This window comes from Camellia sinensis, chromosome 1, assembly GCF_055761805.1.
Source record: "Camellia sinensis isolate YWXY chromosome 1, ASM5576180v1, whole genome shotgun sequence".
NCBI lineage: Eukaryota > Viridiplantae > Streptophyta > Magnoliopsida > Ericales > Theaceae > Camellia > Camellia sinensis.
In genome coordinates this window covers 102,656,174-102,728,262 of record NC_138961.1, presented here as the reverse complement: position 1 = coordinate 102,728,262, position 72,089 = coordinate 102,656,174, and the positions used below count along the sequence as shown (strand labels likewise).

At 40.1% G+C, this 72,089-nt stretch overlaps 2 protein-coding genes across 3 annotated transcripts; one reads left to right on the top strand and one right to left on the bottom strand.

Annotated features, from left to right (window-relative positions):
• Positions 1-2,626: 2,626 nt before the first annotated feature.
• Positions 2,627-3,448, bottom strand: LOC145789882 (uncharacterized). Its single transcript, XM_082867450.1, has 3 exons — positions 3,107-3,448; positions 2,919-3,017; positions 2,627-2,710 (listed from the first exon to the last, which is right to left on the bottom strand). Exons 1-3 carry the CDS (start codon positions 3,395-3,397, stop codon positions 2,690-2,692), a joined length of 411 nt encoding a protein of 136 aa, XP_082723576.1. The 5' UTR covers positions 3,398-3,448; the 3' UTR covers positions 2,627-2,689.
• Positions 3,449-29,583: 26,135 nt separating this feature from the next.
• On the top strand, positions 29,584-34,218 carry LOC114295149 (uncharacterized). 2 transcript variants are annotated; one of them, XM_028239346.2, is made up of 5 exons: positions 29,584-29,759; positions 29,873-30,121; positions 30,305-30,550; positions 32,490-33,440; positions 33,943-34,218. In XM_028239346.2, exons 1-5 carry the CDS (start codon positions 29,672-29,674, stop codon positions 34,020-34,022), a joined length of 1,614 nt encoding a protein of 537 aa, XP_028095147.2. In that variant the 5' UTR covers positions 29,584-29,671; the 3' UTR covers positions 34,023-34,218. The 2 variants fall into 2 exon arrangements, with proteins under 2 accessions (XP_028095147.2, XP_028095146.2); XM_028239345.2 differs by having other exon boundaries at positions 33,940-34,218.
• Positions 34,219-72,089: the final 37,871 nt, after the last annotated feature.

The window sequence follows — 72,089 nt, the reverse complement described above, 5'->3', positions numbered from 1 at the left end:
GAAAATTGTCAGTACCACAACTTTCAATTTCATTGATTTCAAAATAGAGTTCTCCTGCTCTTGCATACAATTGAGGTTGCTTTTTAGTACATTCATAAAGAAAACTTGAAAATGCTAAATAAGCAATAAATTTGGGGCATGGTCAAAGTCAAGCATCTCCGCGCCCCCTCCTAGAGCTGGACGAAGCATCTGATGCCAAGCTAGGCCCAACCTGTGCCTCCTCGTTGAGCCAATCCAAGCACTCATCAGACAAAGTGCAACTGAAAGTGGGAGCGGGAGCCAGGAGCTCTCTAGTCCTCCATGCTGTGGCATATCGTGCAAGCTGTGCACCTCGAACCGGAAAAGCGGCTGGGTACTCAATCCCCTCCGGTGGGCAGGTCTGATCATGACCAAACTGACGCAGGAACCGGAACAAAAAATAGAATACGCAGTGGGTTAGACCAATCAACTGTACCCCGATCAGCCGGGACATACTATAGCTCATTGCCGGGAGGTTGAGCCAAGGACAACGCCAAGCAATGTGGTCTGTGGACAAATTGCACATCCAATCAAACCACCACCTTTCGTCAAGAGCATTGACTAGGCGCTGCCGAAAGAAGTAGCCTCGAGCTGAATAGGCCGAGCAAGAGTCCACAACCTGCAACTTGTCCATTAACCATACCTAGGGGAGGGATGGAAAATGAGAGATTAAAGAATAGAGAGATGAACGATGAGAGAAAAGTAAGACAAGGGTTTTGTGAGAAAAATCGAGCCCGAGGGCCGAGTGATGTGAGCAAATATATATGTAAGGATGGGTGGGAAACATTACCTGCAGTAGTAGTGGACTCCCAGCGAACCTAGTCGTCTCCCGGCAATGGACAGAATCTAAACCCATCAGCGTCTCAGCCAAGGTCATAGCAATACAGCTCTTTCCTTCTCTCAAGCCTTGGGCAACATCAATCAGACGGATGTTAGCTCCGCCGAAACCCGAGGAAAGCAGAAAGTGAGACAACAAACACAAGCAGAGGGCGTGTTGCCGGAAACCTTGCCAATAATGGTTGCTACGGTCACCGGCGTCGGAAAAACGATGGATCAAGCCGAGGATGTCCAGTTCCCCACTGCAGATCAGAGATCGAGCATCATGCGCCGTAAGCCCACACATCCGCCCTAAAGCCTGGGCGTGGCCAAAACGGAGCTGAGGCAAGATCACTTCAGAGCATTCAGACTCCATCAAAACCTGAAAATCTTCGAAAGTGGGACATACCTCTTGGCCGCCGAAGCTAAAGAGATGCGTCACTGGGTTTCAGAACCTTGCCGCGGCATGGAGAAAAGGGAGATGTAGCGGAGTATGGCTCAGCGTGAATAGTGCATTCAAGCCAAAACCCCGGAAGTTCAGCTTTTCCGAGCCATCTAGAGAAGAGATCCAAGATGTGAGATTTTCTGCAAGAAATGCCTCCATTTTTGTGCAAAACTAAGATGAAATGAATGTTCCCGAAGTTGAGGCTTTTATAGAGGAAAAAAACACTATTCATGGGGACACGTGTCAAAAAACTGGGTGGCTGCAGGAACAAGTGGCCGGCCGGCCACCTTTTCTGGCTGGCCGGCCATTCTCTTTTTCAAAACTGGCCGGCCGGCTCCCCCTCTCCATAAAATTGGCTGGCCGGCTCCCAAAGGTGGCCGGTAGTGCTCCAGTGTATCTCCTTGGCCCTGTTTTACCCTTCAAGGGAAAGTTTCGAGCATTTCTATGCAACAGATGAGTCAAAGGCCTCCATTTCCCTCTGTTTCGGATGCGTTCCGGTGCCCAGATCGTCCGAAGTACACTCTGTTGTTGTTGTTTTGATTATTGAGTTGTTGTTTTGCTTATCGAGTTGTTTGTCGAGCGGACGTGTTTTACGTTTTTGAGTCATTGCGCTCTGTTTAAGCAATCTTTGTTTAAATCTTGTTTATTTGCATTGTCAACGTTATTGCATTTTGTTTATCGAGTTGTAAACTTGCTAAAGGTTCTGTTATATCTTAGTAAGTTGAGTTGCTTAGTTTGTTACGTCGGTTCACTACCTGACTTGGTGATTACACAATGCACATTCCCATTCAATTTCATTTTTTGTGCAAAATAAAATGATGCGATACGATGCTAAAAGTTTAAAACATAAACACCTTTTCAAAAAGCTGTTTCATTTCATCATGTTTTACAACGAACAAAGGTACAAGTTTTACAGAAAATAAAACTACCTAACAATGTGCAAAGTGCTACAAACTACTAGCAAAAAGAAAAATAAAGCAGGAAACGGCAGCATCAATGCCCTCGGGAGCGGGAATGAGAAGCACTCCTCATCCTCTTCCGCGGGACAGCCTCTGCAGCATCATCATCGTCTGGGTCAGAGCTGTCATCCTCAGGATCCCCATCAACCTCGTCCCCACTCCCCGAACCAAGACCGGAGCCCCCCTCCTCAGCAGATGTCTCTGACTGACGGTCGGTAGCCTCCTCCTCATCTTCATCATCCTCCTCCTCCTCATCAGGCTCTGCCTCTACAACATGTGTCCTGCGCCTGCGGGAGGACCCTCCTCGTGCTCCTCGGAAAGGCCTGGATGGCCCAACTCCTCGGAAAGGCCGGGATGGCCCAGCTCCCTAAGAAGGCCCAGATGGTCTAACTCCGTGAAATGGCCCAGATGGCTCAGCTCCCCAAGGAGGCCCAGGTGGCCTGGTCTGCGGCTAACCAGACCATGAAGGCATCTGAAAATAAAGAGTTCGATTCAAATACATCAGTCCAAATATATACATCAGATGCAGATACAAGCAAAGACTACGTGAAGTAGGTGCATGTAAATACAGTGTACAAGTGGGGTGTATGTCAGATGTGCTCTACACAAGTAGTCTATCGATGCAGTAGAAATCAGCATGTCATCAGAAGTATGATAAATGCCAGAAAACTGAAGGGTACCTGAATGCCCGCGATAGACAACTGTGCCTCCCTCCGCAGGACCATGCCCTCGAGTGTGGCCACCAGTCCAACCACCTCCTCCATGTACCCTCGCGGTGGCTGCAAATATGAGCTCATAATCATCAGTGAATGAAAGAATGTCTAAACGTCTGAATGATGAATAAAAAAAAAAAAACAGTGGAGCATACCAGTGGTGAGTCAGGATCAATGGCGTATCGATCACTGGGCATCGGAGGCTCTAGCGGGATCAGAGTCGCAGAAATAGCCCCATACTGCCACGCCATCAACTCAGTCGGCATATCTGGCCATCCAGGATGAGGATAAGTCGGCGAAATCGGAGGAACTGGTCTACCCCCACCTCTAGATGTACCAGCCCCGCTGGCGGAAGGAACGTCTACAGCCCGAGGCCGGGCCTGACCCGAGGATGACATACCAGCAGGCCTCGTCATCGGGGTACGAGCTCCCGTCAATGGAGGCATCAAATATGTATGACGGTAAGTGCCGTAATCACCCTCCTCGAGATGTAGTAAAGCATCGCTACCCAGCATAGCGCCGACTACATCCGAGAAAGAGAGCCTGTCAGCAGTCCGCATACTGGTTGGGGGTACTGCGGGAGGATCCTGAGAAAGATACCCCCATACCTGACGCAGAAAGCGTTCCCCCAGAAACCATGCCCTGCCAACCGGCCCTTCGAGCAGGACCCTATACTGGGAGATGCCCGATCCTCCGGGATACTGAAATCGGAGACCATCACCCAAGGGCGCCCAGGGCTGCCATGTGATCTGCAGATGATAAATGCATAAACCAATCAGAAATCGGGAATATACAGAGCAAATCAAAGATGAAAATGAAAGGAACTGAAAGTTCTGAAGTACCTCCGACTGTCGCACAGTGTCAAAATACTGTCGCAAGTAAAGGAGAGACTCTCGGCGTCTCGGCCGGTGCGGGCCCTCGAATACCAGTGAATATGGGGTCATAGGAGGGGCTGCCACCTCCAACTCTGGGCCTAATGTCGGGAAGTATACGTATACCCATAACTGAGAAAAGTAGTGCAGAATACAAATACAAAATGCTGAGGGCAAAGTACAGGCTGCAAAGCGCGCCGTGTGTGCAATGGACAAGTAATGAGGAGCAGAAATGTAAATCAAAGGGGACAGAAAATACCTCCCAGGCTCTCCAGTAGCCGCCAAGTAAGTCTCCCTGCCCGCGGGATGTCGCGCTCATATAGCAATAAAGGGTAGCCAGGCCGGCGCCACCCCAGTCATATCTACTGACCTGTGATAGGTCAACCAGAGCGCTCAGCAGATATAACCCGACTGTGTTCCCTCTATCGGCGAACAGGGTAGTCCCGAAGAGGAACATAAGGAAACCACGGGCGTACTGCTCTGTCTCCTCAGGAGTCTCGGGCACCATCTCCGCCGGCCGAAAGTGGGAAGAGAACCAAGTGTATCGGACTCTCCCAGAAACCCTGTCAACAGGCGGGCAAGCCCCCAATAGATACATCCAGGCGGCCTCCCACTCGCCCATGTCCTCATCATAAGGGATGGACCAACCTCCTGTATCCAGGCCGGTCAGCACGGCAAAGTCCAGAGGCGTCATGGTCATGTCTCTAGTGGCAGAGAAATGAAAGGAGTTGGTGGTGTCCCATCATCTCTCTACCAAGGCTGCCATCAGTGCCCTCCTGGCAGGACAACGTGATAATCCAGCGCAGAAGGTCCTGAATCCTGCCAAGTCCACTAAATCCCGGACAGCCTCCGGGAGCTCACCATACCAGTCCCGCGCAGCGATGGAGCCGTACCCCCGCACACTGCGAGAACCGACCTGCATTCAGAATGAATACATGTGTTAGTATGAAATGAATGAGCTGTGTGCCAATGAAATGAATGAGCTGTGTGCCAATGAAATGAATGAGCTATGTGCCAATGAAATGAATGAACTGAGTGTTCAAGAGTGAAGTGTATCAACTGTGTGTTCAGAAAATTGAAGTTCGGGCTGCGCGTTCAAACTCTCAACTAGTGTGGGCTGCGTGTTCACTATCAAGCTTGGGCTGCGTGTTCAACTTTTAAGTCTGTGTGGGCTGCGTGTTCACTATCAATCTGGTCTGCGTGTTCAGAAAATCGGAGTTTGGGACTGTGTGTTCTACTCTAAGTCTGTGTGGGCTGCGTGTTCACTATCAATCTGGGCTGCGTGTTCAGAAAATCAGAGTTTAGGACTGTGTCTTCTACTCTAAGTCTGTGTGGGCTGCGTGTTCACTATCAATCTGGGCTGCGTGTTCAGAAAATCAGAGTTTGGGACTGTGTGTTCTACTCTAAGTCTGTGTGGGCTACGTGTTCACTATCAATCTGGCCTGCGTGTTCAGAAAATCAGAGTTTGGGACTGTGTGTTCTACTCTAAGTCTGTGTGGGCTGCGTGTTCACTATCAATCTGGGCTGCGTGTTCAGAAAATCGGAGTTTGGAACTGTGTGTTCTACTCTAAGTCTGTGTGGGCTGCGTGTTCACTATCAATGTGGGCTGCGTGTTCACTATCAATGTGGGCTGCGTGTTCAGAAAATCAGAGTTTGGGACTGTGTGTTCTACTCTAAGTCTGTGTGGGCTGCATGTTCACTATCAATCTGGGCTGCGTGTTCAGAAAATCGGAGTTTGGGACTGTGTGTTCTACTCTAAGTCTGTGTGGGCTGCGTGTTCACTATCAATCTGGGCTGCGTGTTCAGAAAATCAGAGTTTGGGACTGTGTGTTCTACTCTAAGTCTGTGTGGGCTGCGTGTTCACTATCAATCTGGGCTGCGTGTTCAGAAAATCGGAGTTTGGGATTGTGTGTTATACTCTAAGTCTGTGTGGGCTGCGTGTTCACTATCAATCTGGGCTGCGTGTTCAGAAAATCAGAGTTTGGGACTGTGTGTTCTACTCTAAGTCTGTGTGGGCTGCGTGTTCACTATCAATCTGGGCTGCGTGTTCAGAAAATCAGAGTTTGGGACTGTGTGTTCTACTCTAAGTCTGTGTGGGCTGCGTGTTCACTATCAATCTGGGCTGCATGTTCACTATCAATCTGGGCTGCGTGTTCAGAAAATCAGGGTTTGGGACTGTGTGTTCTACTCTAAGTCTGTGTGGGCTGCGTGTTCACTATCAATCTGGGCTGGGTGTTCAGAAAATCGGAGTTTGGGACTGTGTGTTCTACTCTAAGTCTGTGTGGGCTGCGTGTTCACTATCAATCTGGGCTGCGTGTTCAGAAAATCAGAGTTTGGGACTGTGTGTTCTACTCTAAGTCTGTGTGGGCTGCGTGTTCACTATCAATCTGGGCTGCGTGTTCAGAAAATCGGAGTTTGGGACTGTGTGTTCTACTCTAAGTCTGTGTGGGCTGCGTGTTCACTATCAATCTGGGCTGCGTGTTCAGAAAATCAGAGTTTGGGACTGTGTGTTCTACTCTAAGTCTGGGACTGTGTGTTCTACTCTAAGTCTGCGTGTTCACTATCAATCTGGGCTGCGTGTTCAGAAAATCGGAGTTTGGGACTGTGTGTTCTACTCTAAGTTTGTGTGGGCTGCGTGTTCACTATCAATCTGGGCTGCGTGTTCAGAAAATCAGAGTTTGGGACTGTGTGTTCTACTCTAAGTCTGTGTGGGCTGCGTGTTCACTATCAATCTGGGCTGCGTGTTCAGAAAATCAGAGTTTGGGACTGTGTGTTCTACTCTAAGTCTGTGTGGGCTGCGTGTTCACTATCAATCTGGGCTGCGTGTTCAGAAAATCGGAGTTTGGGACTGTGTGTTCTACTCTAAGTCTGTGTGGGCTGCGTGTTCACTATCAATCTGGGCTGCGTGTTCAGAAAATCGGAGTTTGGGACTGTGTGTTCTACTCTAAGTCTGTGTGGGCTGCGTGTTCACTATCAATCTGGGCTGCGTGTTCAGAAAATCGGAGTTTAGGGCTGTGTGTTCTACTCTAAGTCAGTGTGGGCTGTGTGTTCACGTTTCAAATTCGGGCTGTGTGTTCGACAAATCAGTGTTTGAGCCGTGTGTTCACCTCTTAACTAATGTGCGCCGTGCGTTCGCAATTAATTAATGAGCCGAGTGTTCAGAAATTCGAGTGTTTAAACTACATGTTCAGGATGCAAGCAAAGTACTATGTCATAAGCTAAACTGCGTGTTCAAGCATGGCAAAGGTGCGAAATATACGAAAAATGCAGAAAATGAAGTAAATACCTCTCGGGCCTCATGAGAGAGGTGATGCTCTGGCTCTCGGAGAAACAGATCCCCAGGTGCTCGCTCGTCAAAGTTAGTGAAATGACGGAAAATGGCACGAGGAAGGACATGTGCCGGCGGAGCGTACCTCCCGGGAATAAAAGGCCGGACCCTCGGGGGTAGAGTCATGGGATCAAAATCGTCTCCGGCACTTGGAGGACCTCCGCCATGGGGAGAATTACCCGCCATTTTCAGAAAATCTGCAAAAGGAGCAAAAATGAGCGAAAATGAGCCAAAATTGGAAAAAGTCAACAAAAGTCAACTCTCGGGAAATGAAAAAGTCAACAAAAAGTCAACCCCCGAGAAAATTTTCCAAATATTGAGACAAACTTACCTCAAGTGGCGAAAATGAGAAAAGAAGCTCCGAAACCAAAATTTAATCAGTTCAAAGTGCTTGAAACTGACTATTTTCGCGAAAACAACTTGCCAGGGGCGTTGGGAAACGCGTATGGAACTCAGATCTGGAGAAGAAAAGGATGTAGGAGGCAAGAAGAGAGCACTTCTCGGCTGCATTTATAGGCATAAGGTCTTGGGATGAAGGAGCATGAAGAAAGGAGGTGGAAAAGACCAAAATGCCCCGGATTTAGGAAAATGGCCGGCCGGCCACCTTTTCTAGCCGGCCAGCCAATTACTTTTTGCAAAAGTGGCCGGTGGCCTCCCCTTAGGAAGACAAACGGCCGGTGGTGTCCCCCACATGCCCACCTAGCTCTCTGCAAATTTTGAGGAAGATTGGAGTTCCCGGGACCTGAAAGAGTTCAAGAAAAGTGCACTTTCTGTCGCGAAAATGATACGCCGGAACTTGAACTTCAAATTCTGACATGTGTCTCATCATCATTCACCAAAATCAAGATGTATCCTTCTGAATGTGTTATAGTCTTTCCAGGAACTCGAATCAAAGGCCGTCATCGAAGTCGCCTTCGCCAAAACACGCGTTTCCTTGCTCGTTATTTCATGACAAACGGGCACCCTGATTTATGCCCGTTTTGCACTATCATGCACGTAACTTGCATTCTCATGAGCATACTTGCATTATTATGTACATTATTTGATATTGCCATACCTCTATGTTTGAGCATGCGTTGTCACGCATGTTCCACTCTTACATCGCGATGCATTCACTCACCGGCACTGCGTGTGTCAAACTTTCGAAATCACATTGAATATATGTTGGAAGCATATTGTACTTGTTGAATTTCTCTCTTTTGCAGGCACGATATTGTATGTACGGTTCATTTGAGGCTGGTGCGACCAGACAAATCGCGCAGGTATCGTATCTTCTCCGTGTGAGACGTGGCGGGGATTGAACAATTCTCCGCATTCTTAACTGCATAAAATGTAGCTGTTGCTTTGCATTCCTGTTTAAAACTGTTGCATCTATTTGCGAATACTTGCTCCATTACAGCTTGCTGCATTCGCATGATCATGAGTGATGTTCGGCTTCGCGTAGCGTATAAGTCCAACTTTCAAAACCGGCTTCGCGTAGCGTATAAGTCCAATCTTCAAAATCTTCTTGCATTGTTTTGCATTTTGCCCCTGCCTACGGGTATGCCTGCGGGCACATCTCTGTTTACTTTGTACGTTTGTCTAAGTCTTCGGCCTTGTCAAAAATGGGTCGTCTCTAGGCTTTGACATTCACTCCCGTCACTTGTGACTTTCGAGTTCTGTCAAAGGGGGGCAGCTGTAGACACCCCATTTTTGACCGACCTTAAGACTCAGACGTCACCGATTGAGCGCTTGGTGGTATTGCATAATGTGCTCGTTCAGAAGTCTCAGAGTCGCGGTCGTGAGCCCTGCCTCCGGATTTCCGAACCCTCTTCTGTGCCTTATCTCGGTTTGCGAACCAGACTCGGTTTTATTTGTTTCTTTTCCTGAGGGGAGGGAGAGGTCCCGTAGACCATCTCTCAGTGGCCGTAGGCTACATTTTGTGGCTATAGGCCATTTTGCCCACTTCGGAGTCTGGTTTTCGGTTTTTCGGGACCGTTGGCCGTGTGCCTCGGTTCGGGACCGCCTAACCATCTCCGTTTGCTCTAATTTTTGGTATACATCTTATTTGCTCCCTTTTGAGGGACACTGGGGTCTGAGAAACCCACTTCGTGGCCGAATGCCACTTTCGGTGCTTAACAGCCCATTTTCGGGGCCTCGAACTGCGCGTTTTGGCCCCCGAGCATTCGTTTTGCAACGGTTTTCGTTCATTTTTGGCAGGTACCTCTGTTTTATCACCGGGAAGGTCACTGAAGGGTGGGAGGCCAGTAATTGTTGCAGCAACCAGTTATATATCCTCCGACGCCCGTTTTTCACACTTTCGGGCTAATGTTGAACACCTTGCGGCCACTTTCTTGAACTTTGAACCACATACCTGTGATGTACACACTTGGGAGGATCCTAAAAGTTGGTGGCCGGCCAGTAATCTTTCCTGACCCTTTTGAACCCCTCCTTCCAGGCTAATGTTGAACCACTTGGACCATTTTTCTTGAACTTTGAACCACATACCTGTATTGTACACACATGGGAGGACCCTAAAAAGTGGTGGCCGGCCATTATCTCAACTTGACCCTTTTGACCCCTAGCCGGCCGGCTAGGGGATGTGGCCGGCCGGCCACCTGGAACAAAAATACCTGGCCGGCCGTATTCCTCACACTGTTCACTTTACAGCTGTATAGCTTTATCCCCCAGAAAATATCTATATCCGGGGGATATTTTGTGGGGGAAAGTTTGCCTCCTTTTCCCCCACCTTTTACACCCTCTTTTTGTTCCATATAACCAAGGGCCAACACTTGTATTTGGGGTTAGAAAAATTGCTTTCAAGTCTTAAATCCAAACCTCCCTCCTTCTCTCATTTCTACCTTAAAACAACCAAGCTCTACACTTCATTCCTTCATCACCACCAAGCACCACCACCACCACTCCATTTCCAGCAATAAGGAGGGTTTCTCAGAGGCTAAAGGTGCTGCAAATTGGTCCAAGAAGCAACAAAAGACTTGTCTCCAAGGGTGAGTTGTCATTTCCCCTTTTTTGAGCTTTTCTTTGCAACATTTCTTAGCCATCTATGCTTTTTGCTTTGAGCTCCGGCCATAACTGAAAGTGGCCTTCTTTTGAGCTCATTTTCATGTCTCATTAAGGGCTCAACTCTGTTTGAGCCCTCCATATTGCACTTGCTTCAATACCCTTCCTAAATACCGTTTTCTTGCATGATATTTTTAGCTCGTGTGTAATCTGTTTTGGAGCATGATGTAAACTGAAAATAGGCTTATTTTGAGCCCCTCTTCAACATTGAAGAAGGGCTCAACACTGTTTGGGACCTCCATGTTATACTTGCCTTTATACTCCCTTTTTGGTCCCATTTTTGCATGCTATGGCAGCCTGTTGTGCTTTGGTTTTTGGCCATTTTACAGCACTGAAAAGGTTCTTATTTTGGTCCATTATTCATGTTTCATTTAGGTCCTTTCATGGTTTGGGACCTCCATATGCCACTTCATGTTATATCTCTCTTTTGGTCCCCATTCTTGCATGTTTTGTTAGCCTATCATGCTTTTGTTTTTGGCCATTTTACAGTTCTGAAAATAGTCTTATTTTGGCCCATTATTCATGTTCCATTGAGGGTCTTTGGCCGTTTGGTGAATGCTTTGCATACCTCATGTTATAGCCTCTTTTGAGCCTTATCTTGCATTGCATTTCTAGCATGTTTGTATACAGTTTTTGGGTTTTTACAGTTCTGTAAATGTGCATATTTTTGGTCCCTCTTCAATGTTGTAGAAGGGAATTTTTCAGTTTGGGCTTTGTATATACCACTTGCCTCTTTGGCCACCTTTTGGTCCGTTTTCTTGCATAAGAACTTAGCCTTATCTATGTTTGTTTTTGAGGTTTTTATAGTTCTGTGAAAGTGCTTATTTTTGGTCCCTCTTCAATGTTGTTGAAGGGTCCTAACCCATTTGGAGATAGCAGTTGTGAGTTGCTTCATAATCTCATGTTTAGGGCCATTTTCGCATGCTAATTTTGCCCTATCTATGCTTGCTGTTTGGCCATGTTTTGTACTGTAAAAATGCTTATTTTGGGGCTGCCTTGCTTCTGTCTTTTCATTCCATGTGCCAATTATGCATGTTTGGTATAGCTGTAAGCCATTTCGGGTGCCTAATTTTGCATTTCGGGAGAGATTCCATGCATCGGGTGTGTTTTCGCCTCATTTCGAGGCTATTTTCCCCCACATTTCAGTGCTTAAACCCCATTAGCATGCTTGCATATCATTTTCATGCCATTGCATTGTGTATGCCATTGCCTCGGTTTGAGTGCCCGTGTGCACGCATTTCGAGGCACTTCATTTTCATCCACCGGCCTCTTATGTGAGTGTGGCTGAGGCTCTCTCATGTTAGTATAAGTCCATGGTGCATTCTATATGCCATTTCCATGCCATTGCATTGCGTATGCCATTGCCTCGGTTTGCGTGCCCGTGTGCACACATTTCGAGGCACTTCATTTTCATCCACCGGCCTCTTATGTGAGTGTGGCTGAGGCTCTCTCATGTTAGTATAAGTCCATGGTGCATTCTATATGCCATTTCCATGCCATTGCATTGCGTATGCCATTGGCTCGGTTTGCGTGCCCGTGTGCACGCATTTTGAGGCACTTCATTTTCATCCACCGGCCTCTTATGTGAGTGTGGCTGAGGCTCTCTCATGTTAGTATAAGTCCATGTTGCATTCCATATTCCATTTCCATGCCATTGCATTACGTATGCCATTGCCTTGGTTTGCGTGCCCGTGTGCACGCACTTCGAGACATCTCATTTTCATAGCATTGTGCATACTAGGTTGTATCTTAGATCACATTCATGTCATTTCCTCGGTTTGCGTGCCTGTGTGCACGCACTTTGAGGCATCTCATGTTCATAGCATTGTGCATACTAGGTTGTATCTTAGATCGCATTCATGCATTTCCTCGGTTTGCCTGCCCGTGTGCACGCACTTCGAGGCATCTCATTTTTATAGCATTGTGCATACTAGGTTGTATCTTAGATCGCATTCATGCATTTTCTCGGTTTGCGTGCCCGTGTGCACGCACTTCGAGGCATCTCATTTTCATAGCATTGTGCATACTAGACTGTATCTTAGTTGCATTCATGCATATCATGCATATTGCATCGTGTTCGGGATAAGAGTTAGCCCGGGCACGGGAAACGAGGTGCGTTTCGTACTCCGAGTGACAGAACGTGTCTCAATTCCCAGTCACCGACACTCCGGATTACCCATGATGGAGTTAGGTTCTTGTTGTGTTTATACGTGCATCCATTCTATATTGAGTTGCACATTTCGATTCTTCAGCCATCATGCATCGATATGCATGATTGGTGGCACGAGGATCGAGGCATGCATACATCTGTGAAAATACATTGCTATGCCCTTCTCTTGCTCTCTGTTGCAGCAAATTAAGAATCAGCAGTCTTCCGGAGCTGGGCGCGCTTTCCAAGAATAATTGCAAAACAGAGGCTAATTGGGGCATCCCAGTGGATTTCCGCGCAAGGCAGCCCAAACATACATCATTCATCAGAGTCGAGGCAGTCCCTGGCTTGCATGCCAGTTTATTATTTTTCTTAGTTAATTTGTAAATTAATTAGGAATTTGTTTATATTCGGACTGTATTATTGGGACTGTATATTTATTCGGACCCTCTGCGCGAGGGCACAACTGTAATAAGTGTGCGTGTGTGTGTTGTACGTCTTCCAACCCCACGTCTTTCTCCCTTTTATTTATCCGCTTATGATGATTAGATTAGGGCATATTTCAATTAGCATACAGTATGATAGCATGTTTGCATTCATTCATCTGTTTTGCATGCACCGGGCTCGGCGCATCATACTAACTGCATTTGTATTTCAATTCCAAGTTGAATACATGATTAGCTGTAGCATTTCATATACCATGTTTAGAATAGCCGAGCCTGCTATAGTTTGCATTTTTGCGTGTGTTGCATTAGGCATTTCTGTATGCTTAGGATCATGCATGATTTCTAATGAGCTTCTGTTTTGGCTTGGAGTACTCGGTGAGTTTTATGTTTTAGCATCCTTGCATGCGTGTGAGTGTTGCCATGAACAGCATGCTTACCATGAGGCTAATTGCTTATGTGATATAACTGCCTGAATGCCTGTGGGTGAAGGTTGGGTTGTTTAAATTGGAATAAATCATCAAATGTTTTAAGCCTACTTGCGAGTAGCAAACCATCTTTCAAAAAACAAACATGAAATGTTTCGTTCCAATTCGGGCGACCCGGTCTATACTTATATGCTGTGCGCATCACATAGTAACCTAGGCTAATAACCGGAATAAGAACATACAATGTTTTCAAAAATAGATATCATGGTTAGTAGAGGCCGATCTTTGATCGGGCGATCGGGGGTGCTCACGAAGTGACCTTCCCCAATCGTACCCAAGTTCCCGAGCCGAGGCAACTTTGGTGATGACAGACACGTGGCCTTTGGCACCGAGTCAGGGTTTCCTAAATTTCCCATTAATAAAATATTTAGGTGGCGACTCTGTATCTGGCAAAACAGTCCATGTTTGGCACTTCTTTCAAAAATCTGTTTTTTCTCAAAAACGATTTGCCGGATTTGGACTCTTTGGTTCAGACCTAGAATCGTGACTACAAATCGAGTCCGAGCTGTAGCGAGGCCCCCCGCGGGCTTGTTACAACAGCCCTTGCATCCTCCACCTTCTCCAGTACAATTAGAGCCAATGAACAACAATATTATTGGTTTGACTTAAAAATTCAACAAAATGAAGCCAACAAATTTTCTGGGTGGTATCGAGCCACTAAAGGTTGAGACTTGGATGCTCAAAACTGAAAAATTGTTTAAAGTCTTTCCATGTACCAAAATTTAGAAAGTTTTATTTGCTACTTACACTTTGAAAGAGGAAGCTTGGCGTTGGTGGATGTTGATCTAGGATAGTAATAGGGCCATGACATGGAATCAGTTCAAAGAAATTTTCTACGAAAAGTACTTCCCTCAATGCTTTAGAGATTGAAAGGTATCCGAGTTTGAACAGCTTAAGCAAGGCAATATGTCTGTAGCTAAATATGAAGCTAAGTTCATTGAATTAGCTCGATTTGCTCCTCACATGTTGGACACAGATTACAAGAAAGCTCAAAAATTCAAAGGAAGGCTGAATCTAGATGTGTTTGACCGAGTGGGTATTCTAAAACTGCCTAAATATGTGGATGTACTGGACAGAACTCTGATGAAAGAAGCTAACTTGGCAGTAATGAAACAAGCTAATGCTCTAACAACTGAATGGAGAGGTAAAAGGTCCGGATTCAATTTTAGGAAGGGCTGGTCATTTTCAAAGAAGTAAAACATAGGATCTTCTAATAGTTCAAGCCAAAGTAGTGATATAGCACTTACTTGCTTCGAATATGGAAGAAAACACAAGGGTGCATGCTACTGATCAAAGGGTGCTTGTTTCAGGTGTGGCAAGAATGGCCACATGATAAAAGACTGCCCGCTCATATCCCAAAATGCCCACCGTCCTGCGGCAAGTTCAACCGGATCCGCTTCTGCACGACGACCAAATGCGAGAACCAATACTGGGAGGGAAACGTTAAGGCAAGATCGAGTATTTGCACTTGTGCTTGGTGATGTGTAGAACACTAAATCAGTGGTGTCAGGTATAATTCCTATTGGTGTTTAGGATGCATACGTGTTGGTAGATTCTGGTTCTACACATTCGTTTGTGTCGCATGCTTTTTCTCAGAAATTTACTAGACTATTAGAATCTATGAACTATTTTTTATCTGTAACTACACCTTCTGGATGTTCTATGGTGTGTGCTTATGTGTATCTTGCATGTAACGTCATGATTGGGGATGTGTTATTATATGTTGATTTATTGCCCTTGGACATTGCTCATTTTGATTTTATATTGGGCATGGATTGGTTGACTAAGTACCATGCAACTATTGATTGTGTGAATAAGTTTGTTGTCTTCCGACCGCCTGGCTTGTCTGAATTTGTATTTGTTGAGAATTGGGTAGTTCCTCCCCCGTATTTGATCTCTTCTATGAAAGCTAATAAGTTGTTGAGAAAGGGGTGCCGGGGTTATTTGTGTTGCGTATTGGCTATGTCTACTAATAGTATGAACATATAAAATATCCCTGTAGTGAATGAATTCCATGATGTGTTTCCTAACAACTTACCTAGGGACTTAATTGATAGAGAAATTGAATTCACCATTGACGCAGTGCCTGGAACACAACCAATTTCTAAAACCCCATACAGAATGTCAACTTCTGAACTGAAGGAATTGAAAGTCCAACTTCAAGAATTGTTAGATAAGAAGTTCATTTGCCCAAGCACTTCGCCTTGGGGTGCTCCCATTTTGTTTGTTAAAAAGAAATATGGGTCTTTGAGGCTATGTATAAACTACCGAGAATTAAATAAAGTAACTGTCAAGAATAAATATCTACTACCCCGAATAGATGATTTGTTTAACCAACTTCAGGGAGCCCAAGTGTTTTCAAAAATAGACCTTAGATTTGGATACCACTAATGTTAAGACCGAAGACATTAAGAAAACAGCTTTTCGAACAAGATATGGGCACCATGAGTTTTGGGTAATGCCTTTTGGGGTAACTAATGCACCTGCAACATTCATGGACCTAATGAATAGGGTGTTCAAATGATTCCTTGATGATTTTTTTGTTATGTTTATTGATGGTATTTTGATTTACTCCAAAATCAAGGAAGATCATGAAAACCATTTAAGAACTGTGTTACAGATTCTGAGAGAAAAGAAATCGTATGCAAAACTTTCCAAATGTGAGTTATGGCTTTACAGTGTGACCTTTCTAGGGCATGTGATCAACAAGGATGGCATATTAGTTGGATCGCATAAAATTGAAGCTATTATGAATTGGCCAAGACCAACAAATGTGTCAAAAGTTAGGAGTTTTCTGGGGCTTACTGGCTATTGTAGAAGATTTGTGAAAGACTTTTCCAAGCTTGTCATGCCATTGACACAGTTGACACAGAAAAAAGTACCGTTTAATTGGAATGATCGAAGAGAGTCCCTTTTCCAAGAATTGAAGACAAGACTGGTGACTGCACCAATTCTAACTCTACCTAATGGTACAAATGGGTTTAAGATTTACAATGATGCATCGTACAAAGGCTTGGGATGTGTGTTAATGCAGAATGGGAAAGTAATTGCATATGCTTCATGACAACTCTGACCACATAAAAAGAACTATCCAACCCATGACCTTGAACTCGCAGCTGTGGTTTTTGCTTTGAAAATTTGGCGTCACTATCTATATGGAGTGACTTGTGAAGTGTATACTGATCATAAAAGCCTAAAATATTTCTTTACTCAAAAAGAATTGAACATGAGATAGAGAAGATAGTTTGAGTTGATAAAATACTCTGATTTGCAAATTGTGTACCATCTGAGAAAGGAAATTTGATTCTTTACAACTTCAGTTCTTTGAGTTTTGGTCAATTCGAATGATTTAAGCATGAAACGGCACATTTTTATAATTCTTCGGCAAGTTACTTATGATTAAGTTATACTAATTTTATTTTATTTTTTTTACAGAATGGCGGGTCTTACTAACTTTTTATGCAGAGTTGTCTCACCATATTTTTATTTTTATTTTGTTTATTTTATACTCAATTTATATTTAGTTGTGTACGAGCAAGAAATTAAATCTCACCGTATCTCGGGAAACTACCGCTTTGTCTCAGTGTGAGTGGAACTACTTGTCTTGTCCCGTAACAAGAATTAAATGTACTTTTGTTTGTGTCAGGACGATACGTGGGTGTTAAATCTTGTACTCATACCAGTATACTTGTATATTGACCCGTTTTGTTTCTTGGCAACTTGAGTGAATTCTATTTGAGTGCAGCCAAGCTTCTTTTGCAGGATTAGTTGGGATTACGGTGGTGACAAGAAATGACCATATTTGTTGGACATGTCATTTGGACTTCTTTTATTTTCTGGAGTTTAGAGTTTAGGGATTGATATTAGTCTATGTATTTTTTTTTTTTTTTATGACCTTAGTATTTAGACAATTTGACATTGTGGGTTATTTTTCGACTTTACATTATTTAAATTGTTTTGACTAGTTGTTGCTACTTTAATGTTTGAGGTATTAGATAGTTATGAATTTATGATAAATAGTTTGGTTGGCATTTATTTTTTTTTTCTCCCTTGTATTTTTTTTAGCATTGAAATTTAGTTAAATTTTATGGAGACGAGAGCATTTAGATTTTGTTCCACCCCTAGGATTTGGATGATGGAATATTGATTGAATATTTAATTATCCAAATTTTGGGGCATGACACATATACATATTGATCTCATTTTCAACTCAAATCTTGCTCTTAACTTCATATCATCTTTGAATTCACTTAGTTATGAATTTAAACCCATGAATTTGAGTTCAATTACTCACCTAGAGGCTTTAATCTTCTAAATTCTAGCTAGTTCTTGGGTTAATTCTCCCAATCCTTGAAATCTTTTGCAAAATCTTCAAGGCTGCTCTCTTCCTCTCTCTAGAATCGGCTCAGACTCTCTCTAGAGTGTATATTCTCATATTTTTGAGCTCATCAAATAAGCTTTAGCATATTTAGCTTCTATATATATACTTCCCTAATCAAACTCAATTAGAACTAATTAATTGTGTTTAATTTACCCAATTTAATCTAATTAATTTGATCTGAATCAATTTTTAATTAAATTTCACCGTAGGCTCTAAAAATTACACTAATCGCAATGGTACAGTCAACTTTGCTTTATGTCGCCTCTACGGCCTTCAATTTAAATTTTACAACAGAAAATCAATCATATTTTCCTATGGTGAACAGATAGAAATTCAAAAACACATATAATTATATAATTAGCACTCAAAATCATATCAAGCACATAATTATAAGCATAATTAAGATTAATTACTATAACACAAATTAGGGTTGTCACATTGCCCCTGACTAGTGACTCTACAGTGAGCGAAGATTTTAATTATTTACTTTCTAACCCTAACAACGGTGCAAAAGAAGTGGCCATAAACAAGTGAGATGCCCCAGTGTCAATCAACACACTAGCCCAAGTATTAAAAATGAGAAATGTACCTCTCATAACTGACGGTCCTGACGTCAGCTTTGAAGCGGTGACGGCATACACCCTTCCTTGTGACCTTTGTTCTTTCAAGTCACCTCTTTGAGCATAAGTCTGTTGTGCACATTATGCTGAGGTGACCCCTTGTGCTACCCTAGATGCTTGTCCTAACTAAGCTGGCTGGTAAAACTTTCTCTGTCCCTATCCCATCTGGAAACCTTCAGACTATCGAGATCCTGCCACACTAGTAATCCCCACTCTTTGTGGACAAAATTTCTTCAAATGCCCTTGTTGACCACACTAATAGCAAGACGGTGACTGACCTCTATTCTAAGATTGGCCCTGTAGGTGTGCAGGTTGGGACTGTGTTCCACCCTTCTGTCCACACTCTGAAGCTTTATGACCCACTTGGCCACATCTATAGCAAGCACCACAGTTTCGACCCACACTCCCTGAGCTTCCACCCATCATAGAATTGGTAGATTTGGCCTGTTGTGGGGGTGATTAAAATGATGATGATGAGCCCCTAGACTTTTTAGAAAAGCCCGTATTGTCCTTAGATTCAGAATGTCTCGTCCTCTTCAACCTTTGTCTTGCCTGCTCTGTCTCTACCATGATCTCCACATGGGCTGCTGCTTTAACTAGATGATCATGATCACAAATCATATTACCCACCACTTTCATCAAAATTTTGGTCTCAACCTCTTTTCAAATTCGAGGCATCAGTGTTCTTTCGTTGCTACTAGTTCGAGCGCAAAGCGAGATAGACTAGTGAATGTGGCTTCAAACTTAGCCACCGGTGTGTCAAGCTGTAATAACTCTTCAAACTATTTCCTTAGTCTCTTCCTAGCAGTGGGAGGAAGAAACTTTTCTTGGAAAGCGTACACAAATGCCTCCTATGTGTGTTCAACTCGATTCTTGACGTACTTCCACCATTGTCCAGCCTCTCCCTTCAATTGATATGCTGCTAATGCTACCTACAACTCATTCTCACGGATATCCAAAATCTCAAAAGATTGACAATTTGTTTCAACCACTCATCCGCTTTCATCGGGTTGGGCCACCGCTGAATTTGGCAGGGTTTGAACGGAAGAATTCCTTTTTCAAAAAGGAAGCCCTAGTTTCCCCTTCAACCATCCTAGCTTCTTGCTCAGCTCTAAGTATCTCCATGGACTCCCAAAGAGCCCCTGCCATCTCCCTGGCCAAGGCCCCCATTGCATCTTGGGCTGGTGGGGCGGATACATTGTTTTGACCCACTCCTTCTTCTTGTGGAGAGATCTCAGGTTTGACTAGAACATTCCAGCATCCCTGACGAGGTATACTGCGGTCTCTAACACGCCCCGACATCCTATAAGAAAGAGAGGTGACATTAAGTTCAAGACCAACTTTCCACACCTAAGTGCCCCACTCAAGATCTTCATACCTTACACACGATCTAAACACATATCTACTGTCATGTAAAGCAATCCACATAATCGCATAATCACATAGTCACATAAAGCACCTACAAGTCACCTCCGTAAGATACTAGCTAGTTCCATGGCGATCAAGGACCTCCAAATGGAAAGAACATTGATCAGGTGCCTTCCAAAAGGATCTCGATGAATGCAACGGATAAAAGCTATATTAGAGAAGTTTAACTCCATACTCGTATAACCACATAATCACACAAAACACACAAGGCATATAAGCATACCATCCTAGCCTAGGGAACCCATTATGACAAATGTCACTTCTTACGAGCCTAAGGTATTCAAACCTAGTGCTTTGATACCAATTTGTAACGCCCTGCAATTTCTTACATGAGCACCCCACAAGAAGCATAGTAATATACCAAATTCATCTTTCTCATTGAACTAAGATTCCGAAAACAAAAATTTCAAAGTTCCATTACCAAGATACTTTAAACTCCTTCCCAAGTTCAATGAACTAGATGACATTACAAAAGAGAAAACTCCAAAAGCCATACAAGACAACAACAAAATAAATTTACAAGTCTTGATACAAAACTCTAAGCATTGGCAGCAAAATATCCTCTAGCTATCAATCCAAACCGAGTGATCACTTACTTCAAGTCATCACCGTGGTGGTACATCATCATGTCTTGAAAATTTAAATAGGGTTGAGCTATATGCCTGGTAGGAATATATTTAATCAAGTATCTAATCGTTTGAATAAGTCCATGGCGCCATCATAACCACAATTACATTAGTAATTAATAAGAAACATAGTCAATTAGGTAATTCATTTCAAAATGATACGGAAATCACATTCTATCTCACACCCAAATCACAATCCATATTAGAGAGAGTAATACGCCATGAGTCCTTTGTAAGAGTTCAAAAAGACAAACCCAAATCACTTTCATTCCAAAAGAAAAACATTCCTCACATTTACCGACTATTATACGGTAGGACGTGGGCACCCAAAATCATCCGTTTTTTCACTTTTACTGACTACAATACAGTAGGACCAGTGGACACCCAAAAATATTTTCCTTGCATTCATCCGGCAATAAGCTCAAGACAGGGCAATTGGGTGCCTTGACTCCCCGCGTGGGTATCGACACAATTCAACAACATCAAAATTGACTCTTCACCCAGACTCATGCTCAATTTACCAAACTTTTATTCAATCAACAAGTATTCAATATTGTATGAGATGAAATACACCCATAACATTTAAGAGAATCAATTCCTATGACTCAGTTTCAATACCATAGCATTGTTCATATATTTAATCTCTTTATTACTCACATCTCAAGAATTCAAGAAAAATTCAATTAAATACTATTTTCTTTTCAATTTAGAAACTAGGGTTTTACCAAATTTGGGGCTTTCTCCCCATCTTCTGATGTAAGTATCTCCTTAACACTTATATACACTTTTGAAAAAAAGGTTAGGAAATTTTTTTAATAAAAGTTGAGTAATATGTTCCCCTTTGTATGAAATAAGAGTTTATCCAACCTAATCATCAAATTAGATTTCAAATTCTCAATAATACCATAGATATATCTCCAAAACAAAGAAATACTAGATTAAATGTAACCCTACCTCAAATTGTAAGAAAAAAGATCAAGTTTCTAAGAAGATCTTTCATAAAAATGGAATCCAATTAGTAAAAAGGAAGATCTCCACTTGTACTCCACTCCTTGCAAGTGATCTAGGTTGGATCTTAGGAGAATGATGAGTATTTTGGGGTGAAAACTTAGGGTTTTCGAACTTAGGGTGAGAGGGAGGAAGAGAGAAAAGAAAATTGGAACGAATGATCTAAAGTGTACTTTTTAAACTGCTAAATTCGCGCAGACTGCTTGAGCGCAACTTCATTCGCTCGAGCGAACAACACAATTACAAAAGGATCGCTAGAGCGACAATTCCACTGCTTGAGTGAAAAATGAAAAGTCCCAGAAGTTTTACAGAGCTACAATGAAACTACTGGGAGCTCGCATTCTACACTCGAGTGACGACTCCTTCGTTCGAGCGGCCTCGCCTGTAAACCTGTGAGATACTAGGAGCAGCAATTCTCCGCTAGAGTGGTCAGCTGGAACAAGATGTCACACACAACTTCTCCACCATTATTACTACACTTGCTTCTGCCATTACTCCCACATCTTCACTACCACTATTACAACTTTTCACTTCTACCACTATAACCACAATTGTTATAGCCATTAGCATCAACATTACATATTGTCTTTGCCGCTACCGCCACCACCCTACCCTCTATTACATCATCCATCCACCATTGCCACAATCACTATCTCATGCCGCCATCCCATTGGCATCGTAGCCATCACTGCAAAAACCATATAACAATTGAAAGAAAACATTTGAAAATAATAAATTTTAAATTTTATTTATACATATCAAATAACTTGTGCTTAATTAAACACTTAAATTTTTATCAGATAATTTTTCAACTTAAAAATTTAACACTCAATTTTAATATTTAATTTTTTAGATTGTAGTTTTATTAAACTTCTCAACATCACCTAAGAGAATATTTTTTTTAAGGATTGTGCCCTTCTCTCCAGTTGGACAGTTCAGTCCGGCTCATTTTGAGTCCATTTGGGGTCTATCTCGATAATCAAAATCGTTCAATATGTAGGTGTAAACACACCATTTTTGACCACCCTTATGACTTGGGGGCCACCGATTGCGCACCAAATGATGAATTTTATATGCTTGTCAAATGTTTGAAGTCCTCAGCAAAATGCCTTAGCTTTGACCCTCAAAACCCTATGAGCCTCTTGCCTTGTTTTTGGACCAAAACAACAGTTTTTTACCCTAAACATCATTGGGCCTGCAGACCTACTATTGTGGGCTACCGGCCACTGGTGTGAACTGCTGGCCATTATAGTGGCTGGTAACCCACTATTTGTGGCTTGCCGGCCACTTGTGTGTTTTTCAAATCTTTTTGCCAATTGTGCCAACTGTTTCCACAGATGCATGCACCAGTCCATACGTGTATGTATAGATATTTCTGAGGTAGACACATGGTTTTCTATATACAGATGACCTCCCCTCTTGTTTTAAAGGTTAGAAAATTTGGGAGCAAAGTTTTTTCTCTCTCTACAATTCTCTCTCTCTCTCTCTCTCTCTTACAAGTTCTTCACTTTTTGCCTGTACGCTCTAAACCAAACCTTGTAGTATTTGTGCTGAGGTGTTTTTGAGCTTACATTTAGCTCTTGAGGGTGTGTAATTATTGGTTTGTAACTCAAAAAGGGTATATCTCTTCAAGAGGTATAATTCTTAACTTGTTTTCCTTCTTTATTTGCTATATTTTCTACTATTTTGGGCTGTTTTTACACTGAATTTACGGGCTGAAACTTGTGGTTTAAGGCCATTAAGGGTGGAGAGGTGGATCACCCTTCTTTACACCTAACTTCTTAAGCCTCTGCCCTTGTGTTTCCCACTTTTCTATTATCTTTTTTTGAACCTTTTACTACTAGATCTCCGAGGTTTTTCAGAGGCTAAAATCATGCTTTGAAGTCCCAAAAATGGAGGGGGTAGCCTCCTCTCGTTGTGCTTTCTTACTAGCATAACTTGCTCCATGTTGTAGCTTACTCTGTTAGCTCTTTTGACTTCAATTCCAGCACTGTTTTAGCCTATTTTAGGATTGTTTTTTTCATGTGTTTGTTCCAATCATGCTTTGTATTGTAGGCTTGTAGTGCAATAGTCTTTATAGGCTTGGTGGTTTAGGCCTTAACAACCAACCTATTTGAGTTGATAGTGTTTATTTCTTACTTTCTATACTTATATTCATCTCTAATCACCTCTGCAACCTCCCTTCTTTCTTGGCTTTTTTCTTTGTTTTGAAAGTTGTTTCAAATTAATTGCTTGTTTAACCTTGAGATATAGGTATCATGCTTAATGGTTTAATCCCTTTGGAGGTTCATTACCAACGGCATGGTGTCTCTCTCATGCCCAAAACAACTCTTTATTTGATGCTCCTTTCAATTAGAGGACTTAAAGATCATTATTGGACTCAATTAATTAAGGAATGTAAGGTAACTAAAATGAAGTAATAAAACTTGGACTAAAATGGAATAAGATAATAAAAGGGTTTTGTGTTCAGTCGGACGTTAATCGAACACATGGAGACTTGAGTCATTTCATATTTGCTAAGTGATGAAATGGTTCAAGTTTCTAAGGTCAACCACTTCCCTTGATCAATCCATGATAGGGAGGAGATTTTGTTGGTCTTTTGTTATGCATTTATTGAAATTGTGTCCCTTAATTCATAAGTCATCACGCAATGAGATTGCGTCGATTGATGATTTGTGAATCAAGCCTACCCCTCCTTTGACCTGTTTGCTGATAAGAAGAGACAGGGTGGACAAACATCCCCTAAAAATACTCCGGTTTGTGCTTTGTTTGTCTTCTATAGCTGCAGGGAAGAACCAACATTAGTGACCGGCAGGCCATTTTTACTGGATGGCAACCCACTTTTAGTGGGTAGCGGGCCACTACTTCTGGGTTGCCAGCCACTTTTTCCAGGCAGGCAGTATCCTTTTTCCAGCAGAACAGAACAGAGGCTGAGGTAGAAAACGTGAGCAATTTTCTAACTGAGCAAGAGAGGATTCTGGTAGCAAAACGGAGAGCATTATCGGATGGAACTTCACATCCATACATGAGCCATCCCTCGATTCTCGGGATCCGTCAAAGTGATGTTGTAGTATGTTCTATTTAAGGTAGCGGGTTTGTAACTAATTAGTTAAAATAGCTAGTTAGTTTTGTGTTGTACTTATTTAATTAGTTAGAATAGTTAGTTAAATTTTGTTATTGTAATAATTAGTTAATTAGCTAGTATAGTTAATTTATTCCATTTGGTTTGTAATAGTTAGTTAATTAGGTAATTAACTTAGCTAGTTCATTCATTCAGACCCTCCTGCGCGAGGGCAACAATGTAATAATGTGTATGTCTTCCAACCCCACGTCTTTCTCCATTTTATTTACTTACTTATGATGGTTAGAATAGAACATCATGTTTCATTTAGCATACTCCATGATTGCATTCAATTGTCTTGCACGCATCGAGGCTCGATTCATCATTCTATCAAAGCATTGTCGTTTATTGCTTCGTTGAATACGTATTTAAACCGTAGGCTATCAAATTGATTCACATGTCATAATTAGTAGTTGAGCCTATTAGTTGCACCATTGCATGTGTTGCATAAGGCATATTTTGCATTAGTTAGGACCATGCAATTTTCTAACTCTTTTGCTTTTTTTGGCTCGTATCGATATCGCATGCGTGTAATTGTTGCCACGTGTAACATGCTTGCCATGAGGCTAAGTACTTAATTGATAAATTGCTTGAATGCCTGTGGATGAAAGCTGATTGCTTGAATTGGAATAATTTGAGTAATGTGCATATGCGATCACTTTTTCAAGTGGTACATATTTGAAACAATTTTCAAACAAACATGAATCAAAGTGTTCCAATTTTTGTAAATTAGTCTATGCTTGTGTGCGCATCACATAGTAATGTTAGCCTCATTATCGAAACAAGAGCATATAATGTAAATAAGATTCACATCATGATTAGTAGAAGCCAATCTTTGATCGGGCGAGTGGAGTGCTCAATTCATGACCTTCCCCTCTCGTACCTAAGTTCTCGAGCCGAGACAATCTTAGTGATGACAGGCACGTGGCCTTTGGAACGAGTTATGGGTTTCCTAAATTTCCCAAAAATATTTAGGTGGCGACTCTGTATCTGGCAAAGCAGTCCATTTTTGGCATTTTGATTCAAAATTGATTTTCCAAAAGATTTACCGAATTTGGACTATTTTGTGTTTATCTATTTCACATTGCACTTGTGAGATCAGATTCAGAACCACGGGAGCCCAAACTGTAGGGCTAGTCGTATCCAAAAGGAGCACTAAAAGTCGAACTATAGTAAGGTTTGTTGAATACTTTATCCTTATAAAAAAAATTATGTTGATTAGATATTAATAACCACTTGATCGTATCACATTTGTGTCAATAATTTATTTTAAAACCATACTTACTATTGACCCAAATTTAAATTGATCAAGTGGCCCCGATCAACGTGATTTTTTGCAGGATGAAATACTTGATGAGTTCTACAAATTAAACGATTTTGGATCATTGATGTAGGCTCTATAGTGGGCACATGAAGGCCCAACACCACGCTCTAGTTCTATTTCATACTAGAGAGGAACTTGAGCCCTTCTTAGTTTTTTTTTTTTTAAAAAAAAGTCATACTTCAACGGTAAAAGTGTAATCAAGATTTTAAAAAGTGGCCATAATCGTTACATAACATCGTTACGTTATGGTTGTGATGGTTACCATCACTCATTACAGTCGCTATAGCGGTAACAGAAATTCACATGTATAACGGCCAGTTCGGTGTTATATACCAACCATAACGGTCTTATATGGTTCATACAAAAGATTATATGATTTTATTTATTTATTTTTGATTTCATTACATTAGCATGTAAAATAAATATATATATATAAACAATGTTTGTATTTTTTTTTATAATCATTTTATTTAATATTTAATTGTAAATATTTTTTATTTTATTACTGTAATATGTTGTATAAAATATGTCTTTAAAAAATAAATAAAATCAGTAACTCAAAAATAATTTTGTTTATGACACAATTTTTATTTTTATAATAATTTTATTTAATACTTAATTGTAAATAATTTTATTTAGTTAGCTGTAAAGTATTGTGGTATTGGTCAAAAATAATTTGTAGACATTTAAAATCAATTATTCTTAAAGTCATTAACTATTGCAATAAAATGTAAAGCTCATTTTATAGTGATTTAAAAATATGAAAGATATTAGGTCATATTTAAAACTAACAAAAATTGATCAAAATCTATTTTAAACCCCAATAAATGTGATTTTGAAAAGAAAAAAAAAACGTGTATCGTCAGTTTTTTTTAAATTGTGTAACATATATATATAAAAATCATAGTCCGATTACTATAACCATTACGTTACGGCACCCTACTACCACACCACCACACCCGTTACAGCAACTCCGATCGTTTTTTAAAATCTTGAGTGCAATTTATTATAAATAAAAAATGTTAGAGGTTTCAAATAAATTATCAAAATTTTTATATAATACTCACATGGATATGAATTTAGTGTAAACCCTACCCCTATGTGACTATTGCGTAATTTTTGTAATAGGTCTTCTGGATCCCTGTAGTAGCCCGGGTCAAACCCAATCCTTTTTGCCTTTCCGTTTTGGTATATGCGTTGTTTCAGTTGATCTTGGATCCTGTCTTGTTGATATTTGATTTCGGAACACCTTGGGTTAGCTTTGGAATAGCCAAATTGATTTCTGCTTGAAGCTTGTTTGCGCCTGTGAACACTATGGCCCCTGATCAGAACTCATTTTTATTAATGATAAATATGATTTAAAAAATAAATTGCTAACAAAAATGTGTTCTGATTAAGGGGTTAACGATATTCGATCAATGTAATTTTTACAAGAATGAAGTACTCAACGAGTTCTACACATTAAGCGGTTTGGATTAGGGTCATTGCGGATTGGGTTGGGTGGCATCCCATCCGCTATCCGTCTAAAATTAGATGGATTGAAAAAAGTCAATCCATATCCGTCCACTGATTTGGCAAATGTGGATTGAGCAAGTCGTGCAGGTTGGCGAATGGATGCCATCAGTTTGCCGGTTTGAGCTTTACAAATTTTGAGCATTTTTTTGAATTATAATTCATAACTTTTACAATCTCCTATAACTAGTAACGTGAAAAAATATGTTTTATTTGTCTATAATAGGCCATGGAAGCATGCATGTATATTTTTAAGGTATTATTTTCTATTATCACAAAAATATATATTTTATTATTTCTACTCTATATTGTTATTTGTTAGCAGTTTCTTTTTTTTTTTGTTTTTTTTTTAACTTCATCTACGGGAAAATCAGATTCATGCGGGTGCGGGATGGTTGATCTACCATCCAAACCGTATCCGCAGGTTTTGAAATATTTCATTCGCATCCATTCCCCGAAAGACACACATTCGCCTAAAATCAATTGGGTTGGGTCGATTCGATCTGGTTGAACGGGTTGGACAGATCCATGATCACTGCTAATTCGGATCATTGAAACAAGACTCGTGGTGAGCCCCACAGATCCAACCGTACGGTCCAATCCACAAAGTGGACTAGAGAGAAGCCCATCCCATATTTTTATAGCAAAGCTCTACTAGAGATGTAACATGAGCGGACTTAACCTGAGCCCAACCTGAATTTTTTTGGGACTTGGACAAGATATTTTTGAATTCGATACATGTTTGCACAAAAAATCAAAATTCCGTTAATTTGGGTGGGTTTAGATGAAGACATCAAACAGTCCGAGCAACTCGAAACCCGAATTATACATATATAGATATATAAAAATATTAAATATACATATAAATTATTAGTCATGACATGATATTAAAGTAATTTTGATTATTAAAATCATATTGAATATATATGAGAACGGAGTTTTGACAGTGCAAAATGGGGCTAAGCTATCAATATGATGGGCCGAGTTCAGCCCATTGTTTTGTGGCTAGCTAGGCCAAACTAAAGGACTTTTTGAGTCTGCCCAACAGAGCTAACTGAGCTCCCTCTCCTCGATCGAGATACTCGCCGCCTAGACCGAGTTAAATCCACCGATCTGTGGTAAATCGAGCAGGATTGGATCTTGGATGAAGGGCAATGACAGCGCTTGCATGTTTCCAACCGAGTTCGGTTGAGCACTGGATGGCAGCACGACACAGGTCTCATCGGTAATGATCACACTCCTAACCAAGCCGTTGCTAGCTCGGCCAAGAGTGTCTTAGTAAAGTGCTTCTCGTGCCCCGACGATTTGTTGGGGACAAACAGTGACCTGTCCAAGTTAGTATTGTCCCTAACAAACACATGCGTGTAAGGGAATAATGGAACAAAATGTTCTTACCCCAAGACAATGGGAATAATGCGCACTACATAGAGAAATGAGATGAGTTGTCTATATAAAAGCCCTAGACTTCGGTGTTGAAGGTATGCAATCTGGAATACCCAAAAAATACTCTCGTTCTCCCATATTCTCTGAGGGTGCTAACTAGACCGTCGGAAGGGTTTTCCGGCGAGACACCTGCCTGTTAGCGCACCTCTGTTGTGTTTGCAGGACAAACGACACCATTAAAATAAACAAAACATGGATGCAAGGAGTATGGAAATGAAGATTATTTATCCCCCGTACAATATAAATATATATATATATATATATATACAAGTAACACAAAATATTTTATATTTTTTAATATTTTCACTCATAAATTGTAAAAACTATCATAGCGATATCTCTCTTACATTATATAAATTATTTGTTTTGATATTATTAATGATTTTCTAAAAAAATATAAATAGAATCTAATTTAACTGTTAAAAAAAAATACTAAAATTCATATATAATTCGGGTAATGCAGACAATTCAAATTTAATTTCGATCAAGTTTAGACTGACAATCTCAAGTTATAATTCGAACTTGGACAGATGTCCACACAATTTAAATTAAACTTAAATAACTTCCCAACCCGACCAATAGACTCTTGTTACATCCCTCAGTTCTACAAAAACCAATTACAGCGGCCATAAAGCCACGTCCACAATGGTGTAGAGACACGCGTCGAGAAGCAGAGACGTGTCAGTTATGTAACACGTGTCCCACTGATACAAACGACAGCGCTATGCAAATCAAAGGTGTCGGTTTAATCATGCACATGCAGTTATACATTTTCCCCACCCTCTCTCCTCCCCCTTCTTTATATATTTATCTTTGATAATCTGCAAGTCCACACCAACGAAACACAGCATTGAAACTTTGCAAGTCCAGACCAACGAAACTCACAACCATTAAAACTTTTTACAGTTGCAGAGAGTATGGAGCCCCAAATGCCACGCCCTCACGTTGATAAAAATTATGACCACGAACACCTCCCTCCTAGTGTTGGGCTGCCCCCGCCCTCCGGTCAGGCACACAATTAACTCCCATATGTTCTTTACCTTTTTGCCTTGCTTTGTTTTGTTTGTTGATGATTAGCTCTGCTGATTTGTTTTTTTGTTTTTATTTTTCCTCTCCAGTTACAGAAGGTGAAGAAGATGAACAACATCATCATCATCATCATCAGGAGAAGAAATCTGTATTGAAGAAGGTGAAGGCAAAGGCGAAGAAGATAAGGGAAACACTTACAAAGCACGGCCATGGTCACGATCACGAACATGAACATGATTACCACCAACGTCATCACATTGACGAGGAGGAGGAAGATGAAGATGAAGATGAAGATGAAGATGAAATGGTGGAAGACTCAGAAGTCCATGGCGCACCAAGTATTTATATATATGATGATGATGCTTTCAACTAACTCATGCCTTTTTAGTTTATTTATTGTGTGTGTGTGTGTGTGTGTGGGCGTGTGAGAGAGATTAAAACTTAAATCAAGTTCATATTGGATTTAGGTGTTGATAAAATGGACACTAATTGTTTGTGAATGATGAATGAATGTGTTGCAGTGTATGAGTCCGACACAATTAGGAGTGGTGTCAATTTGGGAAAACCGATGACGGTGGTGGGAGAGGATCATCGGGATGATTCTAAATTGACAACTGAGCCGCCGCCAACAAGGCCATTTGAGAATTCAGGGCCTCCTCCTATTGCCAATGTCATGAGAACGCCAACAGCCCTGGAGGAGGATCCTCATGGCCCCCCACAGAAGTCCAATTATCACACCAAAGTTACCCATCCAAACGCTGCTCCTGGTAAGACTAAATTTTGTAATGCTTCAAATGGTATATATACATATATATTTCCTATTGCAAGAATGCTTTGATATATACTTCTTATTTAACAATGTATGAATGAGATTATAAAATGTTAGAAAATATTTGTCATATATTGCACAAGATAATCAAGTGTGTACATCTTTTCTTTTTTTTGCCTATATTTGTCTATACTTCTATACTATTACATAAAGCAAACATGGTTCTTGGTATGAATTTTTTTTGCCCTTTTGTAACTGTCAAATTCAAAATCATGTGGATGAGCATACTTCTAGTATATATTCTATCTATTCTATTCTATTCTATAAAACAAACATAATTCTTGATATGAACCCTTTCTGTCACGCTTTTTTTATTTCCAAATTCAAAATCAAAGTTTTTTTATTTTATTTTTTTATGTGTGCCCACATTCTTCTATTTGTTGATTTAAATTTAATAGGAGAATTCATACTGTTTGAGTTTTTACTTGTGGTCTGCAGTTATGTTTTTGAGTGGACTGTATAGTTATGTCACACGGTTTTTGCGGTGGAATAACATGCGGGCTTAGTTATGCATATAGAAAATGATATATGGGTAAATGAATTTTAATTATTTTCAAATAGAGTCAAGATTGACCAATGTCTAAAATGAAAAATCTACAAGATTGACTCATGAATCTGTGTATCTATATATATTATATATATCTACTGGGATCATATGTAAGAGATGTTATTTATTTTTTTAAATCTAACCAATATGATGTGTGTGTATTGTAGTCTAAGGAAATTTAATACGGTGCATCAAAATAAATCTTTGGGTGAGTGGTATTGCTGCGGACAAAATTTAAAAAAAAAAAAAGAAAAAAAAGAAAAAGAAGTAGCATCTCTCTTTTAAACACATGTATTAGGTCAAATTATTTTCGTTTCTTATTCAATCAATCCAATTTAAGAGGGTGGTTAATGTCAAATTTAAATTTTAGCATGTTAAAGTGTTGTAACTTTGATAATCTTGTTCTAATTGTGCAAATTCTTTATATATATATATATATTATATATATCTGTAACAACTAGGGGTGGGCAACGGTTTATCCGATCCGCAAAAACCGCCCAACCCGCCCAATCCGCACACAAATGGGCGGTTTCGCAAATACAATGCGGGCGGATGCGGTTTGAAATATGGCATCTTTGCGGGTTGCGGGTTTAACCCGCACACGCAAGAAACCGCCCGCACTTTATTTATTTATTATTATTTTTTTTTATCTTAATTATTGTTTTTATTTTTATATCCCACCTAAATATTTTTGTTCAAAACAAAACACCTTTTATTTTTTAAACTTACTCTAGCATTACATTTGCTAATACTATTATATCAACTGAAACTGAATAAATACTAATCATATTATTATTGTTATATAACTGAACTTGTCCCGGATGAAGTGTGATTTGAAATTTTAAATTCCTTAATGAATATGGAGTTATAGTTTAGGATTTTGAAATATATGCTTGTGTTAGTTTATGAATTGGTTTAAGATTTTGAATGATTTGTTTGTATTACGAATTGATTTTGTTGTATTTTTAATTTTATAAGTTTTAATTCATTAATTATTAATGTTGGAGCATTTTAGAAAATGGAGAGAAAATTACCCAAAATAAATATTTTCAAAATGAGAAAAAAACAAGGCTCAAAAATAATTTTTTGAAGCAAAAAGTTCAATCCGCAAACCGCCCGCAACCGCCCGCACATCCGCGAACCCTACCCGCACAAACCGCAAACCGCACTGCGGGCGGTTGCGGGTTGTCTTTTCCCCAAACCGCATAAATGCGGGCGGGTCCAAACCGATCCGCAAACCGTCCAAATCCGAACCGCGAACACCCCTAGTAACAACAGTAGAAGTGGATACTGAATAAATGTTGTTACCAATTAACCTGTATAACAACAGGTGGTGAGGAAGCTGGAATTACTCCAATTCTTCAGTCTTTTAAGAAAATGAATGTTTATGATAATGATGAAGAACCAGAATCAAAACCAAAACCCCAAGGGGCAGCAAATTTGTATACAGGAAGTCATGACCGGTTCTCTCCAGAGCCACTGCCACTACATACCACGACCAACCGGGAAGGTCCAGGATCTGTCTTGAAAAGGTTTGACGCTACTAAACCCGAAGATATGCCACGCGACACATTCAGCAAACAACCGTCAGATCAAAGCAGTGGTTACAGATACACTGAGAAGATCTCATCTGCCACTTCTGCAATTGCTGACAAAGCTATCACTGCTAAAAATGTTGTTGCTTCTAAGCTGTTGGGATATGGCAGTAATGAAGACACCACATCAACATCAACATCAACAAAAAACACTCGTCAAGGAGATGAAGAAACTACTGACAAGGCAGAGTATGGACACAAAATTGCTGCGGCACTGACAGAGAAGCTAGCACCCATGTACGAGAAGGTCACAGATGTAGGGAATTCAGTGATGTCCAAGGTGCACAACACCTGCACCGACACTGACACCAGCACAGGACAGGAAAGAGGAGATAGAGGGCAGGATGGAGTGTCGGTGAAGGAGTATTTAGTGAAGAAGTTAAGGCCAAGTGAGGAAGACAAGTTGCTTTCCGAGGTGATATCAGATGCGTTGCATAAGCGAAAACAAGAAGTGGTGGAAGAGAAGCCAATGGGGAAGGTGACAGAGTCGGAGGAAGTGGCGAGGCGGTTGGGTAATACTAGTAGGGGAAGCAGTGATGAAGATTCTTCTATCAGGGAAGGGACTGCCGCTGATTCTGGCAAGGCTGTGGCTGTGGCTGTGGTGGACAGACTTAAAGGTGCTGTTAGTACGTGGTTCTTCAGTGGACGAGATCAATCCCAAACTTCTCAACCATCACTTGCACATGGTATTCCTCAAATATTTAATAATTTTTCCTATTTCCTAATTCTAAGCTTCGGAGCAGCAGCACTTCGGAGCAGCAGCATATTTTATTTGATTCTCTTAACTGACTAGTTTGAAAATAATAGGATGAATGAATGAAAATATTTTGGTTGACTTCTTTTTTCTTTTTCTTTTTCTTTTTCTTTTTTTTAATTAAATGCCATCTATTTAGTTTGGGTTTTTAATAAAACAAATTAAATTTCAGTTCAGTTTTGATTTTCACATCTATAAAACGAACTTTACCAAAATTGACTGATCTATGTATACATTTTTAAATATAACACATACATAGTGGTGCAAATGATATATTCTCTACACAAATATTGATCAAACCGAACTAACTGTAAGCACTACAATTTAAAAGTGTCCTTTAGTCGCCAATCCAAGTGAAAAAAAAAAGAAGTGTGTCCTTTAGTCCTTTAAATATTTATGAGATTTGTTTCTGTTTGTTTTGTGGATTCCAGCAGGTCAAGAACAAATGTCAAGTTCCACAGGTGAAGAAGTTGGTTATGTTCATGGGCAAGACGATGGTGTTGGAGACCGCTGACTCTAGGAATCAGCTAACAGAGCTGAGCCGAGCTCTTGGAAAAGTTGGTTGTGTTCGCTTGGACTGATGAAGCGTGTTTGTCAGTTGTGTGTTTTGAGATGAATGTTTTTAATAAGTGAAAGTGAATTGACACTTAGATGTTTGTGTTGCTGTGTATAATGTTACAATAAGTTTAGGAATATAAATATGTTTTACATGGGGTGTGTTTCGCAATTAGGTCTCACACAATATAGGTCTCACTTCATTTGAGACATGTATCTCATTCTGTGTTAGGTGTTTGTATTTCTAGCATTACATGTACGTCCTATGAGTTTGAATTATTTGGATTTCTATGCTTTGACCCTCCCCTCCCAAAAAAAAAAAAAAAAAAAAAAAAAAAAAAAAATTATGATTAGACACAATGAGACTTATAATTTCGGTATCTACTTCAATGCCCCTTCGTATGATCGGAAATCCCAACATTTTCCATGTTGTTACACCGAAGGTGCATTTTTGCAGGTTTAACCTCGATCTGTATTCCATGATCCATTGAAAGAATTTTTCCAATGCGGTCTAGTGGCCTTCTCACTCTTTGGATTTGACAATTATGTCGTCCATATACACCTCAACCTCTTTGTGGGTCATATTATGCAGAATAGTGGTCGTGGCCCTCTGATAGGTAGTCCCAGCATTTTTCAACCCAAACGGCATAACTCGGTAGCAATACGTACCCCATGGTGTGGTGAAAGCTGTCTTTTCCCTATCATCCGGTGCCATCAGAATTTGATCGTACCCAGAAAACCCATCCATAAACGAAAGTAAGGCATGGCTAGTAGTAAAGTTTACCAACTCATCTATTTGTGGCAGTGGAAAGTCATCATTCGGGTTGGCTGTGTTCAAATCCCGAAAGTCGACACAAACTCGAATTCTGTCATCCTTCTTCGGCACTGGGACGATATTGGCCAACCAGGTTGGATACTCGGATACTAACAAGAATCTTGCATCAATCTGCTTGGTGTGACCTCTTCCTTGATTTTTAGTGCCCAATCTTGACGAATTCTGCGTAGTTTTTGTTTAGCTGGTCGGGGCTTAGGGTCAAGAGGGATCCAATGTTATATAATCTCAGGATTGATTCCAGGCATGTCTTCGTAGGACATCATAAAAATATCTTTTAAATCTTTTAATAAAGCGATTAAACGCTCGCTCTCCTCCGAAAACAACGTGGACCCGATCTGGACCATGCGTGGATCCGATCTGGACCAAGCGTGGATCCTTCTCAGTACCCACATTAATGGCAATGATTTCATCAATACAGGGCTTAGCAAACCTCTCATCTTCTCGATTAATCAAAATTTTCAAAGCCAGAGGAATTTCTTCCTCTTCGTTTTCATTAAAATTCTAAAAATTTTGGTCAATGCAGTAAACCAGCAGTATAGAAAAGTACACAGAATCTGCTGAGTTCTCATTCAAAAGGTCCAGATCTTTAGTTATAGAATCAAAAGAAAAGCTGAATGCAGACCTAGACAGGACTTTGGTATCCGGGTTATCACCCCTTAGAATGCTAGACTCAAACTCAGAAGAACTTGAATCTGATCCCGACTCCACAGACTCATTGGAATCAGATTCTAGCTCATCACCCGATTCAAAACTGGAAAGAAAGCCTTCCTCCAGCTACCAAGTAAGACGTGGAGCCTTCAATACATCCAAAATTCTAGAGATTGGGTCCACACCTGGTTCTTCCCCGATCATAAAGACAGTAAAGTTATACCCCACGTTCTCTAGGTAGACCGTAGGATATGTTAAAAGATTGGCCAACGTTGCCCCCACTTCAACCTCGCTGTTATCTGAGTCATCTTCCGTGCTTTGGTTAGCTTTGATGCTTGGTTCAACCTTTTCCTCATCCCTATCCTATAGCTGCAAATCAAGGAAAATCTTGAATCCGGGTACGCGCTTCTTTGAGGAATTTACCCAAGGCTCAGGAAAGCCACGAAAAGGGAAATCCTCTTCCTCTCGAACAAAACGACGTTGAGCATCCCCAGAATTCGCCTGTGGACGAGCTCAAAATGCTTTCTAGCTTTCTTGGCTTTAACTTTGCCTCTAATTTCTTCTCTCTTCCTTATCTAGTCATCTTTGGTGGGCACATAGCCCAGTCCAAAGGTATATGGATTGTGTGGCACCTCCGCCAGTGCTGCAACACCTTTCCAACCACACTTTCCAAGTCCCATTCCTGAAACATGCTGCAGTTTGTTCATAAGGTATATAGATTGGGCACTGACGTTCATGCCTTCGTTCGCGGCCAAAATGGTCTACACCACTCGGGCTTCAGCTAGAGTGAATCCCGATAGGAATACATCTTCATCGCCATGGTTGATTTCTAGCACTGGCGTAGTCATCTCCGAGGTGGATGGATGGATGAGTTCCCAAAAATAATTGCTACTCTTCTCTCATGAGGATACTTAACATTTGATGGAAGGTGGAGGACACCGCCTTCACATGATGTAACCAAGGCCTCCCTAACAGTAGACTAAAGGTAGCCGGTACATTCAGGATATGAAACTCGATCTCTTGCTCAGCTGGGCCCACTTGGACTTGTACTTTAACTGTACCCATGACTTTTCTGCTTGTATTTTCATACGTCCGTATCACTTGGGTTGTGGGGATAAAGTCTGCCAGTTTAAGGCCAATTGCATAGGTAGTACGAGACGGATAGACATTAATGGCGGAACCAGTATCTACCAATACCACTGGCACACACTTCTCTCTGCATTCCACAGATATATATAATGGTTTGTTCTGAGTCGAGCCTTCCAGCGGCAGCTCTTTGTCAGAGAAAGTGAGCATTGGCTTGGCACCACCAGGAAAGACCAGGCCCACAAGTTGCTCGGGCGTAGAATCAATGGACAATTTAGCTTTGTCCATTGCTAACAATACTTCCTGTCGGTGCACCCGTGAGGCCATGAGGAGTCCACAGATAGAGATATCGGCTTGGATTTTCTTAAGTTGTTTCAGTACTAACTCCACTTGTAGTTGCTTTTCTTTCTGTTTTTCGGCCTCCTTGTCCTTTCCAAACGCCTCTGCTTGATCCAGGTGTGGCGGTTTAAAATACCGTTCACTGCGAGTAAAATGGTCTATTTCCTCAACATACCATGTATTATCCAGGAGGCAGTCTCCCCAATCCTCGTCGGTATGGGCCAGACACAAATCATTGTCATCCCACCACTCGCCGTCAACTGCCGACAAACATTTGTCCAGCTCCACCTGAATCATCTTCACAGTATAAATGCCCCCTTTAGGGTGACACGTGGTTGCAGTTTTCTGACTGTCCTCAACTCTCTTTCTCTATCAAACTGCCTTAATGCAGCTTCCTGTTCAGTAGCTACAGTGTTTATAACACCCACTTGTTGGGCAGATTTTTCCACATATGTGCCCTCCGGCAATTTTTCTTTTTTATCAGCCTTTCTGGCTACTGCAGCTACCTCTACTTCCTTTCCCTCTAAATTCATCCCAATTTCTTCTTCCTTGTTTGGCTTATCATTCAGCCATCCGATACTATCCGTTGATCCGTTCAGGTTAAACCACCCGACCTGTACATCTCCTTAATCATGCTTATCAAAGAACTGCAAGTTGTCCAAATCTTCTTTGAGGTCTTCCAAATCATCCAACCCTTGGTTCAGGCCACTCTTCCTGACTACATTGATGCCTACCGACATTGGTAGCACCACTTTAGGTCTGCTTTGACTGGTTGGCACAATATAGTAACTCAGATTGTATGCCATTTCAAACAAGTCCTCAGGATACTTTGACGACAGGCCAATACCTCCTTCTGAGGCCAGACCCTCCTTTACCATGGGTATTGTCACTACATTATGAGGTTCAGGTTGTGGCTTAAATGCGCCCATCATGCACAGATCTGTTCCCTTAGGAATAAACAACATTGGTTTTAGTAGGTAGGAGGGGGTAATATATACGCTGGGGTCATAAGAAGTGGCCAGTGTATGGATAAGGTTAAGGTTTCAGGGTGGGGGAACTTGATTATGGACTGGGAGTGGATTTGTGGTTACATTTGGTTTTGGAGATGGAGCGATAACCTTGTTGTTAAATAGTTCTTGAATCTTATGACGCAAACAGTAGCACCGGTCAGTGTCATGACCATGCTGTTGGAGAAAAGCATAGTACTTTGCAGGATTATGCTTGGGTAGAAGAGGGTCAGGGAGTGGACGAGGTTCTATGGGTTTGAGGTGCCTTTTTCTGATCAGCACTTGCATGGCTTTGGAAAGGGTCATGTATAGCTGGTTAAAAGTCCTCTAGGGTCGGGTGGGGTTGGATGATATTTGTGGTCCTGTATTGGCAAAGGAGACAACAATTTTTGTCGGGGTGACAACACTTACATCCGATGGCCTCGCAGTTGTGCTACCACTGGTAGCATTGGAACTACGAACAAACGGCCTTTTCTCGGCTCCTTCTCATTTATAACATGCCCCTGCTTCATGGCATCTTCAATTTGCACTCCTATTTCATGAAGTTCTGTAAATGTAAACAACTAGAGCACAATCATTTTCTGCAACAACATGCCATGTAGATTCCGGACAACCATTCTGATCTGGTCTTTCTCGGAAGGCCTCGTGGTCATCATCGAGGCTTTAGCTCTCCATCTTGTCACAAATTCAAAGAAACCCTCATTCGGCTCTTGGCATGTTGCCTCGAGATCACGAGTTGTAACCTCAATCTACGTATTGTAAAAGTACTGAGCAATGAAGGCTTCGACCATCTCCTCCCAACTCTGTTTGACGGAATCTTCCAACTTAGCATACCAAATGGCCGTTATACCTGACATGCTGTGACCAAAGAGAGACAGCTTTTGTAGTCTGGTTAAGCCCATTGGCCGCAAAATATCTGAAACATTCGCAAGTGAAACATCGAATCCCCGGAACTGTCAAAACGATCAATGTGCGACACCTTAAACCGATTCGACAATGTAACCGCAGAATTAGTGTATCCATCTTCTATGTCTGGAATAGAATTGACACCTTGTAACCGCAGAATCAGTGTATCCATCTTTTATGTCTGGAATAGAATTGATACCTTGTGCTCTTTTGAATAGTTTCTCCAGTTTGTTGACCTTGAGTGTAGTTGGGTTAACCTCGAACTCGAACAGAACCTCTTTCTGATAAATCAAGGCTTTGGAAGCTTGTGCTAGGATTCGCTCTATTTGGACTGGAAAAACTGGACTACCCTGGTTTTGTGGATCTTGAGCATTAGCAATATTAGTAGTGGCACTGGGCACAAGAATAACCGTGGTGGATGCATGGGATGCAGAGGTCGCAACAGGCTGTGATTGCTGTTGTTGTAACCTAGTTATGACCTTGACCTGACGGGATGTAACCTCGGCCTGACAGGCCGCATCATGTTGTAGGGTCTTAACTGTTTGTTGCAGATGGAGTAGCAGTTCCTCTATATTGGTCGGGGGATACTGTGCCATTAAAATAGATGACTGGTTTTGAATCGGACTGGAAGTGGATGACTGCTCTTGAACTAGACTGAACATAGGTGAACTGAGAGGTGATTGCTACAAGAATTAGACTAGCGAACTCTGTTTAGTTCTCCTTCGTCTTGTAATCAGTGAGAGTGAGGTAAACATGGGCTGTCCTCGAACAAGATCCCCAGCCTTACAAAGTCTTCTGATTCGGGTCCAGAGTACTTGGGGGATATCTGAACTTTCTGAAGCTATGGTTTTTAACTACCTAGCAAAAGAAAATAAAGAAAAGAACAATAACTAGAAACCGCACAGCACCTCAGCTAAGATGTTATCAACACAGACATGCTCAAAGCTGAACTCCACTGTAGCCCGACTTTCCGCGCTCCTTTAAGAGGGCGAATAGCCCTACAGTTCGGACTCCACTTGTGGTTTTGAATTTGATTTCACAAGTACAATGTGAAATAATAAAAACACAAAAAGAGTCTAAATCCAGCAATTCTTTTTGAAAAATCAACGTTTGAGTCAAATGTCAAAAATGGACTGCTTTGCCAAATTACAGAATCACTACCTAAATATTTTTGAGAAACTTAAGAAACCCGAGACTCGTGCTAAAGGCCATTAGTCCGTCATTACCAAAGTGTCTCGGCTCAGGAACTTAGGTATGAGAGGGGAAGGTCATGAATTGAGCACCCCACTCGCCCGATCAAAGATTGGCCTCTACTAATCATGATGCGTTTCTTATTTAAATTATATACTCTCGTTCCGATTATTAGTTATTCTTTACTATGTGACGCGCACAAAAATATAGACTAACTTGCGAGAATTAGAACATTTGATTTCATGTCTTGTTTGAAAATGGTTTTGAATTTGCCACTTGAAAAAAGTGGGCTAAAATGAACATTTAATCAAACCATCCCAGTTCAAGCAACTAGCCTTTATCCACAGGAATTCAAACAATTATATCATTTAAGCAATTAGCCTCATGGCATTTATGCTTTGGATATGGTAACACAAACATTTGATGCAAGATGCTAAGACATAAAAACTCACCTAGTACTCCGAGCCAAAATAGGGGTAAGAGTTAAGAAAAATATGCATGTACCTAATTAAATGCAACATGACTAATGCGACACACGGATTATGTATTTTTATAGGCTCGACTATGAGCATGACATATGATTCCATTCAAGACATGCGTGAGAGCACGTATTCAAGTAAATGATTTTGTCAATTTCATATTGGGTTAGCATGATGAGCCGAACCTTGGATGCAAGCAAGACAAATGGATGCAAAGCATAAGAATGCTAATGAAACGTGATGCCCTATACTAACCGTCATAAGCAAGTAAGTAAAAGGGAGAAAGATGTGGGGTTAGAAGACATACAACTTATTACAACATTGCCCTCGTGCAAGAGGGTGCGAATCAAAGTCCGAAAATTCCGAATTAAACTAATTATTACAAAACCGAATGAATAAATAAGCAATGCTAGTTAACTAACTAACAATGTTATTACAACAAGGATGACCAAGATAAATAAACTAGCTCTCTAAGCTAAGTAACTACAACAATTACAAATAAACAATAATAATAATTACAACACTTAATAATTAACAAGACTAATTACAACAAATAACATTAAATTAAATTAATTACAATGATTATAATGTAAGTGAGGATGCGCAAGAATTGCATGCATGTACATGTACGGTGTTCAAGAACAGCTCTGTCTACCCCAAGCTTGCTCTATCTCACCTCAGCCACTGCCCTTTGTTTTCTGCAAAAATACACTACTGACCAAACATTGAGGGCCAACTGGCTCTCAATGAAGCCCAGCTGGGCCTAAAGAAGGCCGGTTGTGCCTCAATTTTGTGAAAAACTCTGTTTTGCATTCTGAAGTGAAAATAGTGTAGACAGAATTGTTCAAGCTCTGTTTGTCCCTTCCTTCCTTCTCTATCATAGAAACGCCTCGAGAGAAGGTTAGAATTGTCTTTAAAACCATCAATGAGCAAATTGATTGCTTGATGATTCTGGATACAACTTTTGGACAAAAATCAATGAAATGCAGTGAATACAACCACTCCTCCCTCTTTATCATGGAATGAACTCAAAAAAGGGAAGTAGAGACACTTCAAGAATCATCAAAAATGCCATGAATTAACGCATGATCACTTTGACTTGACAAACTTGGCATAACATCCGGCTAAGTCTAAGCAAGATGACTCATTTTCTTTATGTGTGTTTGTCGCTTTTAAACCCATTCTTTTAGTCATTTCCATTTTTTAATCCATTTGTCTGAACTGATGATTAAGTCCTCTAAAAGAAGAGGAGCATCAAACGGGAAGTAATTCTCAACATGAAAGAGAGATCACGCCGTTGACAATGAATCTCCGTAGAGATTAAGCCATTAAACGTGAAACTCTAGTTCATGTGTTGAATAACCATCAACCGATTGAAACAACTCTCAAATGAAAGAAAGGAGTGACAAGTTAATTCTTAAAATAAGGTTATTACCATGGAAATTAAACAAAGAAAGGCTAAGAACAACATGATACAAGCTATGTACAAAGACTAATGCTACTACAAATGAACTAATCAAAGCTTGAATCAATTAAATAGAGTAGGATAGCCCTAAAACAGCCTATAATAAGCCCAAAACAGTGGCTAAAAATGTAATAAAGGAGCTCAAAAGCTAAACAAAAGATAAAGGTAATGAAGCTATGTAATCAAGAACAAGGAGGGATGGCCAACCCCTCCAATTTCAAGACTTTAAATCATGTTTTTGGCCTTAGTTCAACTCTGAAAATTAGTTCGAAAATCAAAGAAAAAGAGTGTAAAGGAACCAAGGGTTGAGGTATAAAAGTAGGTGCAAGTAAGGGTGTTAATCTTACCACCTTTGGTAGCTTGTCCAAACCCAAGTTCCAACACTTAAAATAGATGTAAAACAACCCAAGAATAGAAGAAATAGATAGAAATAAAGTAAGCAAAAGCCAGAACAAAAGTTACAAGCTTATACCTCTTAAAATGTTGCAAGATTTGGTTATTATTACAATATATTAAAGTTTTGTATTTTGATAATTTTTTTAAAATTAAAATATTTCTCTATGAAATTGAATTAGAATAAATCATTAGATATATGATAGAATTATGTGGTATGATATGTATTATTTTTTGATTTGTTATGCACTCAATGATATAGATTCCAATTTTATTACCATATTATTTTGGGTGAATTTATGAGTCTTTAACATTTCTTTCGAATTTACATATATAAAAAAATTATGGTGTGCAGCTTTTCTCAACAAATAAATATAAAACAAATACTGAGATAATTCTCTCATTTAAGAAAAACTACTAAGATAATTCATTGAACTAATAAAGAAGCAGAAAAACTACATATATATAGATACAAATGACTAATTTTATCAATACATAAATCATACTCGTGTAACAAATGACCAATTTTATTAATAAGTAAATCATTAAGTAAATTAACAATTTTTAATTATATGAAAAATATTTTTCTGTTAACCATTTGTTAATAAATAAATAATTAAGTCAATTAACAATTTTTAATGACACAAGAAATATTTTTTAATAAACATTTTTGATAATTTATTATTGCATAAGAGAATATTTTTTTTCCTGAGTATTGTGTCAAATTAAAATTTATAAGAAATGATAATTGTAATTTCTAGTATTATAGGATCGATTCATATTTTAAACAAACTTTATGGGTGTATTTGTAATTTGTTAAAAAAAAATATTTATATTCCATAATTGACCAAGAATGTTTGTGTAATTACGAAGAAACCTGTAGCATAATTGACCAAGAATGTTTGCGTAATTACAAAAAAAATCTTCACTCAACAAATAGGCCATCGTTAGTAAATGATTCAAAATGAAAGGGTGTCATATGTTTGGGGGGTACCCAAGCGCGCTAAATAGTTCGAACCATCGATTTCTTTGATTTAGTCTCACAAGTACAATGTGAAACACATATGAGAGTCCAAATTTGGCATTTTTTTTTTTTTTATAGAATATCTATTTTTACTGCGAAACCTTTGCCAGAAATAGACTACATCACCAGATCTCAAAATCGCTACCTAATATTTTAGAAAAATTAGGAAACCCGTGACTCGTGCCAAGGCCACTGTCCGTCAAAACCGGAGATGTCTTGGTTCGAAACCTTAGGTATGAGGGGGGAAGGTCATTAATTGAGCCCCTCTAGTCACCCGATCAAAAGATTGGGCTCTACTAAACCATGATATGAATTTTATTGACTTTATATGTTCATATTCTGATTATTTAATAAATGCTAAAATTACTATGCGAAGTAAACAAGTATAGAATGTGTCATTTATTTCGACTTGATTTCATGCATTTTGAAAGAATTTTGAGATATTAATAAATTTGATACCATAGGCATAAGAAATCAATTGTAACACTTTGTACTTCTTGGACTAGTGGGATTGTTTTTGAAACTAGTATTATTGTACTTGGAGCCTCTTTGGTTCATTTTGGAATATTGATTGAGGTGGTATCATAATGATTAAGTAAGATTGAACGAAAAATATTAATTCGGATAATTGTCCCATGAGTAGTCTTCAATCTTTTGCAATTTTCTCTTTTCACACTTTGAATTTGGATGTGAGACTAAAACCATTGGAAAACTTGTTTCCGGGGCTTCGATTTGGACACAAGAACGACCTAAAACAGTGTTCGGACAAAGGAGTTATGCTTGTTCGAAATTTGAGTATCTGCGCTAGAAGTAAGTTTGCTCGAGCGAACTTTTGATCGTTCGAGCGGTCTGCACAAATTTCAGAGATTCTGGGAGCTTCTTTTCACTACTCGAGCCAAGCTTTGACCGTTCGAGCGGTCTGTTCGATATCAGGTACTTTTAAGTGAGTTTTTGGCCCAAAATCATTATTTCCTTTTTCCTTTGTTATCTCTCTCTCCTCCATACCTGATACCCTAGAGCTTTAAACACTTGATTTCTCCAATTTCTCCCTTAAATCCACCCTAGATCCTTCAAGAAAATTGGAGAACAAATCTAGTTTGAGATATCTACCGATTGTTTCTTATTTATGTTGAAATTTCAAGTGGGTTTCTATCTTAAGTTTCCATTCTTGAGGTAGGGGTATCTTTAACTTATTATATCTTTAATTTGAGACCCATATGTGGTAATTTCATTAGATATTCACCTTTGTAGATATATATGTGTATGTGTGTGTGTGTATATGTATGGATTGTGTTTACTAATAGATGATTTGGAAGGATGTGGGCAATAATTCATGATTATGGATGGAAGCATGTCTATTATTGAGGATTAGTGTTGTTGATGATGGGAATTAGTCTCCAATTCATGAAAGAGAGAAAACCTCTAATTTTCTATAAACCCTAGTTTTGAAACTTGTTTAATAAAGAGGGGTTTTGCTTAATTGATTTTTAAAACATGAAATTAGGCATGTTTATTTGACTTTGAGGTTGAAATATGAATTATTGGATTGTTGTGATACTAATGTGTATGAATGGTTGGAAAAGTTATAAGGGGGTTTGGCCTAATTGGCCTCTAGAACCTAAAATTAAGTGTATTTACTTGACTTTGATATTGAAAGTTAGATTTTGAGACTTTTACACCAAAACTGGAGATGATGATGGTTATGAATTGAAGAATTTTCTCATTGTTGACATATGAACTATTGAATTGTTGTGCATTGAAATCAGTTTAGGAAAAAATGAGAACTTACAAATTCATGCATCATATGCATTATTAAATTTCTTTTATAATACAATGATGATTTGAACGATGGAAAGTTGAAAGGGGGTAAATAGTCTATGAGTCCAGGTAGTGAGTCGGGTGGTTTTGAGTTATGTCTTGTATTTGGTACCCGCGCGGGGAGTGATGGTGCCCAATTGCCCTATCTGTGCATACCACTGGATAAATGTGGGAAAATGTTTTTGGGTGCCTACGATCTCGCCGTTTCAGGAGTTGGCAAATGTAGAAAAGCATGATTTTGCGTGTTTGCGGCCCCGCCGTTTCTGGAGTCAGCAAATGCAGAAGAGAAAAATGTTTTTTGGGTGCCCATCGCCCGCACTGTTTCTGGAGTCGAAAAATGTGGGACTATTTTCAGTATACAAAATCTATATCTATGTATGTATTTTGAATTATGGCTCTTACTTGGAATGTTATAGTATATTTACTGCCCCTGAAAAATCAGGAAATGCTTATTTAACCTTAACATTTGCACATTTCATACTCATGCACAGGCATTCATATGCATACATAATAAAATTTATCAAATGTTTGCATTGCATGATCATGTGCATTTCAATTAATCATATAATTTGTTAAATATACTTCCTACTAGGCATTCTCTCACCCAAAAAACTAACCATTTTCAGGAAATGAAAATGATGAGCCATCCGAATGATTTACTATGGAAAGCAATTTGGATAAAGCATGAATGCAAACTCGTTTGATGTTTTTTGTTGAAGCCTTGGGGCTATTTTGTGCAAATGTGAATGATTTTATTTTTAAATCATGGCCACTTTTGATAGAGTGTTGCCCTTTTTCCTTCTTTTCCCCCCCTCTTTGGTATAACTTCATAGCTATGGAACTGTTTCCTTTTAACTCTGGATGTAACCAGACTGTATTGAAGTTTTTGGGAATAGTTTAGTGGGGAAGAAGTGTTACAGAATTGTATTATTATTTCTTTATCTATTGGTTGTATTTATGCAGATTGAGATAAGGGAACAGGTTTTGGGAGGTGTTTTCCCATGGCATTGCATCAATGTTGTTCCAAATTGAGCGACACAACCTCCATCCACTGGCACTTATAGAATATATCACTTAAGCAAGTAGCCGCAAGGTAGGATGCTAAACATAATAAGGAAAACATACAAAAGTGGTATGCAAAAGTATAAACACTCACATATTTGCTGGTGTCTCGCGAACAACTACAAAACAAAGTTAGAAAATATGCATGAGGTGGCATACATAATCACATAAAAAAAAAATTGATTAAATTCACAGATGCAAATGAGTCGAATCTTGATGCATGAAATATGAATGCAAAGCACAGGTACAATGAAAAATAAAACATGATGCTTATTTACAGATATGTTGAGTAAATGAAAGGGATAGAAAGAAGTGGGGATGGAAAATTATTACATCACTAAATAATTACAAAACCAAATAAAAGATGAGGGACAGAGAAGAGATTATTACAACATAAATAAAATCTCTCAAGTTAAAAGAAAATAGAAAGATGCCTCGGAGATCAACCGCCAAAAATGATTCTACTTGTTGGAAGATTGCTTTGTTTTGCCCGGGAAAACATATTTTGTGGGAGCACTATTCATCCAGCGGAGTACTATTCATTACTAACAGTACTATTCACTGCCGCGGCTACTATTCACTCTCCTTGGTCATTATTCATCTTACTGATCATTTTTCATCTGTGATTACTATACATCGCCGAAGGTACTATTCATCGTCGAGGTTATTATTCACCACCGGTCACTATTCATTTGGCGGGGTCACATTTTTAACAAATTAGATAGTTTTGACCGACCATTTAAAGCAGTAAATTACAACAGTTTATGTAGGCGGTATGGCATCGACCATTCAAAGCGATAAATTATAACAATTTATGTAGACGGTATGGCACCGACCATTCAAAGCGGTAAATTATAACAGTTTATTTAAAGCAATAAATTACAACAGTTCATGTACAATAGTAAATTACAACATATATGTGGGTGGTGTAGCCTTTTCTTTAAAGCAGTAAAACAATTATATTAAAAAAAAAACAATAAATTACAACAGATATGTGGGTGTGTAGTCTTCCCTTTATAGCGATAAAAACAATTATGAAAGCAGTAAAGGAAGTATTTAAACAAGTTGTGTCACATTTTAAATTAAAAGAAAGTTTGCGAAAATTCACCTTTCGGGAAAATGATGAATTTTCTGATTTCCAAACTTTCTTCCTATCACCCTCAATGTAACGACCCCGACCTTTGTACTATTTTTCCATATTTTATTGGGTATAAATTGCATAATTATGTGTTTATTTGATGATTATCTGTTTGTTGATGAATATCTATTTAAATGCCAACTTAGAAGTAGAAATTGAAAGTCCAAACGGACTCAGAAATCGAAATTGGTTAAACCAATAGGTTAGTTGGAATATTTAGAACTTTATGGCAAGTCTAATTAAAATTTGATTCGGATCAAAATAATTATAATAAATTAAGTATAATTGCTTAAACTTAAGCCAAATGATTAATAATCACACTTAATTAGCTTAACAATAATCACCTTATATATATGCTAAACATGCTTAAGCTTCATTTCGGACATCAAATTTGTGCTGAAAATTGAGAGCTAGAGAGAGAATTCAACAGTGTAGAGAGAGAGAGGAGAGGAATTCAAGAGAAGCCAAGAGAGATTGCAGAAAATAAGCTTAGTCAAGCCAAATTCAAGCTCTAGGTAAGATTCTTATCCTTAATTCAAGAAGTTAATCCTTGTAGGAAGATGAATTCACCATTTTGTAGGACCATTTGCATGTAATTGATTGAGCATGAATCAACAAGAGTTTAGTAAATTCAAATGAAATGTGTACATGCATGCATAATCCTTCATCTTTTGAACTTGATTTTTGTCAAATTCACACGTGCATGAGCCTCACTCAAGTTATTTCTTAGAGTTCTTCATGTTTTTGCACTCAACAAGTCATTTATACATGCCTTAGAAAGAAGGGAATTGACTTTGACACATGCATGTTTCAAACAAGATGTTTTTGTTTTAAAGAATTGAAAGAGTATTTGAGATCATGGTTCCATAATTTCTAACAATTCATGTTTTGTAATGAGTTTCTAAGCTTTTGAGACCAACCATGCAAGTCTTGGACATGAAAACATTGTTTTTGAAGTTCAAACTCAAATTTGGAAAACCAAAATTCGCACAGTTGGCTCGAGCGAACTTTGAAGGCATCTAGTACGTTTTCAAACATTTGGCCGTTGGCTCGAGCGACCAAGTGTGCGCTTGAGTGAACCCGCTTTTGCTCAGTACTTGGCTTGAGTGACTATATAAAGCGCTGGTCGAGCATAAAAATTGAACATCCAGTACTTTTGCAGTCTTTACAGACGGTTCGACTGACCTAGTGTGCGCTCGGGCGAACCTTTGTATACTGTAGGTCCGCTTGAGCGACCAAGTGTGCGCTCGAGTGAACACCCTGTTTTCAGCAAAATTTGGCTAACACTTGTAAATACTTAAATTGCATTCTTATGCCCATTTAGGCATTCTTAAGCCTCATTTGAATATCCATAATTAAGGAACAACCTAGAAACATGCGTAAAGGAAATGAATTAAGACACGTTACTTGATTTGGATGTGTACTTTAATGTGTACTTGTGCTATGTGTTTGTGTAGGCAGTTAATCGAGGTCTACCATCAGTACCCGCCCACTCTGAGTACTACTTTTGTAAAGATATGTTGCTAAAGTGTTTTGGTTTATCGCAAGTTCATTATTTTGAAATGCTATTTTGTTACAATGAATGATTGTCTCTTTCAAAATGTAATTGTGGCATCCTTAGTGTAGCCCTTGCCTAGGGGTACCAATACCATGGCCTACGGTCCTCACCTGGGGGTAACAATACCGTAGCCTACGGCCCTCACCGGGGGGTAACAATACCGCGGCCTACGGCCTTTGCCCGGGGGTAACAATACAGTGGCTTATTGGTATAGAGATCTCTGATGTAGACCCAAGGGGTCCCTATGTATGTTAGACCTATATGGTCCCATTCTGCACTATTGGATGTACCACATACGAATATGATTTGTGAACCTTGATATGACAAGTATTTAGTTATGAATTGTTTTAAACTCATGTGATATGATTTTGTACAGTGATAGACATAATTCATTTTACCTCTTTATACTTGTATTACTCACTGGGCTTTAGCTCACCTTTTTTCCCTATATATATGTAGGTGAGCATATGGAGCATTAAGCATAGGGCAACCTCGAGAGTCCACCCTTTTGTCAGCTGTTTTGGAGTGCCTTTGTGATGGGCCGAACTTGGTCTCATGCAGAGCCAAGTGTGTCAACCTTGTGAATCATGGAACTTGTTTTGTTTATTTTCTTTCTTTGTTTAGTTCTTTTGTTTTGGAACATGAATGGATGGACTATCTGTGTAAGTGTCAAGATGCTATGATGTACTTTTGTATCTACATCTATGAAGGAGTTAAGGTTTTAAATTTGTATGATTTTCATAAATGCACGACTCGATGGACATGTTTATATTTTAATAATGCTTCAGCAGTGCCCCTTTATTATTATTGTATATCAAATTTGTTTGTGAGGCTGGAGGTAGTCTAGGCTTACTGACGGGTCATGACCTAAACCTCAAAGGGTGGGTTAGGATCACTACACTCAAGGTTATGGAATGTGTTCTTAATTCTCAGTCCAAAGTCCGTAATTTCAACTTTAATGGTATTTTTTTTTGATTATGTATTAGAGAAGAGACAATGAAGAGAATGGAGAAAAATTTTGGTTGAAAAATTCAATTATGAAGATCAATTCCTCTCTCTTAAAATTCTTTTTTGGGAACCAAAATTTATTTTCTTCTTAACCAATTTTTTGTGATGACCCCAACATGCATATCATGATTATATTTATTTAATTGTGTTAATTATTAATTATGATATGTGTCTTGTGATTAATTTGTGTATATCTGTTTGATTTGGAAATTATCTGCAACGATTTTTGTTCAGATTTTGAAACTGGTGGCTTAAATGATTTCATAAACCAAAATTGGCTATATGAATAAACTAATTGAAATTTTTAGAACCATTTGGTAAGTTTGATTAAAAATTGATTTAGTTTGATTAATTAAGTTGTGTTTGATTAGCCTAATATTCTAATTAATGTATTAAGCCATTTTAGCTATATGTAAGTGCTATAAGCTTATTCTTGAGCTCATCCTTGTTCATTTTTGGAGGAAAAATCTAAGATTACACTTTTAGAGAGAGAGTGAGCTCTCATCTAGAGAGAGAAAGTGAAAGATTGAAGGAGAACTTGAAGATTTAGTTAGAGTTGGTCAAGATTGTGCTAGAACAAGTATATTTGAAGGCTCTCGGTGAGAATTTAACTCTCAATTCTTGAAGATAAGTTGAGTTCATGGTGTATATATGATCCTATGCATGTATTTTGTTAAATAAAGTCAAGAAGATGATAAAGCTTTACATGCATCCATAATTCTTCATCCTCGAGTGTAACGCCCTCAAAATAAACCTATAACTCATACATTCATGATACAAGAAAGGGATATCATATTCCAACATTAGAGTATTAAGTACAAAAGTATTACATGTTGACAACAAAAGTAAATGCCTTACGGGCTTACAACTTTCCAAGTCAACAATTGGGTTCAACAAAAGAAGAGTTCTAACTCTTTATACAAAATGAGCCATTGGCTTGATTTACATGTAATACAAAAAAATAACAACAAAAAGATCCTCCAGCCGCTATGCCTCCCAAGCTATGTCCTTGGAGGTGGCATACTATCTGTACCTGAAAATGATGTCCCATAAAGGGTGAGCCAAAGCCCAGTAGAGATACACTAAACCAAGTATGAGAAATAACTAAAACATTAGCATATGATAGAGGTTTAACACTCCTAAATCAACTTACAATGCTTTTCAGTTTTATGACAGATACATCCGTGTTTCATTCCACTTTTCCTTTACTTTCCCAGTTTAAATTCATAAACATAGCTCACTATCTAGCCAAACAATTAAATGAGACAACAACCCATATTAAAACACTTCCATTATCCATAATTCAAATGAGAGTACAACTCATACTAAAACATTTCAATACTTCAATGATCTACGTTATGCAAACGTAACCAAGATTTCAAGACTTTCACCATGGACACACCGGCCAACTTAATTATCAATGGAGTCCATCCCCTATCTCCTCCCAAACAGGTTTGAGAGTACATCCCTCATCTCTTCCCAAACAAGATACATATGCAATGTATTTAAATGCTTATCATGTACAATGATCAAGCAATCACATATTCAATGTGTCATTCCATCTATCATATTCAATGACATGCTCAATTGATTAGTTTTAATTCACTTAATCATCATGTAGTATCTACAACAATCAAGGCTATCCTCCATCGATAGCCCAAAGCAGTTATTTCTAAACAAAAAATAAATGATCAAACAGATAAATTATTTACAACTACAAAGGTGAGTGATTAATCAATCCGACTCCACCATTCAATCTCATAACCTCCCAATTTCAAGGTTTTCAACTCAATTTCATATTTCCACATCTCCCGGATTAAGTATACAATTTAATCATTTACATTAAATTAGGGCTTTTTTCCCTTTCTCTCAAATGTTGCTCCTAAGGCCAAATTTCATCAATCAAACACCATAACTTCATTTTAGGGACCACTCACACACTTGGAACCCCAAAAATAGAAAACCCCTCTTTCATAATTTCAATTTCAAAACCCTAACTTCACCTAAATACCCCAAACAACACCATCTATACAAAATACATAACATCTATGTCAAAACTCATAGAAAGGAGTAGGTTATCCCTACCTTAAGTGTAGAAGACGAGACTAGCAAGGGAAGAACTCCAAACACGACGAAATCACTTTCCACGCGAATGAAAATGAAGGTCTTGAAGAGCCCAAGCTTTTTAATGAAGGAAGGGGGAGTGAAGAGATCACTTGATCTTAGTTAAAGTGTAGAGAGAGAGGGTATTCTAGAGAGAGAAGCTCTCAAATTAGGGTTTTGGAATGTTTTAGAGAGAGAGAGAACCGAAGAAGTGATTTAAAATGACACAGTCGCGATCTGATATATGTATAGTCTGCTCGAGCGGATAGTAATACGCTCGAGCGTAAGACACAAAAACTAAACTCGCTCGAGCTCAAAGGTACCCGCTCGAGCGCCAAGGCACAACAGCAAAGCACTACCTGCTCGAGTGCAAATGGACTCGCTCGAGTGTAGAATACACTCCTTCAGTATTTTTACAGATTTCAGACACCCGCTTGAGCACAAATATACCCGCTCGAGTGTAAGGAACACCGCTCGAGCGTGAAAAACACTTCTGCAGTATATTTGCAGACGTACAAAATGCTGAAAGGATGCAAACTCCGCTCGAGCGTAACAAGACCCGCTCGAGCGGATCACCAAAAATCAGGGCAACAAGATTAGAGACTAAAACTCAACCAACTTGTTCGAAACACGCCCAGGACATTTCTAACACTCATACTCGAGGGATTAAAGGACGGAAAGAGACATATACAGTAACACTCAACCAAGGAACCCAAGTTCGGAATACTGCACATAAAGGGAAAAACCCGAGATCGCTATAACCGTTTGATTTTCTACAAATTCCTACATGCATGAATCTTATACATATGAACTTGCGAGATTTTCCATGATTTCACACTTCTCATGTCGTTTTATCATGTTTTGAAAAGAAAAAAATAAATAAATCACTACATGTATGACAAAAACATTGGGTTTCAAGTCTTGTTATGGAGAATTGAAAGAGATTTGATAATATGATTTCATAATTTCCATGAATTCATGCTTCATAAAGAGTTTTTATACATTTCTACCAAGCCATGCCAGTTTTGAACATGAAAGGCACACTTTTGAACTTCAAATTGCAATCTGGAAAACCTAGAATTCGCCCAGTTTGCTCGAGCGACAGAATTGTGGCTCGAGTGCACTTTGCATGCTCCCAATACTTTTGTAGACCTCTGTGACTGCTCGAGCGACCAATAGTTGGCTCGAGCGATGACCTTGTTTCAACATATTTTGAAAAGATGTTTTGTGCTCGTATTTCTGTCCACATGTTTTTCTGAGCATTCTTTGCCGTGAATTATGACTCATTGAGGATTAATAAGTAAGAAACCAACATGAGGAATTGAATTAGAAAAGATAAGGAGAGTTATTTGATTCGAATATGAGTTACAATGTGTATGGTTATGTGTAATGTGCAAGTTCGAATGTCGATGAAGAACATTGAACTAGTCAAGGTGAGTAATGTCTTTGTAGTAGTATTTTTGTATGAATTACTTTGGAATTAGTTTTGTTGTACGATGAATTTTGAAACCTATACTTTATACAAGTTATGAGATATAACAAGATTTTCGAATAAGTACTTTGAGACACTAAGTTTTGCTTTGAAACTCCAAATTGTGTACAATGTGATAAGCTTTCCGAAAATGAGATTTGCTAGAAAATAAATGAGTTTCCTTTTGAACGACGATTATAAAAATGTGCTTTGATCATTCGGAAACTACTATTTTGTTTATGATCTGTAAGTGACGTTCTGTATAAGTTAATAAACTGTTGTAAACGTTCTGTATGATGTTGATCTTGATGATTGTTCTGCATGACGTTGTAGACACCCCATTTTCGATCATCCTCAAGACTTGGACGTCATCGTTTGAACACTCGATGATCATCCTTGTTCGTGTTCGTCTTGAGTTCTCGGAGGTTTCGGTCGCACGCCTTGCCTCAAGACCTCTCGACTTGTTTGTTTTGTGCTTGGTTGTATACCAAACACTTGTGCTTTTGCTTCTGAGGGCAGGGAATGGCTTGTTGGTCATCCCCATATCTCACCGGGCTTGGCTTGAGGCCACCGGCCCTATTTTGTTGCTACCGGCCATTGGTGAGGCCGGTCGACATTGTTTTTGGTCGGCCGGCCGTTTGTTTGGTCAATCGGCCATATTTTCTGGCCGGGACTTCTTTTTTTCCTTTTTTAGGCATTTTGCATGCCAGCTGTGCTAGCTGGAGCACACATACCTGTCCTCCATACACGTGTATAGAGGATTTGTCCCCTTTGCACCCTTTTGCTCTAGCTTCTTGAGGAAGCTTGAACCCTTTGCCTTAGCTTCCCTAAGAAGCTTGGACCTTCGCCTTAGCTTCCCCAAGAAGCTTGAACCTTTGTTCTAGTTTCTTTAGGAAGCTTGACCCCTTTGTCTTGGCTTCTCCAAGAAGCTTAGGCCCTTTTTGTTCTATAAAAGAGGGCCTCCCTCCTCCTTTAGAGGGGTTGAACAAACAATCAGAGATATATATCAGAGATATATATCACACATGCCACTCTCTCTCTATATCTCCCCCTCTCTCTAGATTGTGTGTGTATTAGTGTTCAAAAGTGTGTTTTTGTTCCTATTTTTGCACTAAGGCACCTAGTGTTACACCGTACTTCAGTTATTGAGGTGTTGAGGGACTAGTTTCAGAGTTTTTAGGTTGATTTTGATCAGAGGAAGGGGCTGGAGTTGCTGTTCTTGAAGTGTTCTTCAAGGGTGAGCACTATTGCTTTATATTCCCTATTTTTGCCCTAGCTTTTAGCCTATCTTGCATGCTATTTTGAGCTTAGTGTATAACTCATAAAATTTCTGTATTTTTGTGCTTAAGATGTTTGTTTAAGGTCATTTTGGTGTTGGGGGTCGTCCTCCCCCTCTTAGGCCTTGTTTGGCCTCTTTTTGTGCCTTCTTTGTTGAGCTTTGGAACTTTCGTGTATTGGCCTTCTCACCACTAAAATCTAGAGGATTTTTAGTGGTGGTGAAGTGGTTTTGAGGTCTTGTATAGGGGAGGGACACCCCTCTCCCTTTGTGCCTCATATGCTCGTGTTTTTGGCTCATAAGGGTAGCATGCATGCTTAGTCAATTTTGGCTCCATCTCAGTGGGTATTTAGTGATATTTGGTCATGGCTTACCTCTGTTTTAGGTTGGTTTGTTGACGCCTTGCATGCACCATACACTTGCCTTGCATTCCTCTATTTTGCTTAGAAATGCATCATGCATTTAGACCACCATGCTTGCATGTTTTGACTTAGCTTTGTGAAGTTTTTAGTCATGTTTTAACATGTTTAAGTTCTGTTTGGTGTCAATTTGGTCATGCTTGCCATGCTTTATATAGCCTCTTTGTATTCTAGCTTGTTGGCTTCGGGTGTGTGAGTCATTAACATGCTTCATTTGAGCTATTATAGTGATTTGACATCACTTATCATCATATTTCAGTCCATGTTTCGTGGCCACATACTTGCATTTATCACCTATTCTATGCTTTGGAGAGTTGTTGTTTCATGCTCCTGACTTGGACCATTGCATGTGCCTCCATGATTTGGTCTTTAGAAGACCTTCTCATTAGGTTTTGGGGTTTTTTTTGGTGTATTATAACTCTAATTTTATTTGCCTAAGTCATGTCATGTTCGGTTGTAAGAGGTGTAGTGCATTTGCCCTTTTGGGCCTTATATGCGTCTTGTTTTGTGCCCTTCTTTACATGTTTTGGCTTTGGTCCATATGAGTTTTAGCTTCATTTTGGTCTGCCTTAGGACTGTTTTGAGTCACTTTGACCATTTGGGGCTTGGTTGACATAGTCATGGTTCAAGTCTCGTAGCTAGCTTTGAGCTTTAACTCCATTAACATGCCATGTTTGCATTGTGTAGTCGATTTGGCATCATTCTTCATGTGATTTCAGAGTTTATGGTAATGCCATATCCTCATATTTATCACATCTCGCTCATGTTTGAAGGTTGTGCATTGTGGCCTAATTGATGGACCAACATGTGTGCATGATTATCTCGCATTTTGGTGCCTTATTTTTGGTATTTTGGCCACTGTTTTGGAATTGGCTGAGGTCCTCCCATTTTGGTTTAAGTCCATCCTTATACATAGTTACATGTTTGGTATGTTGCATCATGTTGCATCTCATTATATGCTTGCATTATATCATGTTTGCATGTTCTTGTTACATTAGCTTAGCTTACATGTTAGATCGCATTGCATTGCATCTTGCATGCTTGGCACATTGTACATTTGCATGTTTAGGTTGCATCGCATTTGGCATGCTTTGTTGACTTAGCCCCATATTGCATACTCGAACCATTTTGCATATTTGAGCCATATTGCATACATGCATTGCATTGTGTTTGGTTTGGGGTGTCAAACCAAACATGAGGTATGAGGTGTGTTCATACTTAAAGTGACGAAATACGCCTCAATCCTCGGTCGCCGACACTCTTGATCCCAACATGATAGAGTGTGTAGCATTCATTTGTTTTCGTTGCATTCATTTTACATTGATTTGCAAACTTGGTACCTTTGGCCATCATGCATCTAAATGCGTGATTGGTGGCCCGAGAACCGAGAGCCATGCTCCCTTGACTTCATTGCATGATAGGGAGAGTGGCTATGCACAAACTGCCTTGAAAATACCTTTCCATGCACTGTCTGTCCTCTGTTGCAGCAAAACCAGTATTCTGTAGGAAGAAATGGCCGGTCGGCAATCTTCAGTGCCGGCCGACCACAAAAGTTTAGCCGGTGGACCAACTTCTGGTCGGTTACCATATTTCCATAGCCGGTGGTCAGATATCTCGGCCGGTGATATCCCATAATGATCAGAGAGTAATTCAGAAGCATCGCAAGAATTTTCACAATTATCAGAGGTGCAGAACAGTGCAAACAGAGGCAACCGAGGCATGGCAATGGGTTTCCGAGCAAGGCGAATCGAGCATGCATCATCCAATCAGTTCGAGGCAGAGCTGCGGTGGCCTCTTTAATTTCATACTTAGTTTATTTTGTAATTAATTTGTTAATTAATTAAGGGTCTGTAATAATTAATTAGCTAGAGTAGTTAATTATTCATTTGGTTTGTATTATTCTTTCGGACCCTCCGTCGAGAGGGCGAATTTGTAATAAGTGTGCGTGCATGTGTGAATGTTTTCCAACCCCACGTCTTTCTCCCTTTTATTTACTAGCTTTTGATGGTTAGTTTAGGACATGTTTCAATTAGCATACTTATGCTCGCATGTTTGCATCATTCATCTGTTTTGCATACACCGGGCTCGGCGCATCATGCTAACTGCATTGTGTTTCAATTCCAACTTGAATACGTGTATCAAGTTGTCGCATTTCACATGCCATTCTTAGTGTAGCCGAGCCTGTCTTAGTTGCATTTTGCATGCGTTGCATTAGCCATTTCTAACATGAACTAGGATCATGCATGATTACTAACTAGTTTCTTGTTTTGGCTCCGAGTACTAGGTAAGCTTTTATGCTTTAGCATCCTTGCATGCGTGCGAGTGTTAACATGAAAGCATGCTTGCCATAAGGCTAATTGCTTAGTTGATTTACTGCCTGAATGCAAATTTGTCAAAAACCCGTGTTTTAGCCTACTTGCGAGTAGCACACCTCAAACCATTTTCCAAACAAAACGGATATGCGATGCTTTGTTCCAAATTAGGCGATCTAGTCTATACTTGTGTGTTGTGCGCATCACATAGTAAATTCTAGCTAATTAACTGGAATAAGAACACATATGTTTTCAAAACAAAATATCATGTTTAGTAGTGGCTGATCTTTGATTGGGTGAGCGGGGGTGCTCATAGCTAACCTTCCCCAATCGTACCCAAGTTCCCGAGCCGAGGCAACTTTGGTGATGACGGACATGTGGCTTTAGGCAACGAGTCAGGGTTTCCTAAATTTTCCAAAAATAAAACATTTAGGTGGCGACTCTGTATCTGGCAAAGTAGTCCATGTTTGGCACCTCTTTCTAAAAATCTGTTTTTCAAAACGATTTGCCGGATTTGGACTCTTTGGTGATTTATCAATCTCACATCGCACATTGTGAGATCAGATTAAGAACCATGACTATTTGAGTCCGAACTATAGCATGAGGCCCACGGGCGCATCTACAGTTTCTGGCGACTCTGCTGGGGACTTAGAGAACTTGACTCGAACTTATGATATCTTGTTTTTACTACACTTATGTGTTTCTTTGCATTGCATTTGCATTGGTGCGCCTAAGTCACAGTGTTTTCCATCTGCTATTCTCGAATGGTTTGCCAGAGGCTCGCTTTGAGAAGCGTGCCATAAGGCTGACCGGTTATAGGCTCTGCCACGATGGGAACACAAACCCCGTTTTTTTTTACCGGGGAACCCTTTTTGACCATTCGACTCAGTGCATATTCGGAATCCATAGTGACCATTCCAAAGCTAGGACAAGTTGCTTACCTGATTATAGGTTGTTTGAAATCGCTGCGTGCGTAGTGAAACCTTAGCTCCTGACAAAATAGAACAGGGAAACCCTACCCCAACATAGGGGTGTTTTGGCTCTTACTTGCTTGCTATGCGCATTTAGAGTGTGTCTCTATAGGGAATGCATGTATCAGTTCGCAAGTCTGAGTATCAGGCCTGCGAGCATCAGAATTTGGTGGAATCAGTTTTACCTGAGGGTATTAGTTTACAGGCAGAATTTTGGGTAGAATTCAGTAGAGAGCACGGTCATTCAGCTTTGCTCATATCTGTTTTGGTAAAATCAGGCTGAGGTGCTATCTGTTTTCTCTCTTGCTAAGTAGTCTTGGAACCATAGCTCCAGAAGGGTCTGACATCCCTCGGGTACTCTGGACCTGTGTTGTTATGTGATCAGGGGATGAACCACTTGCTGTCGGTGCTCAGTTTACTCCAGATGTGATGGATGACACGCACTATTTTGAGCATTTGTAAATGCTGCTTATTCTACTTTCTGACTTGGGTATTGAGTCTGTCTTGTTGTATCGAGTCAGTCCTCTTGAGTCTGTCCCGTTGTATAGAGTCAGTCTTTTCATACTGAGTCAGTTGGGTCTGTCTTGTTGTATCGAGTCAGTCCTGTTTTGTTAGAGTCGGGTGATTCCGTGGATGTTACCTCGGATGTCACTATTTTGTTTTATGTTTGTCTTTTTGCTTTCTTTTTGAGTCTGTTTCTGCCATGGAGCCAATTACACCAGAAGATCTAAATGAAGCAGCAGTGGTTTTTATACTTCGTGCTTATTTCTACTTTGAGCCTGTTGTGCCAGAATTTTTGAATGAGATGGCAGTATTTGACTACAAAACTGTGTCTTTTCTGTGCTTTGAAATCATTATATTGACCTGAGTTTTTCAAAACTTTTTGAACATTGTGATGAAAACGAAGAGGAAGGAATTCCTCGGGTTTTGCAAAATTTGATCATATGAGAGAAAGAGAGGCGTGCTAAGCCCTTGATGAATGAGATCATGCTTGTTAGTGTGAGTACTAAGAAGGATCTTGGCTTGATCCAGATTGGTTCTACATCGTCTTCCGCACGAGCGATTAGTCGCTTTCTTAAAAGATTTCAAAAAAAATGTTTTGCGCTGTCTTGCGAAGACCTGTGTGGAATCGCTCTTGAGATTGTGCAGCTTAGGATCACTCACAGCCTCGTGACTCGACCCCTTGCTTTCAAACCTCGAACTCGGACTCAGAAAGTTCAAAGGTCAACCATAATGTGAGGCCTGCGTGGCCAGATTTGAAGCAACCCACGAACTAGGGGCAAGAAAAGATCAAGAAGATCAGATCTCATCAAAAGAAGCTTGTGAAGCTAGATCAGGAACACCCCTCGAACTAGGGGCAAAAGATGTCAGATTGTGCTCGATGAGCCGAAGATGGATCATTCCGCAAATCAACGAAGATTGGCAAGAATGCCAAATCCTAGAAGGGAAAAAAGAAAAAAGTTTGTTGCTGAAGGATAACCGAGTTCCTATCTACAACACTAGGGGAAAATTCAGCCCCCCATTGGATGGACTCCTGCATCGTCAGCGAACAGTAGCCATTCGCCTAGATTCAGATGACTTCAGGATCTCAAAACCATTTGACATGGACAAAGCTACACTTTTACCCTTGAGAGGCTCGTTGGGCCGAAAACCCAGAAGGGCGACCCAGGCAAAAGTTAGAACAAGAAAAAGAAGAAAAAGAACAAAAAAAGAGAAAAAGAAAAAATGCAAAGCAAAGAAAAAGGAAAGATGAAAAGAAAAAAAATGAATGAAAAGAATTGAAAAGAAGAAAAACATAGCTCGCAAGGTTGAAAACCCGGAAGGGCGGCCTTGGCAAAAGTTAGAGCGTAAAAGGTGAGGGTTAATACCCGAGTGTACCTTACCGGAACTACGTAAGGCTTGATTCCCATGTTTGGGATACGTAGGCAACTTCATCCGGAAGTCCAGCCACAAACACTTCCAAATTGATTATGTCCATGTAATGGTTTTGATCATCTTTTCCTTATCTGTATCCAAGAGTTTGGTTGTGCTCGTCACTTTGAGGACTGACTACAATGCATTGTGGTGCCATTCAAACAAGGGGCAATTTTTCGTTGCCATTTAATGCGCTGTGGTGCCTTTCAAACAAGGGGCAACTTTCCATTGCCATGCAGTGTCCTTCAGACAAGGGGCAATTTTCCTTCCGATCTGAGGTTGTGCATCTCAAGAGTAAGTTCTGTGCTCGTTGAGCAGTGGCTATTTGCCAAAATGGTTTTTGACAATTTTTACTGAGGTTGACTGATTCTCTTGAAAATTATCCCATTTTTCCAAAACTGGACCATTTCTTGGACCCAAAAAAGAAAAATTTTCAGTGCTCATAGCCTAACTTGTATGATTTCAAATTAGAAAATTGAACAAGTATGTTAATCTAACTCTCATTTTGGTCAAAATTGTTTTAGTAGAAAGCCAAAAACAAGAAATGGTCAAAATGATGAACTAGGGGCACAGTTGGGTCAGGTGTTCTGTCTTTTTCCCTTTATCAACGCACTTGCCAAAAAGGGCACTCTACTTGCCGGAAAGGGCACCGTATTCTCCAGAAAAGGGTACCACTGAAGCTGACTGCAAAAGGGCAAAAAGCTCTCACATCCTCCAAGCAACGAGGTATCAAGCTAAGTGCGAAGCACGAACTGGAATGGAGCAGGATATTCCATTTCCTCATCTGGACAGATCTAATCACGTCCAAACTCCCCAGTAGAGCATCGTCAACCGATGTTAGCTGTAGATTGGCTACACACCTAGTTGTAGTGCAACCCTTCTGTGGGAGAAGTTCACTGTTGTGAGCGGAAGAAAGAGAATCTAGCAGCATGCTAGGGGCAAGAGCCCGCAATTTCTTGTTTATCCATCAACCACCAAGGGGAGGGATAAAAAAATGAGAGATTGAAGAATAGAGAGGTGTGCACTGAGAGAAAAAGTGAGGAAAAGGACTTTTTCAGAAAAACAGAGCTTGAGGGCCGAGTGATGTGAGGATCACAAATGAGAAAGGATGGGAAACAATACCCGGAGAAACAGGCTCCCTTTGCACGTCTGAGTGTCGTGTCTTTTGTTTTGTCTTGATTCTTGTTTTGAGTCGTTTTGAGTGTTTCTCAATGTGTTTAGGTTGTTTACCTCTTGTTTTTCTTTGTTGAGTCGTTATGCACTGTGTTCAGTTGTAGGCTCAATACCTGGTTGAGAACTCATTTCTTAATTTCAAAAAAATCGTTTTGTGCTCAGATTGCCGTGCCGTTCTCCACATTTGTGAAAAACAAGATTTTGTTCTTTCAAAAACCGCAGGGTTCAACCTAGGTCATATGAGAACAGTAAAACTAGGACCTATCTGAAGCTACATGGGTTCCAGACTGCGAAGCAAAAGAAAAAAAGGAAAATCTGAGCATCTTAGTGTGTTTCGACTTCGGTACATTCCGTGATTGTACTCCGGATGTACCTCTTTAGGACTTGTCAGTGCTCCGAAGTATGAGTGTATCTCAACCCCAAGCTTAAGCTTGCTTCAAGTCAGAATGGCAATTAAAGCAGCAGCAGATGTTATCTCTCGCCAATATAAACAGGGTGTACCCTTTTCAAGCGGATTGTGTTACAAACCCCTCCGAGAGGTAAATCAGAGGTCGCGTTTGGATTTGGTTTCGTTAAGGCTTGTATTTCCTTATTCGGCATTTTGTTTCAAACACGCTTTTGAAGTTGCACATTTGTTGCATTGTTATGCACAACATTTCTCGCATTATTACGCACACCATTCGTTGCATTGTTATGCACATCTATCTAGCATTGTTATGCTCGTTACTTGCATTATTATGCACATCTATCTTGCATTGTTATGCACCCTTCCACCCACATTGTTATGCACCTTACTTGCATAGAACATGCATTTTATCGCACTGTCTTGTGGACTTACACTTTGTATCTCATTCGCACTGTCTTGTGCACTCGCATTGTCTAACGCATCGCGCTGTCTAGCGCATCGCACTGTTTTGTGCAATTTATCACTCGCGCTCTCTTGTACACCTCCATCACACTATCTTGTGCATTCGCACTGTCCTGTGGACTCGAGTTGTCTAACGCATCGCGCTGTCTAGTGCATCACGCTCTCTTGTGCACTCGCGTTGTCTAACGCATCGTGCTGTTTTGTGCAATTTATCACTTGCACTCTCTTGCGCACCTCCATCGCACTGTTTTGTGCATCTCATTGCATTTTTCATGCATTTCATTTCGCGCTATTTTGCACATCGCGCTATCTTGCGCACCTCAATCGCACTGTTTTGTACATTGCATTTCAATCGTGCTCTTTTGCGCATCGCACTGTTTTGTGCATTGCATTTTATCGCGCTATCTTGCGCACCTTACCTACACTTGTTAGTACATCGCATTATTCGCACTCTCTTGTGTATTCTCTGGTCTAGGAGACCTTAAATCGTCTGGTCTAGGAGACCTTAAATCATGCATCTTCATTCGCACTGTCTTGTGCATTCTCCGGTCTAGGAAACCTTAAATCCTCTAAAGGTGCAATTCCTTTGGTGTTTTTCGTGCCCGAACGACTCCCAGTGGTCTGGTATAGCCACCTGCTTGTGTTTGCGGTGAGTTCCTAGGGGACCAACTGAGACGGTGGAAACTAGAGTTCAAATGGCTTACGCCTAGAACGCAAAGGTTCGGGATTTCCGAGACTAAAGTCTGGTTTAAATACCCAGGGGTATATCCTCGGTTTGAAATATGTATGGCAGCCCTATAGATTGAGATAGCATGTATATGCGCCTCAATTCTGGATACCGAATCAACCTAGTCTGTCACCCTGTTGGAGAATAGGGAAAGCTGCGACCATAGCCAGGGAGAAAAGTAATACCTGTGGTTCAACCAAGAAGAAGCAAAAGATCCCCAGCAGCATGAGGTAGGTGTAGACACCCCATTTTTGACCGTCCTCAAGACTTGGACGTCACCATTTGAACGCTCGGTGATCATCCATGTTCGTGTTCATTTTGAGTTCCCGGAGGCCTCGACCGCGCGCCTTGCCTTAGGATCTCTTAACTTGCCTGTTCTGTGCTTGGTTTTGCACCAAGGACTTGTGTCTTGTGCTTCTGAGGGTGGGAAAAGGCTTGTTAGCCATCCCTGAAACCTATCGGCTGTGGCATGAAACCACCGGCCTTGGTTTTTTTGCTACTGACCAAATGTTTGGTCGGTCGGCACTATGCTAGGTGTATCGGCCTTTTCGTGAGGTCGACCGACCATTAACTTGGCCGATTGACTCCTTTTCTGGCCGGTACCTCCTTTTTGCCTTTTTCAGGCATTGTGCATGCCAACTATACCAGCTGGAGTGCACGGACCTATCCTCCATACACGTGTATGGAGGAATTTGCACCCTTTGCACCCTTTTTGGTCTAGCTTCTTGGGGAAGCTTGGACCTTTGTCTTAGCTTCCTCAAGAAGCTTGGACACCTATCTCAGCTTCCTAAAGAAGCCTTGGCCCCTTTGCCTTAGCTTCTTTAAGAAGCCTTAATCCCTTTTGTTAGCTTCTCTTGGAAGCTTAGGCCTTCCTTCTCCTTTGAGGAGGTTCAGCAAAATCAGAGTTATATAGCATATATACACCACTCTCTCTCTATATCTCCCTCTCTCTCTTCATTTGTGTGTGTTAGAGGGCCTAAAAGGGTGTTTTGTTCTTTGTTTTACACTAAGACACCTAGTATTACACCATACTTTGGTTTTGGAGGTGTTGAGAGTTTGTTCTTGGAGTTTTGAGTTGGTTTTGATCAGAAAAAAGGGGGCTGGACTTGCTGTTCTTGAAGTGTTCTTCAAGGGTAAACATTATTGCTTTATATTCCCCAATCTTGCACTAGCTTTTAACCTACTTTGCATGTTGTTTTGAGCTTTGTGTATAACTGATAAAAACTCTAATTTTTTATGCTTAAGATGTTTCATTAAGGTCACTTTGGTGTTGGGGGTTGACCTTCCCCTCTTTGGCCTTGTTTGGCCTTTTTTGTGCCTTTTTTGTTGAGCCTGTGAAACTTTCCTGTATTGGCCTTCTCACCACTGAAATCTAGAGGATTTTCAGTGGTAAAGAAGAGGTTTTGACGTCTTGCATAGGGGAGGGACACCCCTCTCCCTTTGTGTCTCATTTGTTTGTGTTTTTGGCTCATAAGGGTAGCATGCATGCTTAGCTTTGTTTGGTCTTGTTTCAGAGGTTATTTGGAGTTTATTTATCATGTTTTAGCTCTGTTCTATGCTGGTTTATTGACCCCTTGCATGCATAATATACTTGCCTTGTATTCCTCCATCCTACCTAGAAATGCATCTTGCCTTTAGACCTCCACACTTACATGTTCTAGCTTGACTTCATGAAGCTTTTGGTCATATTTCATCATGCTTAAGGTCTGTTGGGTGCCGATTCGATCATGTTTGCCATGTTTGGTATAGCCTCTTTGCATTTTGGCTTGTGAGCCTTGAGTGTGTGAGTCATTAGGTTGCATTACCTAGGCTATTTCAGTGATTTGGAATCACTTATTATGCCATTTCAGTCCATGTTTTGTGCTTACATGCTTGCATTTTCTACCCTTTCAATGCCTTGAAGAGATGTGACCTTTTGCTCCATGTTAGGGCCTTGGTATATGCCTATGTGTTTGAGGCTTTGGGCTACCATATTAGTGGTTTTGGGGGTGCATTTTGATGTATTAAAACTCTGTTTTTAGTTGTCTATTCCATGCCATGTTTGGTTGGGGTGGGTGTAGGGTAATGCTCCCTTTCGTGGCTTTGAATGCCTTTTGTTTTGGGCCCATTTCTTGGCATGTTTTGATCATGTTCCATGCATGTTCTAGTCTTATTTTGGAATACCCTAGGATTGTTTTTAGTCATTTTGGTCCTTTGGGGTTTGGTTGTCATAGCTATGGTTTGAACCCCCTTGTTGGCCTCAAGTTTGGGGCCCCATTGCATGCCTTACTTGCATGTTTTGTTTGAGTCGGCATCACTCATGAGATTTCAGAGTTTATCATAATGCCATATCCTCATATTCATCCCATTTCACTTATGCTTAAAGGTTGTGCATCATGGTCTATGTCATGGACCAATTAGTAAGCTTGTTTGCTTTGCATTTTTGTCGCTTTCACCCATCATTTTGGCCACTGTTTTGGGATGGGCTGAGGTTTGCCCTTTGCGGTTTAAGTCTACCATTGAATGTTTTGACATGTTGCACTACTTTGGTTTCATGCTTGCATTGTCTCATCTTCGCACATTTGCATGTTGTTTAGCTAGCTGCATTCCATATCCTAGCTTGCATGATAGGTTGCATTACATTGTATCTTGCATGTTTGGCACATTGCACTTGGCATATTTGTTACCTTAGCCTCATGTTGCATGCTTGAGACATGTTGCATACTTGAGTCACATTGCATACTTGCATTACATTTTGCTTGGTTTGGGGTGTCAAACCAAGCATGAGGAATGAGGGGCGTTCGTACTCAAAGTGACGTAACGCGCCTCAATCCTCGATCGCCGATGTCCTTGATCTCAACATGATACGGCATGTAGCACTCATGTGTTTTATCGCATTCATTCACATTGAAATGCACACTTGACTTCTTGGACCATCACACATCAAAATGCGCGATTGGTGGTCCGAGGGTTGAGTACCAAACTCCCTTGAGCCCATAGCATGATAGGGAGAGTGGCCATGCACACATTGCTTTGAAAATTCCATACCATGCACTGTCTGTCCTCTGCTGCTGTCAAAACAGGGCTCTGCAGGAAGAAATGGCTGGCCGACCACTCTTGGTGCTGACCGACCATCAGTGTCCAGCTGGTGGTTCAATATTTGGTCGATAAGTCTACTCCCATGGCCGGTGGATTTGAATTGTGGCCGGCGATATTCCACAACACTCAGGGAGTGATTCAAAAGGATTCTGGAAACTTTCATAAATTCCAGAGGAGCAGGGCAGTGTAAACAGAGGTAACACTGGCATGGTACTGGGTTTCCAGCCGAGGCGAATCGAGCATGCATCATCCCATCATTTCGAGGCAGGGCTGCGGCCACTTTCCTGCTGCATTTAATTTTTTAATTAATTAGAAGCTTTGTAATATTTAATTAGCTAGAGTAGTTAATTATTTGTTTAAATTGTATTATTCTTTTGGTCCCTCCGAGCGAGGGCGAATGTGTAATAAGTGTGGGTGTGTGCGTGCATGTCTTCCAACCCCCACTTCTTTCTCCTTTTTACTTACCTACTTTTGATGGTTCGTACTAGGGCATATTTAATTTAGCATACCTTATGCTATGCATGCGTGCATTCATTCATCAGTATTGCATGCACCGGGCTCGGCGCATCATACTAACTGCATTATATTTCAATTCCAAGTTGAACACGTGTTAGTTGTAGCATCGTCATATGACATCTTAGAATAGCCGAGCCAATTGTGGTTGTATCTTGCATGTGTTGCATTAGCCATCTTAAGCATGAACTAGGATCATGCATATGATTATTAACTAGTTTCTGTTTTGGCTTGGAGGTAAGCATTTATGTTTTAGCATCCTTGCTTGAGTGTAAGTGTTGTCATGACAACATGCTTACCATGTGGTTATGTGCTTATGTGATATTACTGCCTAAATGCCTGTGGGTGAAGGTTGGATTGCTTGAGTTGGAACAACTCGTTGAAATCCGTATTTTAGCCTACTTGCGAGTAGCAAATTTCAAACCGATTTCCAAACAAACGGATATGCGATGCTTTGTTCCAAATTAGGCGATCTAGTCTATACTTTTGTGTCGTGCGCATCACATAGTAAGATTAGCTAATTAATCGGAATAAGAATGCAAAATGTTTTCAAAAATAGATATCATGGTTAGTAGAGGCCGATCTTTGATCGGGCAAGAGGTGGTGCTCATAGCTGACCTTCCCCAATCGTACCCAAGTTCCCGAGACGAGGCAACTTTGGTGATGACGGACACGTGGCCTTAGGCAAACGAGTCAGGGTTTCCTAAATCCCCCCATAAAAAATATTTAGGTGGCGACTCTGTATCTGGCAAAGCAGTCCATGTTTGGCACTTCTTTCTAAAAATCTGTTTTCTCAAAACGATTTGCCGGATTTGAACTCTTTGGTTCAGATTTAGAACCGTGACAATCTTGAGTCCAACTATAGCACGAGGCCCACGGGCGCGTCTACAGTAGGTCATTGCCAATTGCCCCTCCAAGGTATCTTCACTTCCTAACTACTACATCATCTAGTATGTATATTACATTGTACATAGCATACATTACATGCATTCATTGCATATGGAATATATATTGCTTTGCAGTGCACTTCCACCTGCATTGTCATGCATTCTTCACTTGCGTCAACACGCATGTTTCGCTTCCACCTGCATTGTCATGCACTCTTCACTTGCGTCGACACGCATGTTTCGCTTCCACCTGCATTGTCATGCATTCTTCACTTGTGTCGACACGCATGTTTCGCCTCCACTTGCATTGTACATTACATTGTAGTTTGCATGCATTTACTGCATTATCCATCTATGACTTGCGCCTTTCCATGTTGAGCTTGGTCTGGTATGTGCCCATACTTTTCGCGTTGAAACATGGTTATGATATTATGTGTACGCACCTAGTGTTGAGGGTGACGGCACCGTTTCCGTCTTAAACATGGTTTGTTTGTGTCCGTGCCTTTCCTAGGCCAAATTTGGTTTGGCCGCGCACCTTATCCACTGCATCCATTGCATTTTAGCTAGTATGTATATTGCATTGTACATAGCACATATTGCCTACATTCACTGCATCACCTCTATCTATCACTTGCGCTTTTCCATGTTGAGCTTGGTCTAGTATGTGCCCATACTTTTCACGTTGAAGCACGGTTATGATATTATGTGTACGCACCTAGTGTTGAGGGTGTTAGGGAAAATCGATGTGATTCCCCACAAGCAAATCAATCAATGGGAATAAAAACTAATGCCAAAATATTAAATCAAAGGCAACACAAGAATTTTTACGTGGTTCCCTCAATGTGAGGTACGTCCACAGGATCGAAATCTGATTCCACTATCAACCAAATAGTTTCCAAACGATTACAAACGAGACACGAAAAGTCTCACAAACCACCCTTAGGTGAATTCCAAATAATCACAAATAAACAAAGAGGAAAGACCTCACCAAATAGATGAACAAAAATCTTAAGAACAAGAGTTGTAGAAGATCCAAAATAATGAACCAAATCAACACCAAAAACGAAGCAAAGAACCACCCAAATTAATTCCACTGTTCACACACCCAAATAATTGATTTCACCAAAGTGGAGTATGTGTAGCTGTTGTTCTCTTCACCTCGGGATGAGCAAAAACAAAACCTAAAATATAGTGAATCTAGGGTTTATTATCAAACCTTAGTTGTTTCCAAATTGGATTGGGTCTCCACAAATTAAATATAATATATAAAAATATATTATAATTAATACTAAACCAAATTAAACTCTTTTTCCAAAACCAATTGGGTCCCACACTCCAATAAGGAGGTATACCTAACAATTCTCCCCCTACCGACTTAGGTGGAGATATCAACCATACCTGCCAAAGTTTGACACTTCAAATGTTTATCCCTTGACAAAGTCTTAGTCAACATATCCGAAATATTATCATCCGTGTGAACCTTTTCGAGTTGCAACAATTTCGAATCTAACACATCATGAATCCAATGGTATCTCACATCAATGTGTTTCGATCTCGAATGAAAAGTAGAATTTTTACTCAAGTGAATAGCACTTTGGCTATCACAATAAAGCACATACTTTTCTTGCTTCAAACCCAATTCTTGCAAAAATTTCTTTAACCATAACTCTTATTTGCAAGTTTCTGTAATGGCAATAAATTCAGCTTCGGTAGTTGAGAGAGCAACACATTTTTGTAATTTAAATTGTCATGCCACAGCTCCCCCTGCAAAAGTCATCAGAATCTGTGAACCCATCAAGCATCGGCTTACCATCCCCAAAACACAAACACACCTTTGAAGTCCCTCGAAGATACCTTAGAATCCATTTTACCGCTGCCCAATGTTCTTTACCCGGTTTAGAGAGAAACCGACTCACCACACCAACGGCGTGAGCAATGTCCGGCCTTGTACAAACCATGGCATACATTAAAGAACCAACTGCTGAAGCATAAGGAACTTTCAACATCTCTTCCTTGTCTTTCTCACTTGTCGGACATTGATTCGAACTAAGCTTGAAGTGATTTGCAAGTGGACAACCAACCGGCTTTGCTTTATTCATGTTGAACCTCTCAAGAACTTTCTCAATGTAGCTTTCTTGAGACAACCAAATCAGCCCCTCTTTGCGATCACGAACAATTTTCATACTAAGTATTTGCTTTGCCGGCCCCAAATCTTTCATAGCAAAAGACTTGCTCAACTCCAATTTCAACCTGTTTATCATGGTATAATCTTGACCCACAATTAACATGTCATCAACATAAAGCAAAAGAATAATAAATTTACCATCCGAAAATTTTTTCACAAACACACAATGGTTCGAAGTGGGTTTAGAAAAACCATTATTCATCATGAAGGAGTCAAATTTTTTGTACCATTGCCGCGGGGCTTGCTTGAGACCATACAAACTTTTCTTCAATTTGCAAACAAATTTCTCTTTCCCTTTTTCCACAAAACCTTCCGGTTGCTCCATGTAAATTTCTTCTTCAAGATCACCATGAAGAAATGCGGTCTTAACATCAAGTTGCTCAATTTCAAGGTTCATACTTGTAGCCATGCCAAGTATAACCCGAATAGAAGACATCTTCATAACTGACGAGAAAATTTCATCAAAATCAATACCTTTCTTTTGCCCAAAGCCTTTCACAACAAGACGTGCTTTGTACCTCAGATTCTTGCCATCATTCTTCAATTTGAAGACCCACTTATTTTTTAAAATTTTCCTCCCCTTAGGCAGCTTCACTAAATCATAGGTGTGATTTTCAAGTAAGGAATTCATCTCCTCTTCCATGGCCTTTTTCCAATCACCTTTCTTTGAATGCTCAATTGCTTCTTGGTAGCTCTCGGGCTGCCCTTGATCAGAAATCAACACAAACTCATTGGGAGGATACTTTCTTGAAGGTTGTCGGTCCCTTGTAGATTTCCTCAACTCAAGTTGTGGTAGCGGTTCTTGAGTTGGATGCTCTTCCTCAATTTCGGGCTCAACTTCATTTTGAATAGCATCATCATCTACATCTTCAAGAGGTGGCTGCACATCTCCCCCATTTTCATCATCCACCGAAGATGAAGGAGATGGATCCATGTCAATGAGATCACTAGTTTTTGGCTCCAATTGATCACCTTTGCCAAAGTCTTCAATTGTTTGGTCTTCAAGAAACACAACATCACGGCTTCGAATGATTTTCTTGTCGACCGGATCCCATAATCTATACTCGAATTCATCACGCCCATAGCTAAGAAAAATACATTTTCTTGACTTGCTATCAAGCTTGGACCTCTCATCTTTTGGAATGTGAACAAAAGCTCGGCAACCAAGCATTCTCATAAGATACATCTTTACTGGTCCAAACTCTTTCTAGAACATCACCATTCAAAGGATAGGAAGGAGACAAATTGATTACGTCAACCGCTGTCTTCATTGCCTCACCCCAAAAGGATCTTGGCAATTTAGCTTGTGAAAGCAAACACCTTGTTCTTTCCACAATGGTGCAGTTCATCCTCTCAGCAATGCCGTTTTGTTGAGGAGTCTTCTTAACTGTCTTTTGGTGCCGAATACCTTGGCTGCGACAATACTCATCAAATGGCCCAATGTATTCACCACCATTGTTTGATCGGATGCACTTCAATTTCTGCCCTGTTTCTCCTTCAACCATGGCCTGAAAATGCTTAAATACTTCTAGAACTTGATCTTTAGTTTTTAGAAGAAAAACCCAAACTTTCCTTAAATAATCATCAATGAAAATAACAAAATAAAGTGCATCACTATGTGTTCTAACTTTTAAAGGACCACAAACATCCGAATGAATCAACTCCAAAACATTTTGTTTTCTAGAAGCAACATTTTTATAAAAAGAAACTCTATGTTGTTTACCCGCCAAACAATGAACAGAAGTTTTAAGATGTGTACCTTTCAAACCGGGTAGAAACTCTTTCTTGAACAAAATTTGTAACCCCTTTTCACTCATATGGCCAAGCCGCTTGTGCCATAATTCAGTAGAAGTATCATCTTCAAGTGCATTGACAACACCTTTACAAATTTTTCCTTGCATCGAATAAAGTGTATGAGTCTTCTTGCACTTAGCCACCACCAAAGAACCCTTTGTGAGCTTCCATATTCCATCACCAAATTTGTTGTTGAAGCCTTCATCATCTAGCTTCCCAATAGAGATCAAATTGAGGCGAATGTCGGGAACATGCCTCACATCTTTAAGCAACAACTTGTAGCCCAAATTTGTTTCCAAGCAAACATCACCCATGCCAATAATCTTGGACAAACCTTCATTACCCATTCGAGCAAAACCATAATCTCCTTCGGTGTAG

Coding starts and splice junctions, on each gene's coding strand:
- LOC114295149 (XM_028239345.2), top strand. CDS start 29,672: ATGGAGCCCCAAATGCCACGCCCTCACGTTGATAAAAATTATGACCAC. Junction 30,551..32,489: donor CCATCCAAACGCTGCTCCTG/GTAAGACTAAAT, acceptor GTATAACAACAG/GTGGTGAGGAAGCTGGAATT. Junction 33,441..33,939: donor TCAACCATCACTTGCACATG/GTATTCCTCAAA, acceptor TGTGGATTCCAG/CAGGTCAAGAACAAATGTCA.
- LOC145789882 (XM_082867450.1), bottom strand. CDS start 3,397: ATGCCTCCATTGACGGGAGCTCGTACCCCGATGACGAGGCCTGCTGGT. Junction 3,018..3,106: donor TTGATCCTGACTCACCACTG/GTATGCTCCACT, acceptor TCATATTTGCAG/CCACCGCGAGGGTACATGGA. Junction 2,711..2,918: donor TGTCTATCGCGGGCATTCAG/GTACCCTTCAGT, acceptor CTTTATTTTCAG/ATGCCTTCATGGTCTGGTTA.